This window comes from Periophthalmus magnuspinnatus, chromosome 2, assembly GCF_009829125.3.
Source record: "Periophthalmus magnuspinnatus isolate fPerMag1 chromosome 2, fPerMag1.2.pri, whole genome shotgun sequence".
NCBI classification, from domain to species: Eukaryota; Metazoa; Chordata; class Actinopteri; order Gobiiformes; family Gobiidae; genus Periophthalmus; species Periophthalmus magnuspinnatus.
The window spans coordinates 15,546,873-15,609,203 of NC_047127.1; the positions used below are offsets into that span (position 1 = coordinate 15,546,873).

The 62,331-nt window shown below is 40.9% G+C and overlaps 3 protein-coding genes and 1 long non-coding RNA gene across 4 annotated transcripts; 3 read left to right on the forward strand and 1 right to left on the reverse strand.

Annotated features, from left to right (window-relative positions):
* Positions 1 to 11,676: 11,676 nt before the first annotated feature.
* On the forward strand, positions 11,677 to 13,348 carry LOC129456794 (uncharacterized). The gene is made up of 3 exons (XR_008648946.1): positions 11,677 to 11,722; positions 11,977 to 12,084; positions 13,267 to 13,348. It is a non-coding gene; the product is annotated as an uncharacterized LOC129456794 (long non-coding RNA).
* Positions 13,349 to 21,688: 8,340 nt separating this feature from the next.
* On the forward strand, positions 21,689 to 36,955 carry sts (steroid sulfatase (microsomal), isozyme S). The gene is made up of 10 exons (XM_033978980.2): positions 21,689 to 21,740; positions 25,357 to 25,522; positions 25,859 to 25,980; positions 26,601 to 26,714; positions 29,656 to 30,067; positions 30,805 to 30,941; positions 34,294 to 34,431; positions 35,030 to 35,189; positions 35,358 to 35,479; positions 36,101 to 36,955. Exons 2-10 carry the CDS (start codon positions 25,368 to 25,370, stop codon positions 36,451 to 36,453), a joined length of 1,713 nt encoding a protein of 570 aa, XP_033834871.1. The 5' UTR covers positions 21,689 to 21,740; positions 25,357 to 25,367; the 3' UTR covers positions 36,454 to 36,955.
* An 887-nt stretch (positions 36,956 to 37,842) lies between these two features.
* pnpla4 (patatin-like phospholipase domain containing 4) lies at positions 37,843 to 44,773 on the reverse strand. The gene is made up of 7 exons (XM_033978795.2): positions 44,588 to 44,773; positions 43,886 to 44,079; positions 43,139 to 43,233; positions 40,665 to 40,800; positions 40,467 to 40,532; positions 39,887 to 40,039; positions 37,843 to 39,436 (listed from the first exon to the last, which is right to left on the reverse strand). Exons 2-7 carry the CDS (start codon positions 44,075 to 44,077, stop codon positions 39,305 to 39,307), a joined length of 774 nt encoding a protein of 257 aa, XP_033834686.1. The 5' UTR covers positions 44,078 to 44,079; positions 44,588 to 44,773; the 3' UTR covers positions 37,843 to 39,304.
* A 2,759-nt stretch (positions 44,774 to 47,532) lies between these two features.
* pudp (pseudouridine 5'-phosphatase) lies at positions 47,533 to 55,732 on the forward strand. Its single transcript, XM_033978806.2, has 4 exons — positions 47,533 to 47,617; positions 50,389 to 50,607; positions 52,141 to 52,370; positions 54,862 to 55,732. Exons 1-4 carry the CDS (start codon positions 47,548 to 47,550, stop codon positions 55,036 to 55,038), a joined length of 696 nt encoding a protein of 231 aa, XP_033834697.1. The 5' UTR covers positions 47,533 to 47,547; the 3' UTR covers positions 55,039 to 55,732.
* Positions 55,733 to 62,331: the final 6,599 nt, after the last annotated feature.

A 62,331-nucleotide genomic window follows, 5' to 3' on the forward strand; every position in this document is an offset into this window, starting at 1 on the left:
CTCAGTGATCCCAGATTTCAGGAAACCTGAACATTTAGCTCCTTTTGGGAAAAAGGATGTGGAGCATCATCATTAAAACCACACTAGAGGAATCTTTGTCACTGATTTCAGGAACTTCTACAAAGACAGGTACTGGAATTTCATCACAGTGAACTACAGGATGACGTGCTGTTTCACGGTCAGGATACTTGAGGCTGCTTCGGTTCTTTCTGTTGATCCCAGTCACATCAATAGCCCAGAAGTAGTTATTGATGTCGGCTCCCTCCAAACCATGGGAATTCCAAACTTCAGACAACTCTTCTTGCCTTTAGTCCACTGACGCAGACACTCGGTGCATGACTTGCATGCCATCTTCTTGGTCACCAAGTTTAATACCAAAATAAGCATGGTAAGCACGCTTTATGAAACTTGTGACTTGATTCCTGTTAGGAACATTGGTGTATTCACCGCAGATGTAGCAGAATATGTCAGGCTTATTTTTGCAAGATCTTCTAGTCGAAGCCATTTCATTCACTTGTAATATAAAAAAAAAACAATTAGTCATAAGTTGGCACATGCAAAATCTTCAGAATCTGTTTATAGCAAGAAATATAACAGAATTTTGCATCATATGACGTGAAAATACTCATACATGTAAACAAAATTGTCCAAAAACAAATATGTAGCTTAGTTCAGAACGTTGACCTGATTGAGCAAAACCAATGTGATTTTTGGATTCAGCACATCAAAATTATCCTAAATCAGCTAAAAAAATCTTAGACAATAAATTTAGTGTTGACCAGTGTAATCATATATACTATACACATGCGATCAGGTACAGGTCCACAGTCACATTAATGAGCAGGTGACTGTTTAGTTACTCTTCTCTCTCTTCAGGTGTGTTTGGCAATGGAGTGTTTCTTTTTAACGCTGGCTCTGGAGGACTTCCTCAGTCTGAGCTCACCTTTGCCTCCATCGCACAACAGCAGGGCTACAAGACTGCACTCATTGGTGAGTACTACTGCAGAAGCTGGTGGCCCTGTGGATAAAGAACCCAATACTCTTGTTTAGTGAAGAATCCTTCTGTTAGGCTTGTCATGATAACACGTTTTGAAGGGTGATGTGTCTCTACAGAGAAATATTGCCATAAATGTTAGTATTGAAATACTTTATGCTTCTGATACAAAACTGGAGAATCCAGTAAACATTTTTTAAATATACTGTATCATTAAAAAGCCTGAGCTGTAACCAGTACATGGCAAAGTGAACCAATAATTAGCCATAGAAGTCATTTACCGTATTTTCGAGACTATACGTTACTCTGGAGTATAAAAAATTTATTTTACAAAATCCGAGACCAAGAACAGACATTTTAGCTTTAAAGGCAAATTATAATAATAATAGCAATAAAATGAAGAACAACAGGCTGAATAGCAGTACAGCACACTAACATAACACACAGACAATGACCTCTCTGGTATGTTTATGTACGATATTAACAGTTAATCAAATAACTACACTAATGTAACATGCGGCTTGTCCACAAACACGAGAGACACGAGAGTTCTTTTCACTGATGTTTACTGTGGTCTTACTTCTTCATCACAGTTCACACCGTAAAACTAGCAAACACATCAAATATAACTTAATAATGCCCTGTCGAGTAAGACTTCACATTAGCGTAAAAATAAGGCTGAACTGGAGGTAGTATTCGCGACCTTAAACTAGATTTAAGATAAATTAAACATTTAGAAATATTATTCCAAATGAAAAATTATCACCTTTATGGTCTATAAATGATATGTATAAAAGTCAAGTAAATTTTCTTACAGGTATTACAAATACACCAGCTCCATCTAGTGGTCAAACAAGCGAACTGTAACATGTGTAATCAACACATATTTATTCAGCTACATGAAGCATAGACAACAAACTGAATATGGGTCTGGTTTGTTAATTTAAGATATTAACAGATAATCAGATAACTAAAGCATAAAAAAACAAGCTAACAAGTTTACTCTGGATCTCACTCCAAATGACTGAATCCATTGAATTCTCACGCAGTTGTCAGTGTGACAATAACGAAGATGTGAAATTATCCATCCATTTTCTTCCGCTTATCCGGGGCCGGGTCGCGGGGGCAGCAGTCTAAGCAGGGACTCCCAGACTTCCCTCACCCCGGACACGTCCTCCAGCTCCTCCGGTGGGACCCCAAGGCGTTCCCAGGCCAGCCGAGAGACATAGTTCCTCCAGCGTGTCCTGGGTCTTCTCCGGGGCCTCCTCCCGGTGGGACATGCCCAGAACACCTCCCTAGGGAGGCGTCCAGGAGGCATCCTGAGCAGATGCCCGAGCCACCTCAACTGGTTCCTCTCAACGTGTAGGAGCAGCAGCTCTACTCCGAGCTCCTCCCATGTGACCGAGCTCCTCACCCTATCCCTAAGGGTGTGCCCGGCCACTCTGCGAAGGAAGCCCTTTTCAGCCGCTTGTATCCGTGACATTGTCCTTTTTACCCAGAGCTCATGACCATAGGTGAGGGTAGGATCGTAGATTGACCGGTAAATCGAGAGCTTTGCCTTTGGGCTCAGCTCCTTCTTCACCACAACGGACCGATACAGCGACCGCATCACTGCAGACGCTGCACCGATCCACCTGTCAATCTCCCGCTCCATCCTTCCCTCACTCGTGAAAAAGACCCCGAGATTGAACTCCTCCACTTGGGGCAGAGACTCACCACCCACCCGGAGAGAGCAAACCACCTTTTTCCGGTCGAGAACCATGGCCTCAGATTTGGAGGAGCTGATTCTCATCCCAGCCGCTTCACACTCGGCTACAAACCGCCCCAGTGCCTGTTGCAGGTCCTGGCTCGAAGAAGAGATCAGGACAACATCATCTGCAAACAGCAGAGATGAAATCCTGTGGTTCCCAAACCAGACCCCCTCCGGCCCCTGGCTGCGCCTAGAAGTTCCGTCCATAAATACAATGAACAGAACCGGTGACAAAGGGCAGCCCTGGCGGAGTCCAACATGCACCGGGAACAGGTCTGACTTACTGCCGGCAATGCGAACACAGCTCCTGCTCCGGTCATACAGGGACCGGACAGCCCTTAGCAAAGAGCCCCGGACTCTATACTCCCAGAGCACCCCCAAAGGACACCACGAGGGACACGGTCGAATGCCTTCTCCAGATCCACAAAACACATGTGGACTGGTTGGGCATACTCCCATGAGCCCTCAAGGACCCGATGGAGAGTATAGAGTTGGTCCAGTGTTCCACGACCAGGATGAAAACCACACTGCTCCTACTGAATCCGAGGTTCGACTATTGGTCAGATTCTCCTCTCCAGTACCCTGGAATAGACCTTACCGGGAAGGCTGAGGAGTGTGATTCCCCTGTAATTGGAACACACCCTCCAGACCCCCTTCTTATACAGAGGGACCACCACCCCGGTCTGCCATTCCACAGGTACTGTCCCCGACCGCCACGCGATGTTGCAGAGACGTATCAGCCAAGACAGCCCCACAACATCCAGAGACTTGAGGTACTCAGGACGAATCTCGTCCACCCCTGGAGCCTTGCCACCGAAGAGCTTGCCAACCACCTCAGTGACCTCAGCCAGGGTGATGGACGAGTCCGCCTCTGGGTCCCCAGTTTCTGCTTCCTCTTCGGAAGACTCCTGAGGCGTCGGACGGTTTGCCAGAATCTCTTTGAGGCCGTCCGATAGTCCTCCTCCATGGCCTCCCCGAACTCCTCCCAACCCCAAGTTTTTGCCTCTGTGACTGCCCGAGCCGCGGCACGCTTGGCCCGCCGGTACTCATCAGCTGCCTCAGGAGTCCCACGAGCCAACAAGGCTCGATAGGACTCCTTCTTCAGCCTGACGGCATCCCTTACTTCTGGTGTCCACCACCGGGTTCGGGGATTGCCGCCGCGACAAGCACCACAGACCTTACGACCACAGCTACGAGCAGCCGCATTGACAATAGAGGTGGAGAACATGGCCCACTTGGACTCCATGTCTCCAACCTCCCCCGGGATCAGGGAGAAGCTCTTCTGGAGGTGGGAGTTGAAGACCCCCCTGACAGAGGGCTCCGCCAGACGTTCCCAGCAGACCCTCACAATGCGCTTGGGCCTGCCAGGTCTGTCCGGCTTCCTCCTCCGCCAGCGGATCCAACTCACCACCAGGTGGTGATCAGTTGACAGCTCAGCCCCTCTCTTCACCCGAGTGTCCAAGACACGCGGTCAGAGGTCAGATGACACGACAACAAAGTCGATCATCGACCTCCGACCTAGAGTGTCCTGGTGCCACGTGCACCGATGGACACCCTTGTGCTCGAACATGGTGTTTGTTATGGACAAACTGTGACTAGCACAGAAGTCCAATAACAAAACACCGCTCGGGTTCAGATCGGGGAGGCCGTTCCTCCCAATCACGCCCCTCCAAGTGTCACTGTCGTTATCCACATGGGCGTTGAAGTCCCCTAGGAGAACAACGGAGTCCCCGGTTGGTGCACTGTCTAGTACCCCTCCCAGTGAAGAAGGCCAGGTACTCCGCACTGCTGCTTGGCCCGTAGGCCGACACAACAGTGAGAGACCTGTCCCTGACCCGAAGGCGCAGGGACGCGTCCCTCTCGTTCACTGGAGTGAACCCCAACACGCAGCGGCTGAGCTGTGGGGCAATAAGCAAGCCCACACCAGCTCGCCGCCGCTCCCCGCGGGCAACGCCAGAGAAATGGAGAGTCTAATCCCTCTCAAGAAGTTGGGTTCCAGAGCCCAAGCTGTGAGTGGAGGTGAGGCCGACTATATCTAGCCGGTAACACTCAACCTCCCGCACAAGCTCAGGCTCCTTCCCCCCCAGCGAGGTGACATTCCATGTCCCCAGAGCTAGTCTCCATGTCCGGAGATCCGGTCGTCCTTCGACTGCGGCCCAGATCTCTCCGCACCCGCCCCTCATGGCTCCTCTTGCAGGTGGTGAGTCCACGGGAGGACGGGCCACCAGGCGTTCGCTGCCAAGCACCCACCCCAGGCCTGGCTCCAGGGTGGGGCCCCGGTAACGCCAGTCCGGGCGACGTAGCTTGCCTTGTTGTTTGTCTCTTCTTGGGGGGGCTTCTGAACCGCTCTTAGTCAGACCCGTCTCCCAGGACCTGTTTGCCATGGGTGACCCTACCAGGGGCATGAAGCCCCCTACAACATAGCTCCCAGGATCATTCGGGTGCTCAAACCCCTCCACCACGTTAAGGTGGCGGTTCGGGGAGGGGATGTGAAATTATATTTTAATAATTTCACATTTACACACGTGGACAAAACGTGACAAAACACGTCAGTTGATGAAAGTAATAACAAAAGTAATAATAAATACAAATTCTATGAAATTTAACCAATAAAAGTCAGACATTGCTTTTCAACCATGCTTCAACAGAATTTTTTTTTTTTAAATAAACTCATGAAACAGGTCTGGACAAAAATGATGGTACCCTTAACTTAATATTTTGTTGCACAACCTTTTGAGGCAATGAAACGATTCCTGTAACTGTCAATGAGACTTCTGCACCTCTCAGCAGGTATTTTGGCCCACCCCTCATGAGCAAACTGCTCCAGTTGTCTGAGGTTTGAAGGGTGCCTTTTCCAGACGACATGTTTCAGCTCAATAGGATTAAGGACAGGGCTCATAGAAGGCCACTTTAGAATAGTCCAATGTTTTCCTCTTAGCTATTCTTGGGTGTAGATGTGTGTTTTTGTCATTGTCCTGTTGCAAGACCCACGACCTGCGACTGAGACCAAAGTTTCTGACACTGGCCAGCATATTTCTCTCTAGAATCCTTTGATAGTCTTGAGATTTGAATCTGTGCAGGGTACAATCAAGACACCCTGTGCCAGATGCAGCAAAGCAGCCCCAGAACATAACAGAGCCTCCTCCATGTTTCACAGTAGGGACAGGGTTCTTTTCTTGATATGCTTCATTTTTCCTTCTGTGAACATAGAGCTGATATGCCTTGGCAAAAAGTTCAATTTTTGTCTAATCTGTCCATAGGACATTCTCCCAGAAGCTTTGTGGCTTGTCAGCATGTAGTCAGATCTATGTCTCACTGCAGCAGGTGAATATGAACCAGTGGATTCACTCTGCCACTGCATCCAACAGATCAGTGTGTGGATGCAAAACAACTTTCTCCAGCTAAACTTAGACAAGAATGAAGTCATCATCTTTGGCCCACAGAAAAATAGACAAAGTGTTAGCAGTCACCTCCAGTCTCTCTCTCTAAAACCTTCAAATCACACTAGAAATCTAGGAGTAATAATGGACTCAGACTTGAACTTTAACAGACACATTAAATCAATAACATCTGCAGCTATTTACCATCTAAAAAACATTGCAAAAATCAAAGGTAAAGAGAGAGTTATCCTGCATTTGTCTCCAGTAGGTTAGACTACTGTAACGTCCTGCTCACTGGCCTCTCTAAATGAGCCTTAAGACAGCTGCAGCACATCCAGAACACGGCTGCTTAAGATAGAATAGCTGTGTGGACTCAGTAGCACCAAGAACCGTCTCAAAATTTCTCACTATATTTCAGTTACATTAAAAGCAACATAAAACGTGAGGTCAGGTGTCCTAACAGATGTTTGAGGCTTTAGTTTTGTGAAGAGTGTAGTAGAGAGTAGGGGGTGCTCAGTGTGTAGTGTGAAGGGGCAGAGCACAGGGAGGCAGCAGAGGCCTGGGGGGCCCACTGCCATTGGCACAGGAGTTGGACACATATGATCAGCAACTTGTGTAAGACACATGTTAATTTTAATAAGAGTACCTATATTTGTACTAATAATAAAATAGGTAAAAGTCTCTTGGGAGAAAATTCTCAATTAGACTGCTACATGTATTTATTCATCTAAAATTCACCAGAATACATGAAATTACATCTATTTTGTCCTAATGTCGTACTGAAGGACTCCCAGAGTCCTCTGCTTGAAAGAGATGCACTACATCAGACTTTTGAGAAAAATGTAGGTGCAAATGAAAGGGACGGGTGCCCCAGTATAGATGCAGGTCTAATAACGTCCCTGTTGTTCAGTACATGACAGATAGAACAGTACATTTTGGGAGTCAATATTTATCGCGGGTACTTTTCTTTGTACTAGTGGGATTTTTTTTGTTATTTTTAGGTACTATGAGGAGATTTAAGCTGCCCAGGTTTGAATTATGTGTGAATGTTGTGAAGTCCTGTAAACTCAACCTGTTTATACTGCCAAAAACCTTAATATTTTGTCTTCCTGCCCCAATATTCCATTTCAGTCAGGCCATATCATTGCACTCAGCTACTCTCCCAGTCTTTACCTCTCCATTACCCCTGTCTACCCCTGTCTGCTCCTGTCTACCCCTGTCTGCTCCTGTCTACCCCTGTCTGCTCCTATCTACCCCTGTCTGTTCCTGCCTGCTTCTCTTTTATTTATGTATTTCTTATATTTGCAGGTAAATGGCACTTGGGTCTAAACTGTGAGACTAGCTCTGACCACTGTCACCACCCCAACAAACACGGATTTAAATACTTTTTTGGATTTCCTTTGACAAACCTTCGGGACTGCCACCCCGGACATGGCACCGTTTTCCAATTCAACAAATATTTACCCATAAAAACTACAGTTGTCATTTTAATCTCAACCATTAACGTGTACTATTCTGGGCTACTTCCTGTTCCAAGATTTTTGGTGATGGGAGCGACATCATTGGCTGTCCTGGTCACATGTTTTCTCACAACGTTCTTATTGGTTGTCCCATAAATGAACTGTATTTTGATGCAAAATGGGGAAATTGTGGAGCAACCGTTTTCTACCCTGAATATGACCCAAAGGATGACCCAAGAGGCGGTGGACTTTATGGAGAGGTGAGGACATTTGACAAACTTGCACCTTTTTTAGTTTTGACTTGTTTATTAAATACAGATAAGTATTAGCTGTGCAACTCTAGTGATGCAGCTGATGACGTCAACATTCCCTGGAGATGTGATGCTAACTGTAGGCACTGATCTGTCTGAGGTTTTGTTAGATTTTATCTGAGCTTTATTTTAACACAAAAAAGAACTCACAAATAGCATTACGGTCACAAGCTAGCTAGCATTAGCCAACAGTTTTTCAGTCACTCTCACCTTTTTGTTGAAAATCAAACTCCTAAACAGGACCATGAACGGTTGGATTAATCACAGGCCCCTGAAAATGTGCTCTTTAAATCTACTTTAAGGTTTCAGAGTTTCAGACAGTCTAAAAGTTTTTTTTTGGCAATGTTTCTTAGTGTGTGCATTGTGTCACCCTGGTAACTGCACATACACGCACAACACCCATCATCCTGGGGTTTTTATTTTGCTATTTTGTCCCTAAATCAACATATGAACATTAATAATAGACCAATGAGCTACCCCCTTTCGTCGAGGTTGCTCCCGCTAGCAACACCGTGGCTAATGATTGGCTGTTTGGTTGCTATGATACTCGTGATTCCAAATATAGAACTTGACTTCAAATTTGCCACTGTAACTGCTAGCCTTGATGAGCTTCAGTTGGGCGACATCCTACTCACTTAGTCCACTTCTTTACAGTTTCTGGTTTAAGCACACAGCTCTGCTCAGTCTACTCTGGTTGTATCTACAGGAGCTCTGAGGGCCCGTTCCTGCTCCTCATCTCATATCTTCAGGTTCACACTGCGCTCTTCACTTCTGCAGATTTCAGAGGCTCCAGTGCTCATGGTCTCTACGGCGATGCTGTACAGGAAGTGGACTGGAGTGTGGGTCAGTCTGGTTGCCTTATTTTTTTTCTGTTTTGCTTTTTATTTTATGGGGTAAGCTAGCATGTTAAATAGCCTTGTTTCTAAGCGTCACCACTTCAAATGACCGATCACAGCAAACCGTAGAACTTAGTTTTATTATTCAATATTTTCCCAAATAAAAAAAAAAAAAAAAACACACACACACACCTCCACCCTTTTTCTTTTCTCTTGTTTCAGATTCAAATTTGAAGTTGGGTGGAGTTGATTGCACTAGAATTGCATTACCTGTGTTTTTGTTGCGCCATGATTCGGTTAAAAACATAAAGTCAAGATTAAAAGAAGAAATATAATCTAAAATAAAGATCTGTTTCGTATTAGTTTCAGTAGGTCTGTATTATATCTTATTACAGGCAATGTGAACTAAATTTCTGATGGGACAGTCTAACTGCCCTTCTGTTAACCAGTCTATGTGGTGTAACTGTAGATATACACTCACCTAAAGAATTATTAGGAACACCTGTTCAATTTCTCCTTAATGCAATTATCTAATCAACCAATCACATGGCAGTTGCTTCAATGCATTTAGGGGTGTGGTCCTGGCCAAGACAATCTCCTGAACTCCAAACTGAATGTTAGAATGGGAAAGAAAGGTGATTTAAGCAATTTTGAACGTGGCATGGTTGTTGGTGCCAGAAGGGCCGGTCTGAGTATTTCACAATCTGATCAGTTAGTTAGAATTAAGGCAGTTCTGAAGGCGAAAGGGGGTCAAACACCGTATTAGTATGGTGTTCCTAATAATCCTTCAGGTGAGTGTAGCTCCATCTCAGGGCCTCATTCTGATATTATCTTTATCATGACTGTATGTCCTGGGACGCAGAGGCCCTGTATGTCCTAGCTCTTGGTGATAACAGGTCTGGGGGAAGAGAAGGAATTGAGAGCAGGGAGGAGTTTGGGTGAGGGCTGAAGAGGTGGAGCAGGGGGGAGTTTGGATGAGGGACCAGGTGATCTTTCTAGATCAGAGCTGTCAAACTGATTTTCACTGAGGCCCACATCACCATGGTTGTCCTCAAGGGGCCAGATGAAACTGTAAGGCAGTATAAATGCAATCAAATGTAATTTAAAATCAATTTAAGTACTTTTTGACTTGTTAATGAACTATTTCTGTATTTATTATTAATTCAAGTTACAAATATGAATTTGCACAGATGTAAAAAATATGTCTGTGTAACTTCATATTTCCTGATAAACTGACATTTTTAAAAGTCTGTATCTGACCAGGACACACCTGCTCACAGACATATAGACACGATAGCCACGAGGCCTGGTTCTGTCCTGGTTCTGTCCTGGTTCTGTCCTGGTTCTGTCCTGGTTCTGTCCTGGTTCTGTCCTGGTTCAGTCCTGGTTTAGTCCTGGTTTACTCCTGATTCAGATCTGGTTTAGTCCTGCTTTAGTCCGGCTTTAGTCCTGGTTTAGTCCTGGTTTAGTCCTGCTTTAGTCCTGCTTTAGTCCTGGATTAGACCTGGTTTAGACCTAATTTCTTCAATATCATCCTTAAAGCCCCTTGAAACTCTTTTAATTAAACCATCTTTCCAGTAAAACTGAATTAATGCTACATTGTTTATTGACTCCGCTGCAGACTGCCTTCTCTTAAACAGATCTAAATAAGAGCGTTAGCTTTTAGTGGTTAGCGGTTAGCGGTTAGCAAGGGGGTTGTAAACACAGCAACCTTTGCCCTTTGTAGGTCTCGGAGGCTCAGACAGGGACAGGAGTACAAATCGATGCGTCCATCACTTTAATCAGTTCTGCTTCTGTCGTGAGTGGGATTTCTCTGTAGACGAAACCACTAGAGGCAAAACCAGGACAGCACTACTAATGTTAAACTAAACATAAAACTACTCACAGCTGTGCTTTTAAACGTGTTACAATGATGTTTACTATTTGGCTTTAACCTCATCTTTAATCTTGTAAATTTGTTTTTCTCCATACTACAAAAGCAGTACGTTTAGATCTGTAACTTAGGACTGGGAAAAAACACAAGCACATAGATCTATTGAATTTTACTTTTAATCACTTGGCAAAAGAAAAATTCTCTTCTGTAAACTGGACAAAGGTTTTGGAGTGAAGACGTGAATCGCTTCTTCAGTCCAGAACTGAATGGGACTTTTTAATACTGATACATGCTCAAATGAGTATCTAGTTTCGATACTAGTTTTAGCATCGATTAGTATCTGATTTTCAATATTTTGACAACCCTTCTATTGGTCTAGGTCACTTTTGGTCATTACACTGTTGTCTGTACTGGTTCCAGGTCAGATCTTGCAGACTCTGGAGCGTTTGGGCTTGACTCAGAACACAGTGGTGTATCTGACCTCAGATCAGGGAGCACATCTGGAGGAAGTGTCTGTGAGCGGAGAGAGACATGGTGGCTCCAACGGCATCTACAAGGGTACAGACTGTCCTTTAATGCTGGTTTAGACCTGGTTTAGTTCTGGTTCAATCCTGGTTTAGTCCTAGTATAGTCCTGGTTCAATTCTGGTTTAGTCCTGGTTTAATCTCTGGTTTAGTCCTGGTTTAGTCCCAGTTTTGTCCCAGTTTAGTCTCTGGTTTAGTCTCTGGTTCAGTACTGGTTTAGTCCCTGGTTTAGTCCCTGGTTTAGTCCCTGTTTTAGTCCTGGTTTAGTTCCTGGTTTAGTCCCTGGTTTAGTCCCTGGTTTAGTCCTGGTTTAGTCCCTGGTCTAGTCCTGGTTTAGTCACTGGTTTAGTCCTGGTTTAGTCTCTGGTTCAGTACTGGTTTATTCCTGGTTTAGTCCTGGTTAGTCCCTGGTCTAGTCCTGTTGTCTTTTATTTAATATTGTAATATTTACAGTCTCTTCTCTGTGTCAGCCCTCTCTGTCCCTCTTGAGTCTGCGTCAGAACAGGACGTACTCTGTGGAAGTTCAAGCAGTTTCGTTTTGGAGACAAAATCTTCTCAAATCTAAAAAATCTACAATTCAATTCAGCACTCACAGTAAGTATGCCAGATGCCCTCCCCTCCTCATCCAGCTACATCCTTGTGTGTCAGATGCCCTCCCATCCTCTTATATCCCTGTAGTATTAGACTGAGACGGGGACAGGTCATATGTCTCTAGTTAATCTGCAGATGTTGTGGTGTGTTGGATAAATATAGCAGCAGAATGAAGCTCGTCACTAATAGAAATCAGGGAAAACACATTTGTGGATTTGCCTTTTGGAGATAAAAACTTGAATATTGTCTCTCCACAGCTCTTGGCCCTCCTTCTGCTCGATTGTCTCAGTCTGATTCCTTTTTAAATGTTGGGACTCCATTTTACCAGGATGGAGAACTCAGAGTTTACCTGTACTGGAAAAAAGGTACTGACAAAACATTAAAGTCCAATGTTATTCCTCACTTACCATTGGAATTATTCACCGCAATGAGTTTATAAGCACTGTTCACAGATAGATGATGACAACTAGCATACTAAAGTGCACTTCCTGATTCTCTGACAACAAAACACTTGCTTAAATGCAGACAGTACACAGTGGACTTATTTTGACCTCAAAAGCTGCTTTTACAATATATCTGTACTGGGGCAAGACACATTTAGCTCAAATACATGCGGAAAAAATTGGGTGCAGGCCCTTTTAAAGGTGCATTATGTAACGTTTCTGGTGAGGGTGCTTGTCTCCATGGTGATGTTATGACTTTGCCTGCAATGCTCTGTGGTATTGCACTGTTATCTAGTATCTTAATTCCATGAGTTGTTTTTATTGCTGAAAAAATACTTACCCTGGTAATGTCAGCCTTATCTGTCTCCAGTCCATCGACTTAAATGTCATACTGTGGAACATTCTAGGCAAAGCAATAACATCTAACAGGTGTTGGAGCCTCAATCAGAAAAGTCACATAGTGCAACTTTTTTTAGATTTGTATTTTATTTAGCAAAAATAAAACCTTGACAAAAATACTGACAAAGTAATAGTCCAATGAGGTTCACCTGGTCTTCAATTAATATATTATTATTATTTATTAATTTATTAATTTATAATTTATTAGTAGATTCTTTTTCCAGACCAAGGTTTAGTTTGTTTTCATCCCTGACAGTTTGGGCTGCTCACTAGCGCTCTTCCTCACAGTGGTCACATGATGCTGCTGTGACGTGTCCATTCAGCTGGTTTAAACAGGGTTTGGTGCTGTCTTCCTACCGATGGTGGCAGGATGACAGCGCCATCTGCATTCCAACTTCTTCGAGATGGTATCCCAGGTGTGTGAGAATAAAAAGGCCCCCTCATCCTGGTTTAAAGTCCCGTGGGCATGTTTCCATATTTCGATTACCTCTTTAATCCTGTGACAATGTTTGTTGTCGTCTGTCCCAATGATGTTTGTTCCGTCGCTGTCCATAACTTACTCTCACACACCTGGGATACTGAAGAAGTCAGACTGCAGATGGCGCTGTCGTCCTACCTTCACCAGTAGGAAGACAGCACTACTTGATCTGGAAAAAGAATCTATTCAAATAACTGACAAAATAATTTTAGCACACATTTTCACAGACCCTTCAGAGTTTTACAAAGTCCAGTGGAGTCCTGAACACTGCAGCCACAACCTGACCAAAGAGATGCAGAAAACTGTCACGAAGGTAAAACGTATTTACTTTTTAATCAGCGTTAAATAAAACCAGTGTTACTTGTTTTACTTTAATTATATCCATTGTTCCTTTCATTCATTTATGTTTTGATTTCATTAATCGGGAGAAAATATGTACAACAGCAGCATCAGAACAACAGTGCAAAGTGGCTTATTAAAGTGACCGGTGTTATTAAGTGTCCAGTTTAGTGCAGATATGATTAAGTGTTCATGAGACAAACAGCAGAGGGGAAGAAACTGTTCTTATGGCAAGAGGTTCTGGTCCCAATGGACCGTAGCCTCCTGCCAGAGGGAAGTGGCTCAAATAGTCCATGTCCAGGGTGAGAAGTGTCAGCTGCTATACGACCTGCTCGCCCCCGAGTCCTGGAGACGTGCAGGTCCTGTATAGATGGAAGGCTGCAGCCAATCACCTTCTCAGCAGAGCGCACAATGCGCTGCAGTCTCTGTCTGTCCCTGGCAGTGGCCCCAGCAAACCACACAGTGATGGAGGAGGTGAGGATGGACTCAATGATGGAAGTGTAAAACTGCACCATCATCTGGACCGGCAGCTTGAGTTTCCTCAGCTGCCGCAGGTGGAACATCCTCTGCTGGGCTTTCTTGATGAGGGAGCTGATGGTCGGCTCCCACTTGAGATCCTGGGTGATGCAGGTGCCCAGGAAGCGGAAAGAGTCCACAGTGGTGATGGGGGAGTTTGTCAGGGTGAGGGGAGGCAGGGGGGCTGTGACTTTCCTGAAGTCCACAATCATCTCCACTGTCTTCTGGGCGTTGAGCTCCAGGTTGTTGCTGCTGCACCAGGACACCAGCCGGTCCACCTCCCTCCTGTAGGCAGACTAATCGCTGTCCGAGATGAGTCCGATGAGGGTGGTGTCATCCGCAAACTTAACCAGTTTGACGGAGTCGTGGCTGGAGGTGCAGCAGTTGGTGTACATGGAGAAGAGCAGGGGAGAAAGTACACAGCCCTGTGGAGATCCTGTGCTGATAGTCCGAGAGTCCGAGACATTCTTCCCCAGCCGCACGCGCTGTCTCCTGTCTGTCAGGAAGTCAGTGATCCACCTGCAGGTGGAGTCAGGCACGTTGAGTTGAGCGAGCTTGTCCTGGAGCAGAGCAGGGAGGATGGTGTTGAATGCAGAGCTGAAGTCCACAAACAGGATCCTGGCGTAGGTTCCCGGGGAGTCCAGATGCTGGAGGATGAAGTGAAGGGCCAGGTTAATGGCGTCGTCCACAGACCGATTGGCTCTGTAGGCAAACTGCAGAGGGTCCAGGAGGGGGGAGGTGAAGGACTTGAGGTGGTGCAGGACCAGGCGCTCAAATGACTTCATGACTACAGACGTCAGCGCCACAGGTCTGTAGTCATTAAGTCCAGTGATCCTGGGCTTCTTGGGGACGGGGACAATGGTCGACAGCTTGAAGCAGGCTGGGACATGACATGACTCCAGGGAGGTGTTAAAAATGTCCGTGAAGACAGGAGCCAGTTCCTCAGCACAGTGTCTAAGGGTGGAAGGAGAGACACTGTCTGGGCCCGCTGCCTTACGGGGATTCTGCTTCCTGAAAAGCTTAGTCACGTCCTGCTCCACAACTGTGAGGGCAGTGGGGGAGGAGGGGGGGTCCGAGGTGGGTTTGGAGGTAATGTCCATGATGGTGGGGGAGGAGGGGGAGGGGTGTGAAACTTCAAACCTCGCATAAAAGCCGTTTAACTTTTCTGCTAGTTGTTTGTTGTCCACGGCGGGAGGGGCTTTGGGCCTGTAGTTGGTGATTTGCCTAAGCCCTCTCCAGACAGAAGCAGAGTCGTTGGTGGAGAATTGCTGCTCCAGACATGTATTGTACTTCGCTTTAGCCTTTTCCACCTCTTTGCTAAACGCATACTTGCAACGCCTGTAGCCTTCACGATCCTCTGCCCTGAAAGCCATCTCCTTTTCCCTCCTCAAATGTCTAAGTCTGGGTGTGAACCAGGGTTTGTCGTTGTTAAAAGTCACCCTGGTGCATGATGGAATGATGCTGTCCTCACAGAACTGAATGTATGACGTCACAGTGTCTGTGTACTCATCCAAACTAACACAAACAGGTGAGGGTATATTAAAATTTAACAATCCAATATTACGCAAATGTAATAATGTTACCTCCTCAAAAACATACCTGGAGTTGTTTCATTCACACATGTTTGAGTAAGACTTTCTACATCTCCAAAGCTCAAAATTCTCCGATCCAATTCATTTTATTTTTGTAAGGCCCAAAATCACAACAACAGTTGTCTCGAAGGGCGTTCATGTTTTGGTTGATGGGGGAAACCGGAGTACCCGGAGGAAACCCATCCAGACACGGGGAGAAACATGCAAAACTCCACACAGAAAGGCCTGGGCGACCCAGGGATTGAACCAAACCTTCTTGCTGTGAGGCATGAGTGTTGCCACTCAGCCACCGTGCTGCCTACACACAAAAACAAATCAACAGGAAAAATCAGACAAAACAAAAAAAATCGGCCAGACAAGGAGGAGGGAGGGGGGCGGAGGAGGTCCAGGCGAGGAGGAGGAAGACCAGGTGAGGAGGATGAGAGCCAGGCGAGGAGGAGAGGGATCCACCTTGTGATGTCATGAAGTGGTAGTTTTCAGGATAAAATATAGCGTTTACCTTTTGTTTAGCAGAAATTGCAAAATTCCAGAGCTCCAGTGATGGTGTAAGGAGTTTAAAAACACAGTGGAGCACTTCCTGTATTGCCACATGACATCACAAGGTGAAATCGAGTGATTTCTGTTTGAGAAAAAAAACTCAAATATACAGGGTTTGTGTGTTAAACATGTGTGAATGAAACAAAACAACTAAGGTTTTAGTAGATTTGCCTTTTGTTTAAACAGGACCAAGAAGGACCAGAAGCAGCCAATCATCAAGAAGTACTGAGACCAAGAAGTACTGAGACCAAGAAGTACTGAGACCAAAAAGTACTGAGACAAAGTTTAAATTGAAGATTTGTTTTTTCATTATACACTGTTTTAGACCTGATTCAGACCCTGATTTAGTCTCTGATGTAGATCCTGGTTTAAGTCCTGGTTCAGACCTGATTAAATCCTGGTTTAGTCCCTGGTTTAGTGTTGTTTTTTAGCTCTGGTGTGTTCATGGTTTAGTCCCTGGTCTAGTCTTGTTTTAGTCTTAGGACAATTAATTTAACCCAGGGGTGGGCAAACTTTTGACACACGGGCCACAGTGGGTTCTAAAATTTGACAGAGGGGCGGGGCCAGGATATATATATATGTATATATGACATTGGAGATTTGGTCTGTAACATGTAGCAAAGCATGAATATGCAAGGCTCATTGTACAAATTGTTTTCCAAATGCATTAATTAAATGAATAATTAATTTATTAAATTTCAGCAGAAAAACTCGCATTCAGTTTTATCAAGTGCCAGATCAAGATCAACAATTTGTAAATTGAACAAGGTTTACCCTTGTTCAATTTACCCTATTTTAATATCATTTGGTTTCGTTTGGCAGGCCGGATGAATAAGCCCAAAGGGCTGTGTGTGGCCCTTTAAGTCTGATTTAAGGTATCTTTTACTAAACTAATATAAAATCATAACCACAACAAATTGAAATATATAAAGTTATTTTTCCCAAATATCTTCTTCCTTTTGTTGACTTGCTGAATAATGCCATTTCTATTAGTGAAAATAGCGACTAAACTGCATGTGTATTCTCCATTGAGTTTGTCTATATTAAACCTGACTCTTGTCCCTGTAAATGTTGTACATATAAAACATATTTATTTCTTTTTGTGAAACTGTGTTTTCAAACCTGAATAATTCTGTATAAAGATTTAACCTAAAAACGTTTGTTGTTTCTCTGTGTTCATGCGAAGTGCCCAGGTTTAGAACAGTAGAGAAGCAAAGCAGAGCCAAGTATGGGTAAAGATCGCACTGAGACGCCTCTGTGATGTACTGAAGTTGGTGCACATGCACCTGTAGTTACTGTGTCATTATGAAGGTGACCAGGAATCCTGAAAGTAAGCAACACGTTTCACTTCACAGAGGGTGAAAAAGATGAAATTGCGGTGTTGGGAAAAAAAAGTTTCAAGACAATTGCCACTAAAATGCAATGAAAAAACTTGCCTTACATACGGAACATGTTCTGCACCAGACCACAAAAACAAGGTGAGAACATAGACACATATAGCACTGATTTGAAGAATAAATCTAAAGACTGAATTTGGAGTCCATGATTCACTGGTGTGTGACAGAATAGTATGTGGTATAATAAACCATCAAGTTAGAGGTAGACTTACGTGAAGCAGACTTTAGAAAAAGCTGTGGGTATCGAGCAAGTGAGATCACAACCAGCCAAGTCAAAACGCTAACTGAAGAAGTAGAAGTGAACAAGCTGAGAGTCAGGACAAAAGACACTAGCAGTACACAAAAACAGGAAACGTTGAACAAAAAGAGACACTGTAACATATGCGGATGTAAAAATGGAAAAATCTGTTTTGCATATGCTTAAAATGCAATGTATGCCATAAGAAAAAATCTTTTTGCCAAGATGTGTACAGCACAGGACCTGTGTAAACAATATGAAAAGAAAGTTCACACTGTTTAGCAAAGTGAAAATGAAAACGAAATGTTCCTGGAGACTCTCAAAGGAGAATAACAAAAATGTTTCTGAAATGGAGTTCACTGATACAATCCCAGCACAAAAAATATGGATGGAAAAATTCAACATAAAGAATAAAGTTGTGACATTTAAGATGGACACCAGTGCGGATTGCACCAAAAGACATTTTGCCATACTGGACATTTAAGGATGAGGTCATATTTTCTGGACTGATGTTTAAAGCTGATCCCTGCACAGCTAAGACAAGAAATGCTGGAGAAAAGTCACACTTAGGAGTGAGTCACACTTAGGAGCGGTTAAGTGTAAAAAGAGAGCTAGAGACATTTTGTATTGGCCAAACATGTCAGCACACACTGAGCAAACGGTGTTACAGTGTGTAGTGTGCAACCAATACACATCCACTACTTTCACAAGAGGGCACTGATCTCTTTCACTGCAATGGAGTTTTATTCTGTGTGTAGCTCATGAAACTGAAGGACACTACTAGCCACAGTGTCATACTGGCTATTAAGTCAGTGTTTGCTGTGCTAATATCAGATAATGGTCCTCAGTATGCCAGTGCTGAGTTCAAAGAGTTTGCAGAAAGCTGGCAGCTCGGACACGTCATTTCCAGTCCCACACATGCTCACTCCAATGGACAGGCTGAAAAAACAGTAGACTCTAAATAATCTGGTGGAGAAAACCGAGTGCAGCAAAGGTGACCCTTACGTTTCACTTTTGGAGTACAGGAATACACCTTTGGAGAATGTAGTAATATTCCCAATACAGTTGCTCATGGGATGCTGGCTAAAAGGAAAACTCCCAACATCTATGTCACTGCTCACTCCAGATCAGACAGGGTTCATCAGCAACTGAAAGAAAAGCAGATAAAGCAGAAACTGTATTTTGACAGACAAACAAGGACACTGCCTGACTTGCAAGATGGAGAGAATGTTCAGATGCAACAAGGACAGTCGTGGCAGCCAGCTGTGGTCCTGCACAAACACAAGCTGCAACGTTTGTTTGTGGTTCATACACCTGATGGTAGAGTGTACAGGAGGAACAGGAAACACTCACATAAAACAGAGGAGGAAACCTTGACAACAGATGGACAGGACACTCAAATGCAAACAAGTGATTCAGAGACTTTTCAGACAGAATCATCTGATCATAATGTTAATGCACATGACACACACAGACTGAAAACCTGAAAACCAGATCTAGTAGAGCAGTAAAAACACCTGCTAGATACAATGTAACTGTAAAATTTAGTTTTCAGTAAAGACAAGTCTCAGTTAAAATGGTTATTGTAAACAGGAGTTCTAAGTTATGTAAAATGTGATTGTGGATTTGGTTTAACATGTTATCTGAAGAAGAAAAAAAAAGAAATGTTTTGCACTTTGATTTAAAATGTACTTTTCAATATGTGGTACTACTGTGACAGCTATAATTGTACATTTAAAACTTGTTAAAAAAGGGGGATGTGGCGTATTGAAGTTGGTGCACATGCACCTGTAGTTACCGTGTTATTATGTATGTACGTAAGGGCGCTCCCTTATGTACATACATAATAACACAGTAACTAGTTATTGTGTTATTATACCACATGAAACAAGAAGCTGACTAGCATTAAAAAACTTTTCTTAAAAATAATCCCCCATCAAGCCTCCTGAGCCTTAACATAACAGGCTCCACCTGTTTGCAGCTCGGAGCACAGCCCCAGGGAGTGCCATGCTCTGCAGCCTCTTTCCCAGGAGGCCTCCAGTCCTCAAGGGAGAACATGCAGCCTACTTTATTAAACTTTGTGATTGCTGCATATGAGCAGAGAGGTGGCAGATAAACTGTGTTGACGATCTGTCTAATAACTTACACACATATATGCAGTATATGTGTAGTGTTTTCTGGTTTATAGACTATGAATGTAAAAATTATATTGTTACCTCTGTCTCTGTTATTATGTTTTTCAGAAGGTATATTTTTTTATAAGTTATGAAGTAGCTACAATTGAGAAAAAATCACCTTGAACGTTATATTTGCCTATTGATATTCAGTCTAAACAGGAAGAAATGGCTGCGTCGACGACATCTTGACTTTTCTTCTATTAAATAATAAATAATTAAAAATAACGTATGTAACGTACGTATCATACGCGCAAAGACGCAAACAAGAAACATGCAAACTCCACACATAAAGGCCAGATGTGCTGTGTACACAAATGATACAATAGTGACCCCTAAATCAGGAAAACCAGGTAATAGAAGTTAATGTAACTTTTCTGTATTTTTCACAAGAAATACTCCACTGAACAAAGTGCATTGAACACAAAGGACAAAAACTGTGAACTTAATTTTAAGTATCTTTATTTATTCTCTCAATTGGCATTTGGAAAAACTCACAAAAACAGCTTCAAGAATTTTATTTAAAAGATTAATTTGTTCTCTTTAGCTTGGTTAGTGAATCATTGGAACATACTCTTTTGAACACATTTGGGAGGGGGTAGCAAAAGGCATGTTAATCTAATTCAGTGCTTCTCAAATAGCGGGCCCGCTATCAAGTTTCTTGATTTTATTTCATTTTAATGTATTAATTTGATATTTATTTCATTTTAATGTATTAATTTGATATTTGTTTCATTTTAATGTATTGATTTGATCTTTATTTCATTTTAATGTATTATTTTGATATTTATTTCATTGTATTATATTTTATTTTTTCAGTATCAGTAATCAGTTGGTTAAAAAATATCTATAGTTTAAATGAGGATAAAATTTTTTTATGAATTTCAGGGAAATTTATGAATTTTACATATTTTCTGTTACAGATTAAAAAATAACGTTATTAAAGTCATTTTTAGTTGTAAGTTGATCCATATGTCTTTCTTTTTTTTGGGAGCTTGGTCTGGTCTACTGCAGGAGGAGCCCTCGTCACCACCAGCTCTGTAGGAACAAACACAAGAAGAGGGGGAGCAGAAAACAAAATATCTGATCCCTGACATTTTATTTATATGTTTTTTTGTTTGTTTAACACTAAAGCACAAGAACCACACTATTTACATGCTATTTACAACAGAAATAACACAATGATAACTAATACACGCAGCACTATACTTAATTTGTAATACTTAATTAATTTTTGCATATTTCCTTAATTCTATTTATTTATTATTTTTTTTTTTTTCACACTAAAACTCAAGAACCATATAACCATACAAAACCATATATATGCGTATGTATATATATATATATATATATATATATATATATATATATATATATATATATATATATATATATATATATATATATATATATATATATATATATATATATATATATATATATATATATATATATATATATATATATATAATTTTATTTATTTCTCCACACCTATGTACAGTATGATACAATGTCAGTCAGAAATGATAGAATACGGGAGATGAATGTATCAATATCTAAAAATGTAATATGCCAAAGGCTTCTGTCAAAAACAATAAGTAAGTATTGATTTAAAAAAAAAAAAAAAAAAAAGTGTTTTTAATGTAAGAAATAACAATCACAGGTTCCCACAGTGTCACGTTAACATGTGCTGTCTTGGGTTAATACTGTTTTACAGCTACTAGCCTACACGTAGCATTGATATTTACACATAATTCCAAGTACTTGGTAACGCCGTCGTTTTTTGTTTTATGTCCGAGTTTATCTGTCTGCTGGGTTTTGTCTTTGGAATCTGGCAACTCAGTTCAAACGCGCTGACGTTTCCACAGCGCGTGCATGAGTGCCGTGCAGTTCATTCTATTCCACAAGGTAAGGTATTTTTGCACGAATGCGACTTAAAATCCACTTTATGAACCAAATATTGCGTTAAACCTTTCATATTTCGTTATTTTGTCAACTCGTAAAAAATGTCAAATTGAGGAGAGCACGTGAGGTTTCCACGAGCTGTACTGACACACATCAGGTAGGTGAGCTATGTGTTAAAGTTTGATCAAACCTGCATAAACTTTAACAGTTTTACCACAGCATAGGTCTCTTCGTGCGTGTATAATATAATGTACAGTGTGCATTTACTCCAACAAATCACAGAATGAAGATATAATTATCCATAGAAGTGACTAATTCAGCCTTTACAGGTCAAAGCTTATCGTATTATCATAAAATAACACAAATCTGCCCATTATGTAAAGAACTATAAATATTGAGACCAAAAAATATAGTTATAGCTGGTGATGGGACATTCAGCTCTTTTGTGGGATTCGAATCTTTTGGATCCGTTCATTTCAAAGAGTCGTTCAAAAGACTGGCTCTTTTCCTGTTTATTTATCAAACAGAAGCCAGTGTGAGAACTCATTTTATCTACAAATAATCACAAAGAAAAGACCCAGGCTCAGATGTGTTTAAAATGTGTCAAACTGAGAGTAGGAGAGTGTTTGCCCTTTCAAATAAGGCATAAGCGAAATAAAATGTTGCTTTACAATAAAAAAAAAAAAAATTAAAACTAAGTTATTTAGATGTCAAATATGTTTTTGTGCACAAAGCTCTCACTTATGTTGCCTGCTCTGCTTCTGAACTGATTCTTGTGTTGATTCAGCGTTAATCGGGATAAAAATGCATATACAAATTAGAAAGAAAAAGACTCAGTTCTTTTAAAAAATGAAATCCGGTTACAACCATTCATGATAAGGAACCGTTCAAATGAGCCGACTCACTCATCATTGTCACATCACTAGTTCCAGCTCTCATATATTGAACGATAAGTCAATACGTTAATCATCGTGACAGGCCTATTCTCATTTTGGTGTCTGTCCTATGAAAAACTTATTTTGTGCATTATTTAATGTTTTGTCCTTCAAATTACATTCACTTCCAATTATAAATCAGATGCCACGTCCCGACAGTTACTCTTAAGTTGTAGTTTCCCCAAACAGTTTTTTACTCTTACTTATGTCATTTTTGGATCACTACTTTGTACTTCTGCTTGAGTAATATTATTTTAAAGAAACAGTACAGTAACTTGAATACTGTATACTGTGCTACTGCAATTATGAATGTATAACAATGCTTTTATTTCATTACACCATCCACCTCATATTTGAATCATGCTTCCTAAAACAGTTTAATGAGGGGGTATTACACAAAATCACCTTTTTTGAGCTTTCTACCAAGATTATAATGTTGTTCCCTCATCAAAAACATGCTTTAGATGTGATTCATGCATGTTTGAGTAATCTAGTCATCTCTCCTGGGCCCTATTTGAACACTCCTTATAGTTAGCAGTAAGATTCTGTACAAGGCTCCACCCACAAGCCTACGTCACCCACGCTCCCACACGACAATTTTCCATAAATATACAAAAACATGATATAAAACTGTACACAACATCTTGACAAACCTGATGTAATGTGCAATAGTTTCATTAGTGGGATGCAGCTGATGCTGCCTCAAAAAACAAAAACTTTACTTATGAAACATGTTAATATGTTGTTTTCAGCAAATATGCGAGGGTCATTCAATAAATAAGGTGAAATTTTTGGTATAAGGACTTTTAATACAGTTAGAAGCTTACTTTTTTGTGTGTTTTACTTGTTTTTCACATGGATTTAATTTCTTTTGCAGATAAAAAAAAAAAACTTTGAGAGTTTTGGCGATTAACAAAGATGGCCGACCAAGAAGCATGCTCCAGGATTGAACAGCAGTCAGTTATCAAGTTTTTGGTTGCTGAAGGGTGCAAACCCGTTGAAATTCATAGGAGAATGTCAGCTGTGTATGGTTCGATTACCTCAGGTGACCTCACTTCTGTAGGCCTCCCAGGCCTGCCTTCATCCTCAACACTGCTCCAGCCTTCTTTAAACAATTTAGCCCACTTGTAGACATTTTTTTGACTGAAACATGTGGCACCATACACAGTTGAATATGGGTTTGCACCTTCACCAACCAAAAACTTGATAACTGACCGCTGTTCAATCCTGGAGCATGCTTCTTGGTTGGCCATCTTTGTTAATCACCAAAACTTTCAAAGTTTTTTGTTTTTTTTTATCTGCAAAAGAAATTTAATCCATGTGAAAAACAAATAAAAAAATAAAAATAAAAAAAAGTAAGCTTCTAACTCTATTAAAAGTCCTTATACCGAAAAATTCACCTTATTTATTGAATGACCCTCGTAGCATACTCACTATTGACACTAATATAACTTTGCACTTATAATAAAGGTCCAAAGGTTGTGATGTCATCTGCTAGGGATGGGACCTTACACAATTTCTACAAGATAAAATGGGACTATGGTGGCCCCCCATGGTCTAAAATCCCTGCTCCAGAGTCTAAAATAACTTGGACTATATATTGGCATAACAAAATTAGACTTTGTTGCTCATTGTATTCTCATACAAGGCAGAACGTGACATTCATACTCCACACATTTGATTGAGATAAAATTATTCAGATAAAAGTCATTAGTGCCATCATAGTCTTAATCAAATCTATTGGAAATACTGAGATTGGAAATACTGAGATTGGTTCCACGAGAACGAGACGAGACGAGATTTTTACACAGTTCCTAATATATAAATTGTACAAGTCAGTTCTCAATTTTGGCCTGTTTCCTCATCACAAACAGACCTGGAGTTGTGTTTTGTTTCATTCACACATGTTTAACACATAAACCCTGTATATATAGGTTGAGTTCTTCTCTCAAATAGAAAAATACTCTGTTCCACCTTGTGATGTCATCATGTGGTAATACAGGAAGTACGCCACTGTGTTTTTTAACTCCATACATCTTTGCTAGAATAATTTCAGCCATGGAATTGCCAAGCTCTACTAAACAAAAGGTAAAAGAATCTGTTCACTTGAAAACTACTGCTTTATGACGTCACAAGGTGGAACACAGCATTTTGAGCTTTGGATGTGTAAAGAGATTAATAATAAAGTGTTACTCAATCATGTGTGAATAAAACAAAACACAACTCCAAGTATGTTTTTTGATGAGGTAACAACATTCTAACGCAACTTAAAGCTCACAAGAGTCATTTTGTGTAGTATAGGACCTGTAATATTGCGATGACAGTTCTAGCACTCTTTTTGGAACTATAGCAGATATAACTGGGCAGCACTGAAGTCTTTTTGTCCAATCCAAATATAAACACATGTAAAAAAAAAAAAAAAATCTCATGACATAATTTTTGTCATGTGCACAGTCTTGTGGCACAAGACCTTGTCCCATCACTATCATTCACATAACCTCTGCTGGTTAGAATGAACCCCACAGAGTAGTTTACTATTAATTCAAAGTGACCTGTACATGACCTTTAAAATTGTCTTAAAATAATGACCCCAGCTGTTGGGTCAGCTGGGGTTATTATTTTAAGGGTCAAAGGGTTGTTTATAACACAGTATTTTTAAAATTGTGTCATTTTGGCTTTTTCAGGCCAAGTCCAGATGAGGTCCCTGTGGGTCCAAGTCCTGGTCCAAGTACTGGTATTGGATCTAAACCAGGTCTGGAGTCTGAATCCACCAAGACCAAACTTTGTCCTGATGATGGTGGATGACCTTGGGATAGGAGACCTAGGCTGCTACGGCAACAAGACACTCAAGTAAATATAGCCCTGGTTTAGTCTTGGTTTACTCCTGGTTTACTCCTGGTTTACTCCTGGTTTAGTCCTGGTTTAGTCCTGGTTTAGTCCTGCTTTAGTCCTGCTTTAGTCCTGCTTTAGTCCTGCTTTAGTCCTGCTTTAGTCCTGCTTTAGTCCTGCTGTAGTCCTGCTGTAGTCCTGCTGTAGTCCTGCTGTAGTCCTGCTTTAGTCACTGCTTTAGTCACTGCTTTAGTCACTGCTTTAGTCACTGCTTTATTCTCCGTTTTAGCTCTGTTTTAGTCCTGGTTTATTTCTGGTTTGGACCTTGTTCAGTTCCGGTTTAATCCTTTCCTCCAGGACTCCTCATATGGACAGTCTGGCTTCGGATGGGGTGAAGTTGACTCATCACATTGCAGCGGCTCCTCTCTGTTCTCCGAGTCGAGCTGCTTTCCTCACAGGACGATACCCCATAAGGACAGGTACAGGTTTAAAGTGGACCTATTCTGCAAACTGGACTTTTCAGATCTTTTAACCATGTTATTGTTGTTTCCTTCTCATTGACGTTCTGAAGCTGTATTTAGAGTGATTGATGCATGTTTGAGTAATCTTTATTCTCCTGTATTCAAGACGTCATTACACCAATCTACCTTCGTCTTCACCGCCACCGGCACATGCTCACTGACGTACACACTTCCTCCTCCAATTAGATTTCGTCAGTCTCAGCGCAGGATTTGGCAGGATCCTGTTTGGTACAAATGACAAAAAAATCCTGCTTGCTAGTGTGATGTACAGCTATCCATAGGAGTGGCTGACAGCATGCGGCGCTTTGTTGTGATGTTTGTGGCGACATCAGCTTCCACTGGGCACCGCAGTTTTTTAATGGTGAAGTCTGTGGACTTGTTTCTTTTATTAAGCTGTTTTAGATCAATATTGTGATTTAAAATGTGCAAATTACAACACAATGTACACTCTATAGAGCAGACACAAACACAATATGTCTTCTTTAATAATCATATATACTATACACATGCGATCAGGTACAGGTCCACAATCACATTAACGAGCAGGTGACTGTTTAGTTACTCTTCTTTCTCTTCAGGTGTGTTTGGCAATGGAGTGTTTCTTTTTAACGCTGGCTCTGGAGGACTTCCTCAGTCTGAGCTCACCTTTGCCTCCATCGCACAAGAGCAGGGCTACAAGACTGCACTCATTGGTGAGTACTACTGCAGAAGCTGGTGGCCCTGTGGATAAAGAACCCAATACTCTTGTTTAGTGAAGAATCCTTTTGTTAGGCTTGTCATGATAACACATTTTAAAGGGTGATGTGTCTCTACAGAGAAATATTGCAATAAACGTTAGTATTGAAATACTTTATGCTTCTGATACAAAGCTGGAGAATCCAGTAAACATTTTTAAAATATACTGTATCATTAAACAGCCTGAGCTGTAACCATTACATGGCAAAGTGAACCAATAATTAGCCATAGAAGTCATTTACCATATTTTCCAGACTATACGTTACTCTGGAGTATAAGAAATGTATTTTACAAAATCCGAGACCAAGAACAGACATTTTAGCTTTAAAGGCAAATTATAATAATAATAGCAATAAAATGAAGAACAACAGGCTGAATAGCAGTACAGCACACTAACATAACACACAGACAACGACCTCTCTGGTATGTTTACGTACGGTATTAACAGTTAATCAAATAACTAATGTAACATGCGGCTTGTCCACAAACACGAGAGACACAAGAGTTCTTTTCACTGATGTTTACTGTGGTCTTACTTCTTCATCACAGTTCACACTGTAAAACTAGCAAACACATCAAATATAACTTAATAGTGCCCTGTCGAGTAAGACTTCACATTAGCCTAAAAATAAGGCTGAACCGGAAGTAGTATTCGCAACCTTAAACTAGATGTAAGATAAAGTAAACATTTAGAAATATTATTCCAAATGAAAAATTATCACCTTTATGGTCTATAAATGATATGTATAAAAGAAAAGGAGTCAAGTAAATTTTCTTACAGGTATTACAAATACACCAGCTCCATCTAATGGTCAAACAAGCGAACTGTAACATGTGTAATCAACTGTTACATAACACATATTTATTCAGCTACATGAAACATAGACAACAAACTGAATATGGGTCTGGTTTGCTAATTAATTGGTTTGTTAAGATATTAACAGATAATCAGATAACTAAAGCATAAAAAAACAAGCTAACAAGTTTACTCTGGATCTCACTCCAAATGACTGAATCCATTGAATTCTTCATCCTCGGTGTCACTTCTTCACGCTGTCAACTCCGGAAGTAGATGAAGCGCCGCTTCTGCTTCTGTGTGTCTGTCACACTGGTACAAGCCTAGAGTGCCCTCACGCAGTTGTCAGTGTGACAATAACGAAGATGTGAAATTATATTTTAATAATTTCACATTTACACACGTGGAAAAAACGTGACAAAACCCGTCAGTTGATGAAGTAATGACAAAAGTAATAATAAATACAAATTCTATGAAATTTAACCAATAAAAGTCAATAAAAGACATTGCTTTTCAACCATGCTTCAACAGAATTATTTTTTTAAAATAAACTCATGAAACAGGTCTGGACAAAAATGATGGTACCCTTAACTTAATATTTTGTTGCACAACCTTTTGAGGCAATGAAACGATTCCTGTAACTGTCAATGAGACTTCTGCACCTCTCAGCAGGTATTTTGGCCCACCCCTCATGAGCAAACTGCTCCAGTTGTCTGAGGTTTGAAGGGTGCCTTTTCCAGACGACATGTTTCAGCTCAATAGGATTAAGGACAGGGCTCATAGAAGGCCACTTTAGAATAGTCCAATGTTTTCCTCTTAGCTATTCTTGGGTGTTTTTAGATGTGTGTTTTGTCATTGTCCTGTTGCAAGACCCACGACCTGCGACTGAGACCAAAGTTTCTGACACTGGCCAGCATATTTCTCTCTAGAATCCTTTGGTAGTCTTGAGATTTGAATCTGTGCAGGGTACAATCAAGACACCCTGTGCCAGATGCAGCAAAGCAGCCCCAGAACATAACAGAGCCTCCTCCATGTTTCACAGTAGGGACAGGGTTCTTTTCTTGATATGCTTCATTTTTCCTTCTGTGAACATAGAGCTGATATGCCTTGGCAAAAAGTTCAATTTTTGTCTAATCTGTCCATAGGACATTCTCCCAGAAGCTTTGTGGCTTGTCAGCATGTAGTCAGATCTATGTCTCACTGCAGCAGGTGAATATGAACCAGTGGATTCACTCTGCCACTGCATCCAACAGATCAGTGTGTGGATGCAAAACAACTTTCTCCAGCTAAACTTAGACAAGACTGAAGTCATCATTTTTCGCCCACAGAAAAACACGTTAAGTTTAATAAGAGTACATATATTTGTACTAATAATAAAATAGGTAAAAGTCTCTTGGGAGAAAATTCTCAGTTAGACTGCTACATGTATTTATTCATCTAAAATTCACCAGAATACATGAAATTACATCCATTTTGTCCTAATGTCGTACTGAAGGACTCCCAGAGTCCTCTGCTTGAAAGAGATGCACTACATCAGACTTTTGAGAAAAATGTAGGTGCAAATGAAAGGGACGGGTGCCCCAGTATAGATGCAGGTCTAATAACGTCCCTGTTGTTCAGTACATGACAGATAGAACAGTACATTTTGGGAGTCAATATTTATCGCGGGTACTTTTCTTTGTACTAGTGGGATTTTTTTTGTTATTTTTAGGTACTATGAGGAGATTTAAGCTGCCCAGGTTTGAATTATGTGTGAATGTTGTGAAGTCCTGTAAACTCAACCTGTTTATACTGCCAAAAACCTTAATATTAATTTTGTCTTCCTGCCCCAATATTCCATTTCAGTCAGGAAATATCATTGCACTCAGCTACTCTCCCAGTCTTTACCTCTCCATTACCCCTGTCTACCCCTGTCTACCCCTGTCTACCCCTGTCTGCCCCTGTCTGCCCCTGTCTGCCCCTGTCTGCCCCTGTCTACCCCTGTCTACCCCTGTCTACCCCTGTCTACCCCTGTCTACCCCTGTCTACCCCTGTTTACCCCTGTCTGTTCCTGTCTGTTCCTGCCTGCTCCTCTTTTATTTATGTATTTCTTATATTTGCAGGTAAATGGCACTTGGGTCTAAACTGTGAGACTAGCTCTGACCACTGTCACCACCCCAACAAACACGGATTTAAATACTTTTTTGGATTTCCTTTGACAAACCTTCGGGACTGCCACCCCGGACATGGCACCGTTTTCCAATTCAACAAATATTTACCCATAAAAACTACAGTTGTCATTTTAATCTCAACCATTATCGTGTACTATTTTGGGCTACTTCCTGTTCCAAGATTTTTGGTGATGGGAGCGACATCATTGGCTGTCCTGGTCACATGTTTTCTCACAACGTTCTTATTGGTTGTCCCGTATATGAACTGTATTTTGATGCGAAATGGGGAAATTGTGGAACAGCCGTTTTCTACCCTGAATATGACCCAAAGGATGACCCAAGAGGCGGTGGACTTTATGGAGAGGTGAGGACATTTGACAAACTTGCACCTTTTCTGTTTTGACTTGTTTATTAAATATAGATTAGTATTAGCTATGCAACTCTAGTGATGCAGCTGATGGCATCAACATTCCCTGGAGATGTGATGCTAACTGTAGGCACTGATCTGTCTGAGGTTTTGTTAGATTTTATCTGAGCTTTGTTTTAACACAATCTCACCAAAAAGAACTTACAAATAGCATTACGGTCACAAGCTAGCTAGCATTAGCCAACAGTTTTTCAGTCACTCTCACCTTTTTGTTGAAAATCAAACTCCTAAACAGGACCATGAACAGTCGGATTAATCACAGGCCCCTGAAAATGTGCTCTTTAAATCTATTTTAGGTTTTCAGAGTTTCAGACATTCTAAAAGTTTTTTTTGGCAATGTTTATTAGTGTGTGCATTGTGTCACCCTGGTAACTGCACATACACGCACAACACCCATGATCCTGAGGTTTTTATTTTGCTATTTTGTCCCTAAATCAACATATGAACATTAATAATAGACCAATGAGCTACCCCCTTCCATCGAGGTTGCTCCCGCTAGCAACACCGTGGCTAATGATTGGCTGTTTGGTTGGTATGATACTCGTGATTCCAAATATGGAACTTGACTTCAAATTTGCCACTGTAACTAGCTATCCTACTCACTTAGTCCACTTCTTTACAGTTTCTGGTTTAAGCACACAGCTCTGCTCAGTCTACTCTGGTTGTATCTACAGGAGCTCTGAGGGCCCGTTCCTGCTCCTCGTCTCATATCTTCAGGTTCACACTGCGCTCTTCACTTCTGCAGATTTCAGAGGCTCCAGTGCTCATGGTCTCTATGGCGATGCTGTACAGGAAGTAGACTGGAGTGTGGGTCAGTCTGGTTGCCTTATTTTTTTTCTGTTTTGCTTTTTATTTTATGGGGTAAGATAACATGTTAAATAGCCTTGTTTCTAAGCGTCACCACTTCAAATGACCGATCACAGCAAACCGTAGAACTTAGTTTTATTATTCAACATTTTCCCAAATTTCTAAAAAAAACAAAACACGCACACCTCCACCCTTTTTCTTTTCTCTTGTTTCAGATTCAAATTTGAAGTTGGGTGGAGTTGATTGCACTAGAATTGCATTACCTGTGTTTTTGTTGCGCCATGATTCGGTTAAAAACATAAAGTCAAGATTAAAAGAAGAAATATAATCTAAAATAAAGATCTGTTTCGTATTAGTTTCAGTAGGTCTGTATTATATCTTATTACAGGCAATGTGAACTAAATTTCTGATGGGACAGTCTAACTGCCCTTCTGTTAACCAGTCTATGTGGTGTAACTGTAGATATACACTCACCTAAAGAATTATTAGGAACACCTGTTCAATTTCTCCTTAATGCAATTATCTAATCAACCAATCACATGGCAGTTGCTTTAATGCATTTAGGGGTGTGGTCCTGGTCAAGACAATCTCCTGAACTCCAAACTGAATGTCAGAATGGGAAAGAAAGGTGATTTAAGCAATTTTGAGCGTGGCATGTGTAACGGCTGCTGAATCCTCCATCAGTCCGTACAAAAAAAAAGGAAAAGGACACAAGGTGGAGTGGTTCTGTTTTTCTTCTTTATTCTCTCTTTCCGTCTTCCCCAACATGTGTCTCTAGCGGAAAAAAAAAACTAAAATAAAACACCAAAATAATAAAATTCACATATAACTTTGAAAAAAAAAACATTGTACAAACAAGAAATATTAAATGCATTTTTAACTCCGTTACACATGGTTGTTGGTGCCAGACGGGCCGGTCTGAGTATTTCACAATCTGATCAGTTACTGGGATTTTCACGCACAACCATTTCTAGGGTTTACAAAGAATGGTGTGAAAAGGGAAAAACATCCAGTATGCGGCAGTCCTGTGGGTGAAAATGCCTTGTTGATGCTAGAGGTCAGAGGAGAATGGGCCGAGTGATTCAAGCTGATAGAAGAGCAACGTTGACTGAAATAACCACTTGTTACAACCGAGGAATGCAGCAAAGCATTTGTGAAGCCACAACACGCACAACCTTGAGGCGGATGGGCTACAACAGCAGAAGACTTCACCGGGTACCACTCATCTCCACTACAAATAGGAAAAAGAGGCTACAATTTGCACAAGCTCACCAAAATTGGACAGATGAAGACTGGAAAAATGTTGCCTGATCTGATGAGTCTCAATTTCTGTTGAGACATTCAAATGGTAGAGTCAGAATTTGGCGTAAACAGAATGAGAACATGGATCCATCATGCCTTGTTACCACTGTGCAGGCTTTTGGTGGTGGTGGTGTAATGGTGTGGGGGATGTTTTCTTGGCACACTTTAGGTCCCTTAGTGCCAATTGGACATCGTTTAAATGCCACGGGCTACCTGAACATTGTTTCTGACCATGTCCATCCCTTCATGACCACCATGTACCCATCCTCTGATGGCTACTTCCAGCAGGATAATGCACCATGTCATAAAGCTCCAATCATTTCAAATTGGTTTCTTGAACATGACAATGAGTTCACTACAATGGCCCCCACAGTCACCAGATCTCAACCCGATAGAGCATCTTTGGGATGTGGTGGAACGGGAGCTTCGTGTCCTGGATGTGCATCCCACAAATCTCCATCAACTGCAAGATGCTATCCTATCAATATGGGCCAACATTTCTAAAGAATGCTTTCAGCACCTTGTTGAATCAATGCCACGTAGAATTAAGGCAGTTCTGAAGGCGAAAGGGGGTCAAACACCGTAATCCTTCAGGTGAGTGTAGCTCCATCTCAGGGCCTCTGTCTGATATTATCTTTATCAAGACTGTATGTCCTGGGACGCAGAGGCCCTGTATGTCCTAGCTCTTGGTGATAACAGGTCTGGGGGAAGAGAAGGAATTGAGAGCAGGGAGGAGTTTGGGTGAGGGCTGAAGAGGTGGAGCAGGGGGGAGTTTGGATGAGGGACCAGGTGATCTTTCTAGATCAGAGCTGTCAAACTGATTTTCACTGAGGCCCACATGACCTTGGTTGTCCTCAAGGGGCCAGATGAAACTTTAAGGCAGTATAAATGAAATCAAATGTAATTTAAAATCAATTTAAGTACTTTTTGACTTGTTAATGAACTATTTCTGTATTTATTATTAATTCAAGTTACAAATATGAATTTGCACAGATGTAAAAAATATGTCTGTAACTTCATATTTCCTGATAAACTGACATTTTTAAAAGTCTGTATCTGACCAGGACACACCTGCTCACAGACATATAGACACGATAGCCACAGGGCCTGGTTCAGTCCTGGTTTAGTCCTGGTTTAGTCCTGGTTCAGACCTGGTTTAGTCCTGATTTAGTCCTGGTTTAGGCCTGGTTTAGGCCTGGTTTAGGCCTGGTTTAGTCCTGCTTTAGTCCTGGTTTACGCCTGGTTTACGCCTGGTTTACGCCTGGTTTAGACCTGGTTTAGACCTAATTTCTTCAATATCATCCTTAAAGCCCCTTGAAACTCTTTTAATTAAACCATCTTTCCAGTAAAACTGAATTAATGCTACATTGTTTATTGACTCCGCTGCAGACTGCCTTCTCTTAAACAGATCTAAATAAGAGCGTTAGCTTTTAGTGGTTAGCGGTTAGCAAGGGGGTTGTAAACACAGCAACCTTTGCCCTTTGTAGGTCTTGGAGGCTCAGACAGGGACAGGAGTACAAATCGATGCGTCCATTACTTTAATCAGTTCTGCTTCTGTTGTGAGTGGGATTTCTCTGTAGACGAAACCACTAGAGGCAAAACCAGGACAGCACTACTAATGTTAAACTAAACACAAAACTACTCACAGCTGTGCTTTTAAACGTGTTACAATGATGTTTACTATTTGGCTTTAACCTCAACTTTAATCTTGTAAATTTGTTTTTCTCCATACTACAAAAGCAGTACGTTTAGATCTGTAACTTAGGACTGGGAAAAAACACAAGCACATAGATCTATTGAATTTTACTTTTAATCACTTGGCAAAAGAAAAATTCTCTTCTGTAAACTGGACAAAGGTTTTGGAGTGAAGACGTGAATCGCTTCTTCAGTCCAGAACTGAATGGGACTTTTTAATACTGATACATGCTCAAATGAGTATCTAGTTTCGATACTAGTTTTAGCATCGATTAGTATCTGATTTTCAATATTTTGACAACCCTTCTATTGGTCTAGGTCACTTTTGGTCATTACACTGTTGTCTGTACTGGTTCCAGGTCAGATCTTGCAGACTCTGGAGCGTTTGGGCTTGACTCAGAACACAGTGGTGTATCTGACCTCAGATCAGGGAGCACATCTGGAGGAAGTGTCTGTGAGCGGAGAGAGACATGGTGGCTCCAACGGCATCTACAAGGGTACAGACTGTCCTTTAATGCTGGTTTAGACCTGGTTTAGTGTTCTAGTTTAATCCTGGTTCAATCCTGGTTTAGTTCTGGTTCAATCCTGGTTCAATCCTGATTTAGTCCAGGTTTAGTCCTGGTTTAGTCCTGGTTTAGATCCTGATTTAGTCCTAGTTTAGATCCTGATTTAGACCTGGTTTAGTTCTGGCTGCAGTTTTTATTTCCTGTAGTTTAAAACTGCACAAATATGTTCTGAAATGTGATTTTTTTAAATTAGTTTGTCAATTCAGATTTCAGTCTTTTTTTCGATTTTAAACAAGTCCCTTTTAAATAATTTTACAGCCACATGCTAGCTAGCATTAACCAACAGTTTTTCAGTCACTCTTGCCTAAACAGGACTATGACTGCTCATATTGATCACAGCCTCCTGAAAATGTACTGTTTAAATCCATTTTGTGTTTTTTCTTGAGTTTTCTTAAAACCTTTTGGCGGTGTTTGCTAATGTGTGCTTTGTGCCTCTGTGGTAACTGCTGAACATTCCAGCATAGAGATACATGTGGAACAGTATCAGCAGTATGCAGTAGTAGTGAACTGTTTGTGTATTGTCTTGCAGCTGGGAAAGCCACAAACTTTGAGGGAGGAATCCGGGTCGTGGGGCTGATCCGATGGTCTGGAAAAATCCCCAAAGGACTGGAGATCTACGAACCCACTAGCAACATGGACATGTTCCCCACTGTGGTACAGCTGACTGGGGGACAGCTGCCACAGGACAGGTAGACTGTGTTTAGCTCTGGTTTAGTCTTGGTTTAGACCTGGTTTAGTCCTGGTTTACTCCTGGTTTAGTCCTGGTTTAGTCCTGGTTTAGTCCTGGTTTAGTCTTGGTTTAGTCTTGGTTTACTCCTGGTTTGGACTCAAATGTTTATGTGTTCTATGCCTTTCAGAGTCATTGATGGGCGCCCCCTTGTGGACCTGTTGTTGGGTACATCTCAGAGTTCAGATCATGAGTTTATGTTTCATTACTGTTCCTTCACAGTGCAGGCTGTGCGCTGGAGACCCAAACACCGTGAGTTTTTATTTTAATGTAAACTGTCCCTGATCTTTACTTTCTTAAAAAGAAAAAAACAAAACTAGTTCATTTTGAACAGTTTGCAGTGCTCCAATGTTATTCCTCACTTACCTAATGCATTCAGGGCACCTTAATTATTCGCCACAATGAGTTTATAAGCACTTTTCACAACATCAGAGACCGCAGCGGACTTTTGCTTTCAAGGTAATGCTAAAAACAACTATATTGCAAACGCGCATTTCCTGATTCAATGAACAACAATAAAACACGGTATAATTAGATGCAGGTAGTACACAGCAGACTTTTGGCCTCAAGAGCTGCTTTTACAAGACATCTACACCGGAGCAAGACACATTTTGCTCAAACACATGTGGAAAAAATAGGAACATAACTCTGGTCTCTGAAAGCTGTGAAAAAGCACTTATAAACTCATCATGATGAATAATTAGAATGCTCTGAATGCATAAAGTAAGTGAGGAATAACTTACTACTGCAAACTGTAAAATGAACTAGTTCTGTTTTTTATGGTTTTAAGACAATAAAAATCAGGTACAGTGCCAAACATATTTATTTCAAAATCAAATATTAAAGCCACTTATTTCCTCTTTTGTCTTCCAGGTAGTTCAGTTTTTAAGATGTTTCATTTCACTCCAAACTTCTATCCCGTGAACTCCACTGGCTGCTATCACACTCACGTCTGTTTCTGCTCCCCTAACCACATCACTACCCACAATCCCCCTCTGCTCTATGACTTGACCCTTGACCCCTCCGAGTCCACACCTCTGAGTCCGGGATCTGAACAGGACTACCATGACATCATCAGGACCATGGATGCGGCAGTGAGAGAGCATCGTGACTCACTGCAGCCCAGGGAGAGTGAGATGTCTGTGGGGAAAGTGCTGCCCAAACCCTGGCTCCAACCATGTTGTTCCTCTGTCTCCCAGCTCTGCCAGTGTCACAAGGAAAGATAGGGTTTAGACCTGGTTTAGACCTGGTTTAGACCTGGTTTAGACCTGGTTTAGACCTGGTTTAGACCTGGTTTAGACCTGGTTTAGACCTGGTTTAGACCTGGTTTAGACCTGGTTAAGACCTGATTTAGACCTGTTTTTTTTTTGTTTTTTTGTTTTTTTTGCTATGAGAAGGTTAATGTGCATATGACAGGTTTTGATGATTGTCACATTTTGAGTTAATTTGGTGGAATAATACCTGTTGTAAATATAAACTTTTTTTTTCACGTGTTTTATGTATTTTTTTTTTTTACTTTTTATTCTTTTGGTACTTTAAACATTATTTCAAACAAACAAAATAAAGCCGTTTATTTTATTTGTATTTGTCAAATAATAATTTCTGTGTACATTAGATGAGTTTCAGCATGGTTGCTAGGTAACTTTTATGGAATTCTTTAGCATGGTATGATTTCCAACCAGGAAGTAAAATTTTAAACCTTAAAAATAAAATTTTTTGTAAAGTCTTAAATATAATGATCTTAAGTGTGTTTTATTAAAATTCGTTTTGGGCACTTTAATTGTGATACTGTACTGTAATAAAATGAGGGAGAAACAACTTGATAAGTGATTTTTTTTTTATGTGTATTTATAATATTAAAGGTGAAATATATAACATTTCTGGTGAAGGGTTTGCCACCCGTTTGTCTCTTGGAATGTTCTGAAGTATAGCATTAAACCTATATATGTTTAAGGATGTATTTAACTACATGTGCTTTTATTGCTCAAAAATACCTTTAAAAACATGTATTCTTTAATGCAAGCAGGGTCACCTCTCCACAGATCTGACCTGCAACTTGACCTTATGTGGTATTACCTGCTTGTGTCAATGGAAAAACATTTTAATGCCGGGCTGGAACATTCTCAGCAAAGCAATAATATCACCATGGAGACAAGCATGTGGCAGACTCTAAATCAAAAAAGCTACACAATGCACCTTTAATACTACCCTACCTTTTCTCCTTTTTTTGTGGCAGTTTAAAAAAAGAAAGGTGTCATCTGTTTGTATTTGTATTTTTGTATTTGTAATTTAGACAAGTTTTGGTCCAAGTCCAGTTTGGACTCTGTCAGACAGGAGTTTTTCTGTGAGCCTAGGACAGTACTCCTCCTCTGTGTGTCCCCTAGAGTACGGTGTGCCCCAGGGTTCTACATTAGGGCCGGCCCTCTTTACTCCATACATGCTTCCCCTGGGTGATGTTTTTAGAAAGCACACTGGGATATTTAATTGTTTTGCAGATGTCATTCAAATATATCTGCCAGCGACTATGACAGTCAGACCACAGTTAGAGCTCTGCAGGACTGGGATGTGCACAGCTGAGCACAAAGTGACGGAGTTGATATCAAACTGAGAATGTGGTGTTTGTCCAGACTAACCCTCTGCCTGGGCCTGACCGTGAGGTCCTCTGTCCTGTTATTGTCATCCTGCACTGAGGAATCTTGCTGTGATTGCGGACTGTGTTCACACTGGACAAGTACATTAGCTCTGTCATAAAGTCCAGCTTCGTTCAGTTGAGGCTCTTCGTTAAAGTAAAACTCTACCTTCCACAGGCAGATTTTGAAAAGGCAATCGACGTATTTGTAACATGGCATCTGGATTGCTGTAATTCTTTGCGGGGCTGGACCGGAGCTCCCTGCAGCACTTACAGAATGTCCAGAACACTGCGGCCCATCTGCTGATAAAAAGAGATGAGACATATCAGGCCTGTGATGTGCAGCTGCACTGGCTGCTGTTTCATATTAGGGGAAATAGAAATGTTACTGATTATGTTTTAATGTGTGCACTCTATGGGTCCTCTTTATTTGACAGAGTCACTGCAGCTCTATACAATACTCCACCCAGAGCCCTGAGGTCAGAGTTCAGCTGACCAGCTCCTGCTGCTGTGCCCAAACCCAGACTCAAGACCAGAGGTGTCAGAGCCTTGTCTGTGGCAGTGCCAATACTAAACAGGATATACAAGTGTGTTATTGTTCTTTACCTATGCGCCATATTATCTGTTGTCTTCACTTTAAGTTTTAATGTGCTTTATAAATTAAATTAAATTGACAAAATTCGAGATATGTGTAATGCCATACTATGGAACATGGAACTATGGAACAGTCAATAAAATGAAAACAAAGCAATAATCTGTTTGGTATTCAACTTTTTACTTGTAATATAAATGTAATAAAATGTAATATACATATAAAATTTGAAAAGTCCTTGTAATTGAATGAGGCCCAAAACAAAAAATAACCAGGTCTAAACTAGGACTACATTAGATCTAAAACAAGTCCAAACCAGATCTAACCCAGGTATAAACCTAGATCTAAACCAGGTCTAACCCAGGTTCAAATTAAATCTAACCAAGTTCTAAAAAAGGCCCAAACGCAAAACAGGCCTAAACTTGGACTTAACCAGGTCTAAACCAGGTCTAAACCAGGACTAAACCAGATCTATACCAGATCCAAGTCTAAACCAGGTCTATCCCAGGTCTAACCCAAGGCCTAAAACAGGTCTAAACCCAGTCTAAACCCGGTCTAACCCAGGTCTAAACCCAGTCTAAACCCGGTCTAACCCAGGTCTAAACCCAGTCTAAACCCAGACTAACCCAGGTCTAAACCCAGTCTAAACCCGGTCTAACCCAGGTCTAAACCCAGTCTAAACCCAGACTAACCCAGGTCTAAACCCAGTCTAAACCCGGTCTAACCCAGGTCTAAACCAGGTCTAAACCATGTCAAACCCAAGTCAAACTCAAGGCAGGTCCAAGGCAGGTCTAAACCAGGTCTAAACCAGGTCTAAACCCCATCTACACCAGGTCTAAACCAGGTCTCTCTGTGGTCAGCTGATCCAGTCCTCTCTCTGCATGAATCTCAGTGCATCGTTGAATCCTTCTTGATAAAACTCCTTCATTTGAGATTGGGTCGGAGGGAAAAGCGCTCGGTTCAGACGTTTGAAGTTCTCCAAAGAAGCCTGATGAAAAAGAGATTTAAATAAATAAAATAAAGTTTGAAAAAACTGGAAAAATTGTGTCTTCAAAATGATTGAGAGAGAGACAGGGAAGGAAACAGGACTGAACCAGGACAAATAAAGACAACATAAAGACTGAAACAGGATTTAAGTAGAACTAATTTAGACTAAACCAAAAGTGAACCGATACTAAACCAAGACTAAAGCACAACTAAATCAAGACTAGTCCAGGACTAAACAAGGACTGAACAAGGTCTTAACCGGAACCTAAGCTAGAGGACTAATCTGTACTAACATCATTAACACATTAGAAATAGTTATTTAGTCACTATTATTACTACAACCACAACCACTACTACTACTACTACTATTACTACTAATAGAAAAAATCATGACATGACAATTTGTAGGCTATGTAGTAGTAATAGTAGTAGCAGTAGTAGTAATACGTACCATAACCTTCATGTTGGCCAGGTGCAGGTGCCTGTGAGAGAGCCCCCTGTGGACAGGACATACATCCTGTTGTCCAGAGAAAGGAGACACAGTGACGGTGCGACCGAAAGGAAGGATGGGTAAACTGTCTGTAAATCCTCCATCCACCCACATCTGAGGAGAGAGAAACCAGGACTGAATCGGGACTGAATCGGGACTGAACCGGGACTGAACCGGGACTGAACCGGGACTGAACCGGGACTGAACCGGGACTGAACCGGGACTGAACCAAGAGTAAACCAAGAGTAAACCAAGAGTAAGCCAGGATTAGACTAAAGGCACTGGAGACATGAAATGTCACTTCATTTTCTTATTCCACCTAACGAAACCATCATTTGATTAAACATCTACAGCCTGTTCTATGGCCATGATTTCCATGTATCAGGACATGTGTTGTATAAAGGTACGAGTATCAGGATGTCCTGGGCTTGTCCAGGTTTTCTGCTGGGTGCAGTCCCAATTTAGTCTTCATGTTGATGTAGCAAGTGATATAGCAAACTAAATACTACTACTAATAATACTACTACTACTTACTACTTACCTCTCCTCTGAATTCTACTGGCTTCAACCCAGCATAAAATGGGACAAAGCAGCTGGCCAGGAGAGCCTAGAGGAAAAAACACGTTTGCTTTATTAATACATAAAGTTAGAATGGGCATCTGATACACACAGATGTAGGAGGATGGGAGGGCATCTGACACACAGGGGATATAGGAGGATGGGAGGGCATCTGACACACCTTGAGTAGCTCTTCTCTGGAATTATATTTAGAAACGATTTGGTTCTTTCCAGTTTTGGAGTGAGTGAGGGAGACATAGAGACGATCATTGGCTTTGCTGTGAGCGTCAGAGGGGAGGATGCGGTCTATACCCTCACTGCAACAAACAAAACAAATACATATTATATTATATATATTTTAAATCAATAACTCCTCAGACCACATGGCTCTGCTCGTAAATGCGCTCTACCTGATGTTGTCTTAAAAAGGTGAAAAACAGAACTAGTTCATTTTAAACAGTTTGCAGTGGTCCAAAGTCATTCCTCACTGACCTTATGCATTCAGAGCATCCTAATTATTTACCATGATGTGTTTATAAGTGCTTTTCACAACTTTCAGAGTGGAATTTTGTCATCATGTTAAAGCTAAAAACAACTAGCATGCTAATAGTGCACTTTTATGATTTTTCCCATGTATTTGAGCAAAATGTGTGTTGTCCCACTGCAGATATATTGTATAAGCAGCTCTTGTGGTCTACATAATTCAGCTGTTTACTGTCTGCATTTAATTATGAAGCGTTTTATTGTCCAAGAATCAGGAAGTGCATGGTTAGCATGCTAGTTGTTAGCAAAACTCCTCTCTGGTCTTGCTGGAAAGTTGTGAAAAGAGTTTAAAATTAACTAGTTCTGTTTTTTATGTTAAGAAAATCAGGTACTTTAAATCTCTATGTGACTCTATAGGAGATTCACTGTACTCTCCAAACTCCAAAAATTGTTTAAAGTCCTTTCAAATGACATCAATCATGTCTTTGGGGTCAAATAATGGCACTTTCTGAGCCTATTGTGAAAAAATAATGTGACTTTTCTTTATTTATACTGACCAGTCAGCCCAGTAATTACAGAGATATTCACCATAAACCAGGTCAACAAATCTACAATGTGACGGTTACACAACAGACTTCACCTGAGAATTCTGACCTGGTTCCAGTCATACGCTGTACACATAAATCAAGCCCCAGGGCCTAAACATGGCCACACATTTAAGTGAATAGGTCAAGTTCAATGGTGTCTTTTCTCATTAAGGGCCACATATAAAAACACAGACAAAGCTAAGGGCCGATTGATGGCCATAGACTGGTCACCAGTAGAGTGAATACTTCAAATCTCGGTTATTATTACAAGTTAGACTGAACCACGAGACCTTTATTCAAGCTTACATCCTCAGTGGGACACATTAAATATTTGATATGGGCAGTAAGTAGATTTTCAGAAATGTACAGTAAAAAGTACTGTTTAAAGTAATATGAGCCAAATCACCTGGAAGCTTGAGGGCCAAGAAAAATTGGTCTGAGGGCCGCATTTGGCCCCCAGACCACTGTTTGGGCATGCCTGTTTTAGCAGATACATACATCCGGTGGCTTTCCTGCCCACCAACCAAGTGCAATAGTGCTCTTCTCCCACCCTGCCACACATGAACGCACGCAAAGAGCTCAGTCTCAAGTACCACATGACCAATCAGAGCAAGAGCAGTTAGAGCAACACTAGAGCGGAGCAGTGGCAAGGCAAGTTTATTTGTATAGCACAATTCGTACACAAGGTAATTCAAAGTGCTTTACAGAATGAGAAAGACATTAAAATCACACAAATCAAAACAGTGCAAGCCAAAGCTAACAAATAAAAAGCTGTTTTTAATTCAACTGAAGGATTTTATGATCTGAATATAGGTGAAAATGTACCCAAAATCAAACCTTTATAAAGCTATATTACTGCAAGACTGGTACTTGCTAATATAGACTAAAGCCCTACTATGGTATATTTCGAGGTGGCTTTGTTCACTTCAGTCCACATTTGGTAATAAAACAGAATGAGGTAAGAAGTGTGTCTAATCTGGCTCTTGTTTATATAGTTATAGGTAAATATTAAACTGTGTATTTTATTAACTGAACAAACACCATGGACAGTGAAGGTCAAAACTGATCTATTTCATATCACCTATACACACATGGACCAGGACTAAACCTGGAGTAAACCTGGAGTAAACCAGGTCTAAACAAGGGCCAAACCAGGACTAAAGCAGGACTAAAGCAGGACTAAAGCAGGACTAAAGCAGGACTAAAGCAGGACTAAAGCAGGACTAAAGCATGACTAAAGCAGGACTAAAGCAGGACTAAAGCAGGACTAAAGCAACCAGTACTTTTATATGTGTTTTAATGGCTTCATAAAGTGATATCTTATCATAAATCAGTACTAAAGATTGGCCTAAACAAGACTGAAGTAAGTAGGACTAAAGTGAGAGTGACCAAATCAGAAGAAGGGTACGAATTAAAAAAGGTTTAAACCAGTATTAAATCTAAGATCTAACACAATGCTGGTTCTGCCATGACTTCTCCTATTTTTCAACAGGCATTGTTTGTTTGTTTGTCTATTCACTTATTTATCTTAATCAAATTAAATATATTTGGAAGTTTGATTGAATCAGTTGGTGAAAAAATTTACCTTAGTTTTTGCATAAAGTCGAATCCAGGAGTGATGCCCCCTAGAGGCTGTTTCCTTACACTACGGGCGAACGAGTATGTGAAATCTGTGCACTCCTACAAAATATAAATATATATAAAATTAGATTTTAATGCTGCACTATGTAACTTTTATGGTTTAATTGTCAAGACAATCAAGATCTTTGCTGGCAATATTGCAAAGGGTGGTGTTAAACATATCGCTATGGAGACAAGCAGGAGGTACTATTAGGCCAAGTTACAAGTCGGATCTGTGAAGAGGCGAGTCCACTCAGAATAAGAGCACAATTTTTAGGATATTTGTAGAAATAAAAACATCTTCAATTGAATAGGTTATGTAAATAAGTTTAATGCCACTCTGTGTAACAGAGAAAGCAATAACGTGGAGACAAGCACGTAGCAGACATCTCTCCAGAAAAGTTACATAGTGCACCTTTAAGTCAAAAGTGGGTCAGAATCTAAACTTACCAATGACAAGCACATGCCAAGGACTGAGCCAGGACTAGAACTCCCTCCCACCCTTCTATATCCCTGTGTGACAGATGCCCTCCCACACTCCTATATCCCTGTAGTATTAAACTTACCATATGTCACTAATTAATCTGCAAATGTTGGATAAATATAACAAGATAGATTGTCAATAGAAATGAACAAGAAAAACATTTGTGTATTTCAATTTGAGAGATTTCTTTTGAAAATAAACAGAATTAAAAAAGTATTGATCTTGTACCTCTAGTTTATGGGGAGCAGTGATGACAACAGCTGCTACCAGGGCTCCAGCAGAGGCCCCAGCACATGCTGCAGGACAAGCCCCAGGAGAGGTCTTGATTTTGGGACAGTGTCGAAGGAATGCCCCCACAGCTCCGAGGTGGTAGATGCCCATGAACCCACAGGCCGCGAAGGACAGGTTCAACACAGACATCACTGAGTTAAGAATGATAGGAGAGCAGGTTAGACATGCAAGGATCTGATATATGCTAGAAATATAATGTCTCTTTGAGAACTAAAATGTCCCTGTGTGTCAGATGCCCTCTCTGTGTGTCAGATGACCTGTGTGTCTCCATGGGGTCTTATTCTGTGTAAAAGCTCCTAACCCTGTAGTTTAGACCTTTACAAGCATGTTCTGAAATGCATGGAGCTTTAGAATTAGTTTGGCACTTCAGATTTCTTCTATAAAATGTTAATGCTCCTGGATGGGTTTAAAATTTGCAATTTGAACTGAAAATGTGATAAAAATAGAATAGCAATTTGACATTATTCGATGACAACAGTAAATGTTTTCAAGATAACTGATCTATAAACATTCACAGCAGTCTAATCAAGTATAAATACCCTTTTAATGCTATGCAATGGTCACGATGGTTAAAAACGAGTAATAGCTAAACAAGCTTTTTGAAATTGAGCGAGAACTAAATGACAAATCTTCACTTACCGGAGACTTTTTAAGCTCTTTGCATAAAATGCACATTGTTTTCATGATTATTATTTACAGTGAAATGTTAAAAAATTTGTGCCATTGCGTGTTTTGCGTTAGGTCGGTGTAAAAACGGTTTTCTAAGCCGCGGTAGCCTCCATGAGTAGTGTTTGTTTACGCCTCTCAAACCGACCGGAAACAACCACCACCGATACTTCCGCCTGACCCCTTCACAATAAAGTATGTGCTGGTGTTATTTTTATTATTTTATTTATATTTTATTTTGATATCTTATTTCTTACAAAAACAAAGACGAAGTTATATGTGCTACTAGTGAAGATGATCACTAAAGTAGCCTACATGAAAAAATAAATAAAACTAATTGATTAAATAATAGAAATAATACAAAAATAAATGTGTATCAATATTATGTGAAGGCTAAAATAAAATAAAACATAAATACACACTTAATATGATATTTATTTTCATCCAGTTAAATGTATATTATTTTGAATAATATTTTATTATTATATCAAGTGTGTATTATTTTATTATTAATTAAATGAACTTCCCCTAGACATTTTATAGCTTAAAATTGTGTATGGAAAAACAAGAAGAAATCTACCTTTTTTTCTGTGTGTAGAGTGTGTAGAAAATGGCAACATCTTGCTCAAATGTGTTTTTAATGGTACAGTTAAAACCAGAAGTTTACATTCACAATATAAAAAGATGGATGCACTTTTTTTGTCTGTCATGAAATCAGACTACACTTTTCCCATTTTAGATCAATTTGAATTACCAAATAAAATATTTGCTAATTACCAGAATCACGGCAGAAGGATTTTATACCATTTTTCACTTCTTCAGAGTCAGAAGTTTACAGTAAGATTACTTTGATATACAATTTGGGAAAACCCAGATGATGATGTCATGTCTTTGGAAGCTTCTGACAGGTTTATTGACAACATTTGAGTTAATTAGAGACAGACCTGTGGATGTATTTGAAGCACACCCGAAACTCACTTCAAGTCTGCTTCATCCTTGGGTGCAATTTCCAGATGCCTGAAGGTGCTACATTTATCTGTTCAAACAATTATACACAAGTATAAACACCATGGGAATGTCTAGCCATCACACCGCTCAGGAAGGAGACGGGTTCTGTGTCCCAGAGATGAACGTGCTTTGATCCAAAATGTGCAAATCAACCCAAGAACAAAAGCAAAAACCTTGTGAAGATGCTGCTGAAGCTGATGAGAGTGTGTCATTATCCATAGTGAAACGAGTACTGTACAGATATGGGCTGAAAGACCACTCTGCCAGAAAGAAACATAAAAAAGCTAGATTGAACTGTTGGACAATAATGAGCATCGTTATGTTTGAAGAAAAAAGTGAGAAGCCTGAGAACACCATCCCAACTGTGAAATACGGGGGTGGCAGCACAGCATCATGTTGTGTTTTTTTTTTTTTTTTGCTGCAGGAGAGACTGGTGCACTTCACAATATAGATGACATCAAGAGGAAAGAACATTATGTGAAAATACTGAAGCAACATCTCAAGACATCAGCCAGCTTGGGCTATGGTGCGAAGTATACTGCCCAACTGGTTACAAAGTGGCTTAAGGATAACAAAGTCAATGTTTTGGAGTGGTCATCACAAAGTCTGATTTCATGTCAGACAGTGAAAAAAGCATATGTGTCTGTTTATATAGTGTATGTAAACTTCTGGTTTCAACAGTAGCGGGTGAAGGTGATTCAGTCCCGCTGAGCCAAAGACATTGGGTTAAAAAGTGTGAGTCTAACCCGCAGCCCTTCTGTCCAGTCTCAGGTGGTGAAGAGCCCTTCACCTGTTTGCAGCTGTGCCTCTGTGCAGTGCCCTGTGCACTGGCCCAGGAGGATGAGCTTCATGGGACAAAGGACCCGAAATCATCCTTATTTTGAATGAGCACACACAGGCTGCTTAAGAAGGTGCTATTACACGTACGATTTATTTACTGAATGTGTGGGCTTTGGTCAGTGGCAGATAGCACTTTTTTTCATAGTTTGGCCGGGGGTGCGACTTATATGTGAAATTATTAAAATATATAATTTCACATTGTAAAATCACAAATTCTGCGATAAAGAATACACTTATGTTTGAGTTGTCCATGACTGTCGAAGTCGACTCAACCTCTGTCAGAAATATTTACACTTAGTCAGAGGTTTTGTGCTTGCTTTCACATTTTCACCTCTCGCTTTTAGTAACTGCGCACCAATATCTGTGCACCATCTATGTTCATGTTGTCTACACGCCCTCAACTTAAACATAGTTACGTGACGCCATACTGTCTGTGTCCCCAGAAACAAGCTCAACATGTTCAAATCAAATATAGCTTTTACTGATAACAACTATTATGCTGATTTATTCTTCATTACAAAAACATTACATGGTGGTCAAGTTTATGTTAGAATTTAGTATTTTGGTTCAAGACAATTATCCAATCACAAAGCAGAATGAGCCTCAGAAGCCTCTCATTTGTGTTGCCAGTTTCAATGTTGAAATTCAGTTGGTTTAAACCTAAAAGGACTTTCTCTGATCTGAATGGTCACTACTTAAACCCCAGCACCTGCAGCCAATCATGAATAAATGCTAGTACAGCCTCTGCTGCTCAGTGAGTGAATTTTTATTTCTATCTGCAGCTTAAACACTACATTTATTAATAATTAGTTTTGAAATGAACATTAGCTCATTTTTAGTTTCCGATGACTTTTCCAGTGATGAACTTTCACAGAATGAACGCTTTACTTCCTTTTCAAGCTATTGAAAACACGACTTATATGTGTACAGTGTATTTCCCCGTATTGCATAATATTTACATTTATATTATGAAAACAAACTGAATGTGTTTTGAAATGTAGTTTTATTTTGTAGTAGTACTTTTATTGTGTTACTTCCGGGTTAGTTTTTGGTCCTTCCGCTTCCTTCAGTCTCCACAGAACAACATGTCTGAAGAGATCGTCTCTTTTAAACCCGTTTCTCATGTAATTTTCGACATGGACGGGCTTCTACTCGGTACGAAAAGGTTAACTCAACTTGAATACAAATCATATTTAAGTAGACATTCATTTTTCTTTCGTCAAATATTCAAAAATGTGCCGTAAAACTGCCACTGAACTTCGTAACTCGCCAATCCCTGTTTACAAAATATTGAATCTAAAACTAATCTGTACTTTATCTTACTTGGTCAACATTTTGCTCATATTTAATAAGATATTTAGAATTATACATTAATTACAACTAATTCGGCTTGTTATTTGTGTATTTTAATCATGCTTTTTAAGGAAAAAGTATAAAAGTTATTATTTCATATAAAGTCTTATCAATGAGTAATGAATTAACCTACGTAAAACTACTACAAGATTCAATGTAAATATTGCTAACTGTTTTTACGGTACAATTTATTAAATTTCATTCTAAGCCTTCTTAATGCTCTATAATTAAATTACACACACACAAAATGTGTGTAATTTGACACTAAATCTTAGGCGATTTTGTATATTTCCCTTGTTAATGTTAACTTAATATGACGCGTATTAATGGGCTATTAATTCATTTGTCAAAAATCTGATGTAGTATATCTCTTTCACACAGGGGGGTCTGGCGTCCCTCATCAGGAAATTGTGTAATCTGTTGGATTTAGCTGAATAAATGCATGTAGCACCCTAACTGAGAATGATCTCCTAAGATTTTAACGTTTTAATAAAAATAAAAGTATCAGAAGTGTCCATCCGTCCATCCATTTTCTTCAGCTTATCCAGGGCCGGGTCACGGGGGCAGCAATCTAAGCAGGGACTTCCAGACTTCCAGACCTCCCTCACCCCGGACATGTCCTCCAGCTCCTCCGGTGGGACCCCAAGGTGTTCCCAGGCCAGCCGAGAGACATGGTCCCTCCAGCGTGTCCTGGGTCTTCCCTGGGGCTTCCTCCCGGCGGGACATGCCTAGAAGAAGGCATCCTGAACAAATGTCCGAGCCACCTCAGCTGGCTCCTTATGACGTGTAGGAGCAGTGGCTGTACTCCAAGCTCCTCCCATGTGACCGAGCTCCTCACCCTATCCCTAAGGGTGTGCCTGGCCACCGTACGGAGGAAATCCATTTCAGCCACGTATATCCGCGGTCATTACCCAGAGCTCATGACCATAGGTGAGGGTAGGAACACAGATGGACCTGTAAATCGAGAGCTTTGCCTTTCGACTCAGCTCCTTCTTTACCACAATGGACAGATACAGCTACCGCATCACTGCAGACACTGCACTGATCCGCCTGTCAATCTCACGCTCCATTTGTCCCTCACTCGTGAACAAGACGCCGAGATAATTGAACCCCTCCACTTGAGGCAGAGACTCACCACCCACCCGGAGAGGGCAAGCCACCTTTTTCCAGTTGAGAACCACAGCCTCGGGTTTGGAGGAGCCGATTCTCATCCCAGCCGCTTCTCACTCGGCTGCAAACCACCCCCAGTTTTACTTACTGCCAGCAATGCGAGCACAGCCCCGGACCCCATACTCCCGGAGCACCTCCCCAAAGGACACCATGAGGGACACGGTCAAATGCTTTCTCCAGATCCACAAAACACATGTGGACTGGTTGGGCAAACCCATGAACCCTCGAGGACCCGATGGAGCGTATAGAGCTAGTCCAGTGTTCCACGACCGGGATGAAAACCACACTGCTCCTCCTGAATCCGAGGTTCGACTATCGGTCGGATTCTCCTCTCCAGTACCCTGGAATAGACCTTACCAGGAAGGCTCAGGAGTGTGATTCCCCTGTAATTGGAACACACCCTCCGGTCCCCCTTCTTATACAGAGGGACCACCACCCCGGTTTGCCAGTCCAGCGGTACTGTCCCCGACCGCCACACAGTGTTGTAGAGACGTGTCAGCCAAGACAGCTCCACAACATCCAGAGACTTAAGGTACTCGGGACAGATCTCATCCACCCCCGGAGCCTTGGCACCGAGGAGATTGCTAACCACCTCGGTGACTTCAGCCAGGGTGATGGTCGAGTCTGCCCCCGGGTCTGCTTCTGCCTCGAAAGATGTGACAGTGGGATTGAGGAGATCCTCAAAGTATCCCTTCCACCGCCCGCCAACATTCCCAGTCGAGGTCAGCAGCTCTCCACCTGTACTGTAAACACTGTTGGTGAAGCACTGCTTCCCTCTCCTGAGGCGTCAGACGGTTTGCCAGAATCTCTTTGAGGCCGTCCGATAGTCCTCCTCCTTGGCCTCCCCGAACTCCTCCCAACCACGAGTTTTTGCCTCCGCGACTGCACGAGCTGCGGCACGCTTGGCTTGGCGGTACTCGTCAGCTGCCTCAGGAGTCCCATGAGCCAACAAGGCTCGATAGGACTCCTTCTTCAGCGTGACGGCAAATCAGCTAAATATTTAGTTTTTATTCTGTGGTCACTTAACTGCATAAAGAAAGTTTGTATAAGTTGGCTTCAAAGCTTCAGGAGATGAAGGTTTTTATTATTTTGCACTAGAAGATATTCCCTACTACTACTACTTGTACTACAAATAATGTACTAGATTATTTCTATTAGTGACAAGGTCCATTCTCCCACTATATTTATCGACAAAAATAGGGACTTAAACCAAACCAATGGCAAAAACCTACTACTACTATTACTCCTACTACCACTACTTACCTCTCCTCTGAATTGTACTGGCTTCAACCCAGTGTAAAATGTGACAAAGCTGCTCGTCAGGAGATGCTAGAGAAAAAAAACTAGTTTGTTTTATCAACACTATCAGAATGGGAGAGCATCTGACATGTTTTTTTCCGCAGACACAGAGCGCCTGTACACAGACTCGTTCCAACAGGTGTGTTCCCGGTTCGGCCGTGAGTACACGTGGGCGCTAAAGTCAAAGGTCATGGGTCAGAGGGCACTGGATGCGGCCGAGGTCATCAGAGCTGAGCTGGACCTGCCTATATCTGCTGAGGAGCTGCTGAAGGAGACCAGAGAGATACAGGAGAGGATATTCCCCACTGCTCAACTACTGCCTGGTACTAATACTACTACTACTATTAGTATAACAATTACTACTACTAAAACTACTACTACTACTGCTACTACAGGAGAGCATATTTCCCGACACTCAACTACTGCCTGGTACTACAGCTAGTGCTAGTACTACTATTACTACTATTACTACTCCTCCTGCTCCTGTTACTTTTACTGTTACTGTTACTGACCTTCCTCTGCCTGTGGAGGAACTGCTCAGAGACACTAGAGAGATAAGGTAGACGATATTCTCTCTCAAACTGAAAACACTCTGTTCCACCTTGTGGTGTCACATGGTAATACAGTATCATCTTTGTTCTATTATTTTAGGACTCCATTAGTATTATCTTTTAAATCTAACCTGTGTCTAATTTCTAAATTCTCTGACAAATATTTCAACTGTGATTAGATTTGTGAATTAATTCAATTCATTTTCAATTCAATTCATTTTATTTTTGTAACACCCAAAATCACAACAACAGTTGTCTCGAAGGGCGTTCATGTTTTGGTTGATGGGGGAAACCGGAGTACCCGGAGGAAACCCATCCAGACACAGGGAGAAACATGCAAAACTCCACACAGAAAGGCTTGGGAGACCTGGGGATCGAACCAAACCTTCTTGCTGTGAGGCATGAGTGTTGCCACTCAGCCACCGTCCTACCTACACACAAAAACAAACAGGAAAATCAAACAACAGGAAAAATCAGACAAAACAAGAAATATCGGCCAGGCGAGGAAGAGGGAGGGGGCGGAGGAGGGCCAGGCGAGGAGGAGGAAGACCAGGCGAGGAGGAGAAAGACCCGGCGAGGAGGAGGAGAGCCGGGCGAGGAGGATGAGAGCCAGGCGAGGAGGAGAGGGAGGCGGGTGGAGGAGGGCCAGGCGGGGAGTAGAATTACATTTTAATAATATGATTCTGTTCAAAGTTCACATTTTAAACACGTCCAAGCATTGACAAAAAGACTGAAATCTGAAGTGACAAACTAATACAAGAATCACATTTCAGAACATGTTTGTACAGAAGTGAACTACGAGATCAGCAGCTTTTAAGCACAATAAGAAGATTGTGATTTTGATTAGTTTGCGATGAATAATGCAGCCCAAGTTCCTGTATATATCTAGTCTAGTCATCAGTCATTTTTCCATATGTTGATATTTTGCAGTGACATCGCACTGGGGGGGGATCTACATGTATGTCTGTGGCAGAATGTTCAACAGTTACCAGGATGACAAAATGCAAACACTAGCAAGTTGTCTAAAACTGTTGGCTAATGCTAGCTAGCTTGTGACTAATTAATTATTTCAGAGGGACTTGTTTAACAGCACAAATCAGCTCACCTGTTGTATTTACAGCTAAGTCAATTCTTTCTGGTCAGATTGTGTCAAAACAAAGCTTAGATTAAAGTCTAACTTGACTAACAGAGCTTCAGACAGAGCAGTGCCTCCATTTGGCATGACATCCTCAGGGAATATATCAATATCTAGTCAAGATAGTCTCCTTTATTTTCTTTTTAACCTGTGTCTGTTCCTGTTCTCAGGCGTGGAGCGTCTGATTCTGCACCTCAAACATCACTCTGTCCCAATGGCTGTGGCCACCAGCTCAGCCGGACTCACCTACTCCCTGAAGACCAGCCGACACCAGTCCTTCTTCTCCCTGTTCCACCATGTCGTCACGGGAGACGACCCAGAACTCAAGCGCGGAAAACCACATCCTGATCCCTTCCTCCTTTGTGCCTTCAGGTTCACTCCACCTGGCCATCCGCAGAAGGTGAGCTTGTACTTTAGTTTTCTGGCTAGGGTTGTCAGAAGTATCGAAAATCAGATAGTAATCAATACTAAAACTAGTATCAAAACTAGATACTCATTTGAGCAGGTTACATTAAATGGTAGTACAATTGTCTCTCACTGTATCACGGTTCATCTTTCGCAGCCTTGCTGTTTCGCAGATTTTTTTGTGTGCAATTTTGCAGCTTTTTTACAGTGTATGAACGTGCATTGTGTTCTGCGTCCTGATTGGCTGAGGGACTGTAGACCATTGTCCATCAGTCTCCTCCGTGCCGTGTCTCCTGTACAGTACAGAATGTGTTCAGACAAATTCACATAAATGTTGGATCGCAGTGTAACTCTGAAGTGCTGTATGTTTGCAAGTTTTCTCCCCGACAAAACCCACAATATCGATGAAACATTCTGATTCAAAACTCAGAAATGCTTTGGACTTAAGTGTTTCTCTGCACGGAAAATATACGAAGGTTTGAACTTTGAGAGTGTTTAAACAAGAGAGACATATGAGAAAATGTTAATGCCTGTCAGAGAAAAGTGTATAAAGTGTGTGGTGAGGGGTTTTACAGCCACAAAACATACAGAATAATTGTAAAAAATAAAGCTGAATACTTCACTGATTTCACCTATTGTGGGTTATTTTTAGAACGTACCCCCACGATAAACAAGGAACCACTGTACTTTCTTTTCCCATGTGTCTTTATATCTGTATAATCCCTCAGGTTCATAGTGGTCCATGGGTGTATACTAATCTATCTGTCTTATACTTGTGAAAGATACAGCTCATGATCATTCTAAAGATATTCAGGAAAGGTTCATTTCTGTCCTGTGAATGTGAATTATTAAATATCAATACCTGCTCAAATGAGTATCTAGTTTTGATAATCATTTAGTGGCAATTAGTATCTGAATTTTGATACTTTTAACAACACTACACTCAACAAGTTAATACATTATTAACCAAATAAAAGTTGAACTATGGAGACTGGAGGCTTCTAAATAGACAATATTTACAAAGAAAGTGTATTATTGTTGAAAATTCTGATATTTATTATTTTTTGGTATTTTGTTTTAATAATGCCTCTGTCTTTGTTATAAAAGGTCTTTTTGTGTTTAGAGTCTATATAGTGCAGATAACGATCACGATTAGTAGTAAAAGTAAACAAATTTCTTTTAATCTGCAAGTTTATTAGATTTTTTTTCACCAGTAGATGGCATGTGTGAAACCTGTTCCCCTGCCAGTATTCCAGTAGTGATACTGTTTTATTTTACATTCATAGTATAAAGCAAACAGTAAAATTATGATTGGCAGCCTCTTTTCTGTTAGTCTGGCCCAGGGCAGCTGTGGCTACAATTTGTAGTTTCCCACGAGGAATAAGTAATACAAGAAATTGTAAAGTGCTTTTAGAGCAATAAGAGTAATACCTGCCTCATTTATTCTCTCGCCTCTGCTCCCATCTCTTCCTCCTCCTCCTCTGTCACAACACCTTCTCTTCATGCCCCTCTCTCCTCTTTTATCTTCTCTCTCTCTCTCTCTCTCTCTCTGTCCCCCCTCTGTGTTCTCTCTTCTCTTTTCTCTTCTCTCTTTCTTTCTTTCTGTCCCCCCTCTGTCTCCCTCTCTTCTCTTTTCTCTTCTCTCTCTCTTTCTCTCTGTCCCCCCTCTGTCTCCCTCTCTCCTCTTTTCTCTTCTCTCTCTCTTTCTCTTTGTCCCCCTGTGTCTCCCTCTCTCCTCTTTTCTCTTCTCTCTCTCCTTTTCTCTGTCTCTGTCCCTCCTCTGTCTCCTTCTCTCCTCTTTTCTCTTCTCTCTGCCCCCCCTCTGTGCCCCTCTCCCCGCTTTTCTCTTCTCTGTCCCCCCTCTGTGTCCCTCTCTCCTCTTTTCTCTTCTCTCTCTCTTTCTCTCTGTCCCCCCTGTGTTCTCTCTTCTCTTTTCTCTTCTCTCTTTCTTTCTTTCTGTCCCCCCTCTGTCTCCCTCTCTTCTCTTTTCTCTTCTCTCTCTCTTTCTCTCTGTCCCCCCCTCTGTCTCCCTCTCTCCTCTTTTCTCTTCTCTCTCTCTTTCTCTTTGTCCCCCCTGTGTCTCCCTCTCTCCTCTTTTCTCTTCTCTCTCTCCTTTTCTCTTTCTCTGTCCCTCCTCTGTCTCCTTCTCTCCTCTTTTCTCTTCTCTCTGCCCCCCCTCTGTGCCCCTCTCTCCTCTTTTATCTTCTCTCTGTACCCCTCTGTGTCCCTCTCTCCTCTTTTCTCTTCTCTCTCTTTCTTTCTCTCTGTCCCCCCTGTCTCCCTCTCCCTCTTTTTTTTCTCTCTATCCCCCCTCTGTGTCCCTCTCTCCTCTTTTCTCTTCTCTCTCTTTCTCTCTGTCCCCCCTCTGTCTCCCTCTCTCCTCTTTTCTCTGTCTACCCTCTGTCTCCCTCTGTCCTCTTTTCTCTTCTCTTCTCTTCTCTCTTTTCTCTTCTGTCTGTCCTCCCTCTGTGTCCCTGTCTCTCCAGTGTCTTGTGTTTGAGGACGCTCCTCTGGGCGTCACAGCGGCTCTCTCAGCTCAGATGCAGGTCGTCATGGTACCGGACCCAAACCTGGACCGAACCCTGACCCGAGATGCTACGCTAACTCTACCTAGCATGAACCTCTTCAGACCAGAGCTCTTCGGACTGCCGCCTTTTGAATAAACCAGATGCCCTTCCAGCCTCCTCTATCCCTGTGTGTCAGATGCCCTCCCATCCCCCTATATCCCTGCTCTAGGAAACCTTTCTGCTGAGGATATCAGATACCTGCTTGTCTCCATGGAGATTTATTTTTTTGCCTGAAATGTTCCCCAGTACATTGAGCTGTGAACATAGAAAAAGATTAGTTTAATGCCATACTGTGGAACATTTCAGGCAAAGCAATAACACTGAATTAAATTTCAATTTAGTTTATTTTTGTAAAGCCCAAAATCACAACAGCAGTTTCTTTATGAAGATGATGGTTCACTTTTTCTGCGTCTGGAGGCAGAATGAATGGTTGTTTGGAGAGGGTCGAGTGGTCAGTCGTCTGAAAGTGTCAGATGGATATTTGGCTTTAGTGACACCTGATTGATCAGGGTTAATACTAGCCTTGCAATAAATTTTGAAATAATTTTAAAGTCAACTGGTAGTAAGGGGATTGGGCGGTGTACAGCATACACTTGAGAACTGACTTTCATAATATTTGATTAAGGAAGTCCCTGCAGATGCATCGTCTCTTTTTCGTATGAAGTTAACACTAATGGAGTTGTATTTTGATGAACGGAATGAATGAATGAATTGTAATCTGGATTACAGACTATAAAACATGATAAAAGGTGTTTTATAACAAAGACAGTGGCATTAAATGAAAATTAATAAAAGATTTCATATTTTCATCAATAATGCTCTTAATAATTCACTCTTAAATATTCTCTATCTAGAAACACTGCATCACCATATTTCTGTTTTTTTCTTTATTTAAAACTAAAGATGGAGTAGTGAATAAATGAAAATTAATAAAAGATTTCATATTTTCATCAATAATGATCTTAATAATTCACTCTTAAATATTCTCTATCTAGAAACACTGCATCACCATATTTCTGTTTTGTTTTTTTTTATTTAAAACTAAAGATGGAGTAGTGGACATTTTATTATATATCTTAAATAATTGCACCTTTTGCATCTTGTGTTTATTCATATTGTGATTTTGATTACTATTACTCTGCAGTTCTCTTAAGAAATTTTCCGCAATAGAGTGCCCCTACAGCTCCCTTATGAGAATACACTGTCGGAGACCAGACTCAAACATTTTTTATTTTTTATTTTTTTTATTGAAATAAGGCAGTTTGATCACATAAAAAGAAACATATTGCCAAATATTTGGATAAAAGCTAAGTTTTCACAGGAGAACTGTCTTTGGGTCGTGTCGGCCATATTTCAAGGCTGGTTTTCTGCACAGAGAAAACAGGTGGAGATGACAGACAGCCCAAAAATACATATTTAACCATCACATGGACTTACAAAGACATTTAATGAGGTAAATATGTTACTTAGTTCTGTTTTAATAAACTATTATATAAATAAATCAGCGATATATTGGCATTCATATGTAAATATAGCAACACACTCATCCTCATGTATGGAATTATATGTAATGTATGGAATTATTATATGTAATCACCTGGCAACATGTGAACATTCTATTCAGAACATTCTATTTCCTTATGATATAGATTCTATTTGAAAGTTTATAAGTGAGGCACAAACACTGTACAAGCTCATTTCAACTCAGCACTCGAACGAGCACGCAGCGACTGAAATCAGAGCAGCAAACCTGTCCAAAAACTGGTGAGACTTTACCCTTGAAGAGAACGAACTCCTGTACAGTGAGGAATTCATCCTGATGGAGGAGCTGGGGTTAACATCCACTAACCCAGACCGTCTTGAAGAGGGTCCGTCTCCATCTTTTAAGGAGTTGGAGCAGTTAGAGTCTCAAAACCAACAGAGGTCTAAGGAGGTAGTCGAGTGGGGATGGCCTTAGTCATGGTACAACTCGAGGAGCCGGTGATAACATCCACCGATCCAGACTAGACCTCTGGACCATCTGAAAAGGTGGGCCCCACCTTTCTAACTCTTGAGAACTTGGAGAGGTAGCAGCTAGGGCCTCAAAACTATGAGAGGTCAAAGGAGGAAGACAAGCAGGGTATGGCCTTAATCATGTTCCAACTCAAAATGGCCTCTAAAGCTGCTCGGGGTTTAGACGCCAGAGAGAAACATCTGCTCTAAGAACTTGAAGACCTCAGGAAGCTTCGAGAAAGAGACAGAGAACAGCACCAGGAGGAGGAGTTAAAGCTACTGAGGAAAACAAAGATGATAATTCTCTTTCATAACACTCAGAGGAGAATGGACTGAGAGAGTCTCAGGATGTTAAACGTACCATTCAGTTACATGAGGATGACAGATGAGCTGAAACATCAGTCCAAAGACGGCGAGATTGAGGTACTGCAAAAACAGGTCATGGAAATTAAAGAGATGCTGGAGAAATTTCGAGAAGATACCTGCCAAAAATCTGAGTGGAAGACGGAAAAGCAGAGTTTCCGCAAGGACACTGCTGATCCAAAAGCCAAACTGTAGGAAAAATCTTTGGAGAATACACAGCTGACGGAGCAGAACTCTCAACTGGAGCGTGCTCTGTCCAACCTTAAAAGTGACATGTCTGCTCTGGTTCAACGCTCTAATGAACTGGAGCTAAAACAACACAAGGAGGCTGAGCAGAAGGTCCAGATGCTCCAACAAATACAAGACGTGGGCCGTGTCCCAATTCGCCAAATGCACCTTTTGAAGGCGCCCTTTGAAGTACTCCTCAAAGTGTAGTTTGAAGGAGCCAGACGAGAATCTGCCCTCCTCAGTGTAGTCTCCATCTTGCTGAAGTGGGACAGGTCTACACCACAGACTGCACTTCCACCGCTGTCTTTGAGCGTACAATACGTACATTATGTACGTTATTTTTGATTATTTATTATTTAATAGAAGAAAAGTCAAGATGTCGTCGTCACAGCTCTCTGGTGGTGGAGCGATCCAGTGCATTAGACCAGGAGCTGAGGAGTGCAGAGGTAGAGCCCTCCCTGCTCATCGAACAAAAGACAGATGTTTTAAAGACCTGTGAGGAGCTGAGAGTAGAGCGCAGGTTGAGAGATGCAGCGTCTTAGAGGAAAAGCTGAAGAGCACAGAAGAACGTCGCTCCCTGCTGGAGGAGATGAGCAGAGCGCTGGAAAAGGAGCTGGAGAAGAGAAAGGGGAAGTGGTACAGGAAGCTTCTGCGCATCTAGACCCTCTCTGAACCTACCCACTGGTCTGTACATGAACAATAAAGCATAGCAAAAAAAAAAAAGTTGTATTACAGGGTTTGAGTTTTTGTTTAATTTACACAGAAATCTATTCATGTTTTTGTTTTGTTTTGGCTCAGTTATTTTAATAATTGGTTTAATTATGTATGGTAGCTTTTTAAAATTAAAATGTATTACATTTTAACATATTACAATCCCCCACACTCTCCCCTCCCCCTCCCACCCCATACAGGTGGGCACCGGGCGAGCACAGAAACACAACTGTTACATACACAAATACACTAAGATGAACACATTCATATACATTTATACATCGCACACACACTCACGCACACACAGGCACGCAGACACACACACAGATCAGGCACAGCTCCCAAATAAAGTACACACACATTCAAGAGCATACAAGTTGACATAAACATTTATACAAATAAGCACAAACCAATGTACAATATGAAAAATAATCATAGATAAATAAATAATATATTTCCATCTTTTTAGTAGCTCTCTGTTGGTCACCATCAGCCCGTCTCCACAGAACATGTCGTCACTGATAATGTCTGGAGCGAGGCTTATCATCAAATATTATTTATGCACTACTTCCATTATAAACTTCTGTTATAGTGATTTTCTTTATAATTCATTATTTGTAATTCTATAGTTTATATAATATTACATCTGTTATATGTTTTATTATACTAATGACCTTTATGATCTTCAGGATTTTTACTTTATTATTACTTTGATTTCTGGTCTGGAGTTTGACTTACTTCCCCGTTTCCCCATAAATCGTTATATAGGTTTTAATGTATAAGTTTGACACTCTAAATGAGAAATATCTTGTAGCAGTTGTTTAAACGTGGCAAATGTTGGAGGATTATCTTTATTCAAATTAAATAAAATCAATTTTTTGGATAAATATGATATGACACGCAGTTGTTTCTGTAATAATGGATTCAAACTCGTGAAAATAGGATCCTATGTGAGATTTACAACTGTTGCATTTAGGAGACAAGTAAGAAAACATTTTACTCATCCTGAGTGGGGTCGGGTACTCTCAGGTACTCTCAGGTACTCTCAGGTACTCTCAGGTACTCTCAGGTACACTCAGGTACACTCAGGTACACTCAGGTACACTCAGGTACACTCAGGTACAGCTGTTGCGTCTACAAACCATGTTATGTCTTGTGTGTCTTGTTATGTCTTGTGTGTCTTGGTATGTGTTGTGCGTCTTGGTATGTGTTGTATGTCTTACCAACACTTGTCACTATTGTATACACTTGGTCACTATGTTTGTATGTCTTGGATGAAATAAATAAAATAATAATAAATAAAAGCCTCCACACATCAGTGAGTGCTGTCTTTCAGTTGCCTCCTTTAAAGCCTGGATTGGATTGCTCAATCCTGTTGAACTTCTATCCAAGTTATTGTCCATACAGCACTTAAATCCCCACCAATAAGTCCTCCTTTGTTAATATTATACTGACTGTACAATCTTATCATTTCTGTCATAAATATTTAAAACAGTATTTCCAGTTTCTAAAATTGTTGCATTAAGTAAGATAAATTTCCCGTCTGTGTCGTCCTGTTGTGATTTGAGTGAAAAGGATATATTTTTAGTTAGAATAGCAACTCCCCATTTATTTTGGTTATAACTTGAGTAATAGACTTGTCCAACCCAGTCTCTTTTGGGTCCTTTGTGTTCCTCACGGGACAAGTGAGTTTCTGTAGTAATGCAATATCAACCTTTTCTTTATTTAAGAATGCCATGACTCTTCTTTGTTTAGTAGAGTACCTTAGACCCCTGACATTAAATGTGACCACTTTTAATGTACTTGTCATGATGTTTAGTATACTTGTGCTGACCAAATAGATAAGTGACATAGAAAACAAAAATTGTAAAAAAGCAAGCTGAATATTTATTCCAATACTCACCTCGCCCCAGTTCTTTTCCCCGGGTCATTCCCCGTTCCTTCCCCGTTCCTTCCCCGTGCCCACCCTACCTCCCTCCTTCCCGTCCATCCCTAAGATCTCCCCCTTACCTCCCCACCACCCATAAGATTGATTTAACCGACAAAAAGTTAGAAATGAAATAGAAACAGAGACCAGAACATCACCACGGAGGCCACTAGAAAAGTTACACGATGCTTCTTTATCAGAGATGGGGTCAGGTCATATGTCTCTAGTTAATCTGCAGATGTTGCGGTGTGTTGGATAAATACAGCGGGACCTCGTCACTAACAGAAATGATCAGGGAAAAACAACATTTGTGGATTCAAAACTATAATGAAACCAGGACTGAACCAGGACTAAAGTAGGACTAAACCAACTTTAACTAGGACTAAAGCAATTTAAAAACATGATTCAACGAGGACTAAACCAGGTCCATATTTAGAGCTAAAAAGCAGGAAAAGAACAAGACTGGTGACTAAACCAATGCTGAATGTATAAGAAATTGATTACTACATTGGGAGCTGTCCCCGGTGTTGAATTTGTCTTTGTTTGTGTCCACATTCACATCAAATAGATAGTAATTCACTCTTGGGTGGTTTACTACTGCTACAAGTACTGCTAATGCGAACGGACTAAAACCATGTCTCAACTGGAACAAAACCAGACTACGTTTCTGATTAGTACTTTGGGAGCTGTCCGTGGTGCTGAATTGGTAGAACATGTCTTTATATGTGCCCTGTTCAGATGGACATTGTGGTCCCAGTGCTTAGGATCATTCGGGCTTACTTGGGATCCACAGGTCATCGGAGAATATGGATTAAGTTGGATTATTGGTTTGAGAAAGACACATGCAATCCAAGATAAGTGCTGATTGGCTGAAAAATATTCCCTCAGTCTGATTGGTGGATTTAGATAAATGAAGACTCAGCATGTTCATAAGGTGACTTCATTTACAACAAGACAAATACCAAAGTGGGATTAACCCAGGACAAACCCATTTCCAAACCAGGGCTAAAATAAAGACTTACTGAATATTGACAAGAGCAGGACTGAAGCAAAACTAAAGCAAGACTAAGCTAGGACTAAGCTAGGACGAGAGCAGGACGAAGGCAGGACAAAAACTGAACACATACTATTATACCTCAGTATACATACATTTAATTGCAGATCTGTATTAGTAATAGTAACAGTAGCAGTAGACATGAATTTCAGTTTAGTCCTGTTTTAGTTCTGATTCAGACCTGGATTAGATACAGTTTAAACTTGATTTAGGCCTGGTAAAGACTTGGTTTAGACCTGAATGAAACCTGGATTGGATGTGGTCTAGGCCTAGGTTAGACCTAATTTAGTTCCAGTTTAGTTCTGGTTTAGTTCTGTTTTAAACTTGGTTTACACCTAGTTTTGCCTGGGTTAGACCTGGTTTTGACATGATTTAGGCCTGAGTTATATTTAGTTTAGTCCTGGTTTAGTACTGATTTAGACATGGCTTAGATATGGTTTAATCTTGGTTTAGTTCTGGTTTAGTCCTGGTTTAGTCCCGGTTTAGTCCTGGTGTAGACTTGGTTTAGTCCTGGTTTAGACCTAGTTTACACCTGGTTCAGACCTGGTTTAGACTTGGTTTAGGCCTGGTTTAGTCCTGGTTTAGTCCGGGTTTAGACCTGGTTCAGACCTGGTCTAGAATTGGTTTAGTCCTGGTTTAGACCTGGTTCAGACTTGGTTTAGGCCTGGTTTAGTAGACGTTGCATTTGGATGAAAAGTGTAAATCAAAAAATGTTCTTCTTGGAGCAGCCCTGCTGGAACTGCTGATCCATTGTCCAGTGACGTTCATCTTCCTGAGGCCAGCGCATCTAGCACCGGGAACTCCGCAGAGGAAAAGCTGCAAATAGGTGAAGGGCAGTATGCAGATGATGCTGTTTTGTATGCAAGTGCCCCCTCTACAGATCAGATGATTTTACAACCGCAGCAAGATTTTAACAAAATCCAAAATTCCCTCATGAATCTTATATTATCATTGAATGCAAATAAAACTAAAAGTATATGACTTTTTTCTAAAAAACAACAACAAAAAAACAGGAATGTGCAAGATACAAATCTTCACCACCTATAAATATCTTGAAAAAGTAGGTTGGCTCATGCTGTCTGTTAGGGTTAGGGTTAACAGCTCTGTCTGAAAT

Excerpts from the sequence above, each read along its gene's own strand:
- pnpla4 (XM_033978795.2), bottom strand. The coding sequence starts at position 44,077 with ATGTCTGTGTTGAACCTGTCCTTCGCGGCCTGTGGGTTCATGGGCATC. Across the intron at positions 40,801-43,138 it reads GACTTTATGCAAAAACTAAG|TGAGGGTATAGACCGCATCC; the intron begins GTAAATTTTTTC and ends TGTTTGTTGCAG. Across the intron at positions 39,437-39,886 it reads TGGCCAACATGAAGGTTATG|GCTTCTTTGGAGAACTTCAA; the intron begins GTACGTATTACT and ends CTTTTTCATCAG.
- pudp (XM_033978806.2), top strand. The coding sequence starts at position 47,548 with ATGTCTGAAGAGATCGTCTCTTTTAAACCCGTTTCTCATGTAATTTTC. Across the intron at positions 47,618-50,388 it reads CATGGACGGGCTTCTACTCG|ACACAGAGCGCCTGTACACA; the intron begins GTACGAAAAGGT and ends TTTTTTCCGCAG. Across the intron at positions 50,608-52,140 it reads CACTGCTCAACTACTGCCTG|GCGTGGAGCGTCTGATTCTG; the intron begins GTACTAATACTA and ends TCCTGTTCTCAG.
- sts (XM_033978980.2), top strand. The coding sequence starts at position 25,368 with ATGAGGTCCCTGTGGGTCCAAGTCCTGGTCCAAGTACTGGTATTGGAT. Across the intron at positions 25,523-25,858 it reads TACGGCAACAAGACACTCAA|GACTCCTCATATGGACAGTC; the intron begins GTAAATATAGCC and ends CCTTTCCTCCAG. Across the intron at positions 30,068-30,804 it reads GCGGTGGACTTTATGGAGAG|GAGCTCTGAGGGCCCGTTCC; the intron begins GTGAGGACATTT and ends TTGTATCTACAG.